Source organism: Psammomys obesus, unplaced genomic scaffold (genome assembly GCF_907164565.1).
Source record: "Psammomys obesus unplaced genomic scaffold, mPsaObe1.curated_primary_1811, whole genome shotgun sequence".
Classification (NCBI taxonomy): Eukaryota; Metazoa; Chordata; class Mammalia; order Rodentia; family Muridae; genus Psammomys; species Psammomys obesus.
Window position 1 is genome coordinate 1 of NW_026590405.1, and position 72089 is coordinate 72089.

The following is a 72089-nucleotide window of genomic DNA, read 5'->3' on the forward strand; positions in this document are numbered from 1 at the left end:
CCACAATATTCCCTACAAGTCACCGAACAATTTTCACTCTTTTCTGTGTGCAATAACCACCATCACAGGTGGTTTATTGTTCAGTGACTACATAAAGGAAGTGGCATGTCCTGCAACCTTTTTCTGTACCATAAGGCTTATAGAGCCTCAGCAATTGCTTGTGGGAACTCTCTTGAGGAGGGTATTTCAAAGAATATATTACTGGCATCAGCATTCTATCAATGAAAATTTTAGGATTATAATAGTTGTTTTTTTAATATATACACTGACGTAAAAAAAAAAAAAAAGCTATGTTGACCAGGAGAACAAAATAGACAATCCATAGATGACTGCATTTAACTACAGCCATCTGATACTTAACAAAGTTGACAGACATATACACTAGAGAAATGACATTCTCTTCAATAATTGCTATGGGGACAACATTTTTGCATAGGGTTATAGATATATGAGTCTAATTTAAGTCTTCTGTGCAAAAATCATTTTCAAATTCACAAAAGTCTTCCATGTGAAGCCTGAAATACTGAACCTGCCAGAGAAAGCAGGGGCATTGCACTATAAAATACAGGCCCAGGAAAGTACCTGTTGAATAGGATGCTTTTTGCTCAGGAATTAAGGTCAACAATAGACAAATGGTACCTCATGAAAAGAAAACACTTCTTGACCACAAGAGAAACAATCAACCAAGTGAAAAGGAAGCCCCCAGAATTGCAGACATTCTTTTACAGCTATATCTAATAGAGGATTTATATCCATAACAGACGAAGGCTTAAAAAAACATAGATCCCTGCCAGCATTGTCTACAAAGTGACTTCCAGGACAGCCAGAGCTGTTACACAGAGAAATGCTGTCTCAAAAACAAAAAAGTTAACTGTTGGTAATTGCTGGGGAAATACAAATGCAAACCACATTTGATTAGCTAGTAGTAAAGAAACAAAATTAACAAATGCAGTTGAAGATGCAGAGAAAGTGGAAGGTTTGCACGCAGTTTCAATGTAATTTATGCAACCATTTCAGAAGGCAGTTTGTAGATTTCTGAGAACACTAAAGTTAGACGAGATTGCGGAGTCACCCAGGCACAAGGCCTTGGAACATGCAGTGTTGGTGCCAAGACAGCCTGGGCCCAGCCCTCCAAAGGTGAAGCTCTAGACAGAAGTATGTGGACCAACCCTAGGGGAGCCAACAGGGAAGGGAAACCCAGCATAATGAAACACATCATGATGACTGTACAGATTTGCCTGAGGCAGATGAGCAGTTACTCCCAGAACAGCAAGAGATAAAAAAAAAAAAACAAAAAAACAAAAAACAAAACAAAACAAAAAAAAAAAAAACTGAAGTAGATTGTAAGAGCCACCAGTGAAGTGAAAGAAATTGGGTGTCATTTCAAAAGGACACCTACTGATTGCGGATCTCTGCCGATTGCATTTTTAAAAACCTCAGAGCAAGTGTCAGGAAATAGCCTAACTATGCCGATCGAGACAGAAGCCAACATATTGACAAACAGGGCCCGAGGACACACAGGGGACATAAGTCAAGAGCTACAGTATTTCTCCCTGTAGCTAACACAGACTTTTGTTAAACGGTCACAGTTCTCACTGAAGTAAAATTTCCTCTGGAGCATAAATCCAAATTAATACAACTTACCAGGAAGACTCATACAAAACAACACAGACAGAAATAGAAAAGGGACAAAAGCTACAAAATAGAAGATGTATACACTCAAACAGGGACAAATGCCACAAGAAACAACACAAGAAACACAATTAACACATCAGACAGCACCACAAATGCTGAGAGGCTAGAGTCTGGGGTTCTCCCCACACTGTAAGACAAAGACAAAAACATAATGGAAGATACCAGATAGTTTAGAGTATTATTTTTCAGAAGAGTTAAAAGCCAAGTAGAGGACTCCAACAAACAGACAACAAATTTAATTCAAGACATTAAAAAAAGAAACATGTGAAATCAGTTTACAACATACAAGAAAATGACCAAAGTTGGCAAGAGGATCAGTTAGCTGGAGGAAAACAATTAAAAAATATGGAGGAAAAACTTTAGCAGTGAATCAGAAACACTGAAAGCAACAACAACAAATATAAATTCTGGAAATGAAAGAATCAGTTAATCAAACAAATAACTCAAGAGAACTTACCATCAGCAGATAAAACCTAGCAAAAGAATGAATATTAAGGATGAAGGTCAAGGCCTAGACAATAATATGTATAGACACAGATCAAGGGAAAAAAACAAGTACAATCAAATCCTTCAAGAAGCCTGAGGTATACTGAAAGCAAAATCTAAGAATCAATGGTATAGAAGAAGAGTTGAGAAACACACTAGTGACTCAGAAAGTTTGTCACTGATGTAGGCGAGAATTTATCAGAGAGAAAAACAACATTCCAACATAGAATGTATTTAGAACTCCAAATAGACACAATCAGAGTGAACCTCCCCACAATACATCAAAATGTTCAAAGAGAAAAAAGTTAAAAGAAAACAAGCAACACTAAAATCAGAACCATCAGAATAGCATCAAATCTGTTTTCAGCAACACTAAAAGTCAAGAAACCATGGAAAGATTTTGTGAACCCGCAAATTTATCTGTTACAATATATGACTGGGTTTAAATCATAGATATTACCAGTACACGTCACACAAGTAATTTATCTATACATGTCTATAGATATATGTTACAGATTACAAACGGTTAAAGAGGGACACAGTCTAGTTCAAGGAGTGTCAGGCACTGGAGAAATGGTTAAGAATGCCTGCTGCTCAATCTTCAGGCACAGAATTTGGATCCCAGTAACAAGCCAGAGGCCTCAGCCATGCCTGAAACTTCAGCTCCTGTATCCCAGCTGACCAGTGGGGAGGTGGGATTTGTTTTGGGGTGCTGGCTGAAAGTCTTGAGTCCAATGTCACCAGAAAGACAGGCTCATAGCAGACCTGTCAAGTCAGTACCTCACCCTAGGCCCTATCATAGTGGAGGCCACCTTCCTTTAGGCAAATAAATAAATAAATAAATAAATAAATAAATAAATAAATAAAATAAAATAAAATAAAATAAAATAAAATAAAATAAAATAAAATTCTGGCTTCTCTTCATGTATCATGCAGGAAAATCTCAGATAACGTGGATGAGGTCTCACAATTAGAGTCACAAAAAACAGAGCCTAACTACCAACTTCCAGAACTTTCTTTGATCTTTATACTGTGACACTTGTCTGATTACAACTCCAAAGATGTCCTGTGAATGTATTAAAAGTCTTTTGAGTTTTAGCAATATGACTCTAGTTTTAAGGACAGAGGCAGGAAAATTGCTGAGGCTTGCTGGCTTCCAGATAAAATAAAATGTAAACAACAACGTTAAGGCAACTCATGACAAATCAACAGTATAGAAAATTATCAAAAAATTGCTATAGACAGAGGAAGAAGAAAGATAGTCTTATACACAAGAATTTGGAAGAGTCTCTGAAAGCAATAGAAGAGTGGAGGATAATGGAGAAGGAGCTAGTCATATTCGACATAGCAAACCAGCAAACACCCAGCACTACCAGGAAAAAAATGTTATAACTAACAATTAACCTCCAACCAGAACAACCGAAATAAAATCACAGACAATAGCAAACCCTCCTCATTCATAATAGTGAAAGGAAGTGGCTTTACCTCACCAATTTAAAGACATGCACTAATGGACTGGATTTTTAAAAACATTGACCCAGTTATGTGCTGACTTCAAGAAATATACATATCTAGGAATTACATCAATAAACTGAGAGTCAAAGGTCAGCAATTTACCAAGAAACATGAAGCCATAAAAAAGCTGGCATAGCAATGGTCATTTCTGATAATGTAGATTTTAAATCATTTCTAATCAGAAGTGATAAAGAAGGCAGCTAAGTATTAAGGAACAATTCATTAAAATACTAGCTATTGTAAATATTTATCTACCAACTCTTGCTCTCAGTTTCATAGAAGAGCCTTTAAGGCATAACTGACCACATATGCCTAGACTCAATAATAATGGGGGATTTCAATAGTCTATATATCTATAGGTCAAAATCAGAAAGGAACCTCAGAGCTAGATTAATGAAGATTAGACAGAAAAACGCTGTCTATTTTTATCTGCCTATGATGTGGTCTCATAGTTAAAAGACTCCATGGCATTCACCTTTTAAAAAAAGTTACTGGGTATAACAAATACTTTCAGTAAATATCAGGATACAAAGCCAACCTATAAAACCCAGTAGCTTCATATTCATCAACATTGAAAAGAAACTGCAAATAAACAAACAAACAAAAAATCCCATTAATAATGGTCTCAAAAATATCTAGGACCAAATCTTATCAAGAAGGTGAAAGACTGAATAAGGGGAACTTTAAGACCTGAATGAAATAAGTTGAGGAAGACATTGATAATACAAACACCTTCTGTGTTCCTTCATTGAGAAAATTAATGTAAAAATGGTATACCATCAAGCACAATCTACAGGTTCGTGTGATACTGATGAAAATACCAATGTCATCTCTCACAGAACTAAAAAACAGTACTAATGTTTGTATAGAAGCACACACACAAAATCTATGAGCAACCAAAACAATTTTAAACACAAAGAACATAGCTAGAGAGAGATATCACAGTACCTGACCTGCAACTATATTACAGAGCCACAGTGATAAAGACAGCATACACCAGGCAAATCTAACATTAGCCCAGAGATAAACCCACAAAGCTATGCATACCTAATTTTAACAAGGAGGAAAAAAATACTCTAAAAACAACACACACACACACACACACAAATAGTCTTCAGCAAAGGGTACTGGCAAAATTGAATATACACCTTCAGAAGAGTAAAAATAGATCCATATCTCTCACACTGCATACAAGTCAACTCCAATTGGATTGGAGACCTTAATTTCAAACTGGAAGTCCATCTGGGGGGAGTTTGAAGGGCACTGTATACCTAGATTTTTTTTTTCCCAAAGAATTAATGAATTTATTTTTTCAAAGAAAGAAACCTGAAAACACTGAAATTGTAAGGGGAAACATTTCAGGACATACATATATGCAACACATTTGAATGCCAGTAGCAAAGGAAACAGTACAAGAGTTGACAAATGGGTGATAAAACTAAAGAACTTTTACACCTCAAGAAACTATCAGCAGAAGGGACAGATCACAGAATGGGGAGAAGCCTTTGACAGCTATACTTCAGACAAGGACTTAACATCTCATAAAAACTAAAAAACAAACAAAAACATTAAATATCAGGAAAAATGCAAATATCAATAAATGAACCAATAATACAAACAGAAAGATCTCAAAAGAAGACATACAAATGGCTAGTAAGTATTTAAAGGTGTCCAGTATCTATCCAACAGAAAAATGCAAGTTAGAGCTAATGGGACATTCCACTCAGAATGGTTATCATCAGCAAGAGACAGAAGACAACAAATGCAGATAGACCATGGAAAGTCGAACCTCATTTCCCTGTTTCTAGGAGTGTAATCCAGTACAGTCATCATGGAAATCAACGTGGAGGATTCTCAAAGAACTGGAAACGCAGCTACCACGTGACCCTGCTACACTGCAACTGGGGATATCTTTTAAGGACTCCACATCCTATCTAGACACTGCATTTGCGCACCCACAGATATTAAAGCTCAGTTCATGACAATAGGAAATGGAGCCGGCCTACATGCGCAATTACAGATGAACAGATGACGAAACGAAAGAAAATAAAAGTATGGAATTTCCTGGAGCATGGCTGCAACTAGCAAACATTATGTCAGGTGGGTTAATCCCTCCCAAGAAAGAAAAATACCTCATGTTCTATCTCATGCACAGATTCTACTCTCTAGCTGTTAATATGCATATCTGGGTAAAGGCCAGGGTACTAGATAGTGGCTGTATGACTGTGAATGAAGAGAATTTTGAAGAGGGAGATGTGGGCAAGAAAATATTATAATTTCTAAAGGCAGAAAGTTACAGTGGGAGAAGAAGGTCAGGGAGATTAGTGGAGAACTTAGCAGGAGAGAACCAACCCAAATGAGCTATGTATGAAACCTGTGCAGAAACCTCTTTGTAAGAGATATTGAAAAACAATGAAATTGTGAAAAATAACTAAAATGTTGAAGCTAGAACTTCATTGCAATATAGCAATCCTATAATTTTACGTACCAGTGAACATAAATTAGTGACTTGAAGAGATGCCTGCATTCATTTCTCCAGGGAATGATAGACCACACGTGGCCTCTTAGTCTTCTTGTTAATCAGCCATGCTCCCCTCCATGGAGCATTTCTTCACTTCCAAACTAAAGCCATTTTTATTGATTTGTTTTTAACCCATTTAATAAATTTCTAGTTCACATTATACAGTGGAAAAAAGAATGTGACAGATACCCTTTAAGTTACTGAGTAGCCATTACTTAAAGAGAAATTTTTCTTTGTATATATCCAATATTTATATCTGAAGGCTAGTAGATGTTCCATACCTCTATTAATAGTCTCTTATCTTATAAATGTTTTGAAGAAAGAGCTGCAGGAGGTAAAGGCATCTACAGAGCTCCAGGATGCTGACACATTACCCCCCATTTTCTAATACTGTCTCTCTGTCAAGCAATCTCTTACAGCTAATATGCCAGGAGGTTCTGAACTCACAGAGGTTTGGATGGCCACCATGATAAAGAGGGAGAGGACAGTGAGGTAGATCTGGAGTCTCCTCCCACCAAATCGCTTCCTGAGATACTCTGGCATGGTCATCACCTGCAGAGAGAGACAGCAACAGGGATTCACCTCTGCGCCGACATCTGCTAAACACCCATGGATAGGTAAGTTTTATGCATCACATCCTGGGGATAACCAGCTGAGAAAGGTATGCTTCCCACGGTAGGGCTACAGACTGGAATGATCATGGACACTTGAGGCAGACCATTTTAGGATTTCTTCCTAACAGTTACTAGATGCTGTGACCTTTGACAAATAGTTTTGAATTTCTTTTTATTGTCTGACAAGTGATCCAGTTTTCTTTCTTCCCTCCCTCCTTTCCTACTTTAAGACACTCTAACAATGTAGTCTAGGATGATCTTGAACTCACGATCTTCTGGCTTTTAATTCTTGAATCCTGGGGATATAAGTATATGTTACCGTGCTCAGCTCTAGGCTGGGTTTGTTGTCAGTGTAGATATTAAGTACCTACAACTACAATTGACTTATAGGCATAAATTTATATTATTCTCACTAATAGTGTTAGAAATTTAAAGAGCAACATCACTTGTGAGTAAGGGACCACAATCATGTGTTGTGCTGGCTAGTCCTATGTTAACTGGACACAATTAGAGTAATTTGGGAAAAGGGATAGCCTCAACCAAGAAGATACTCTCAACAGGTTGGCCTGTAGACAAGCCTGGGTACCGTTTTTTAATTAATTATTGATGTGTGAACCCACCCCACCAAGGGCAGTGCCATTTCTGGAATCATGCTCCTGTATCATATAAGAAAAACCATGGTGAGCAAGCAAGTACAGAGCATTCCTCCATGGCCTTTGCCTCAGTTTCTGCCTTCGGGTTCCTGCCCTGCCTTCCTTCAATGATGGACAGTGATGTGGAAACGGAAGTGGAAGTGAAATAAACCTCTTTCTCTCCATGTTGTTTATGGTCATGGTGTTTTATCACAGCAAGAGAAATTCTAACTAATCCACACAGTGAAGAGTTTTCCAAGAGTCTCCAATAAGACTTTGGATTTGGACTGATGAGCTGCTTCTAAAATGACTTCAGACTTTGGAACCGTTGTCATAGATTGAGTATGTTTTATATTATGAGGAAGAAATGCTCTTTGGAGACCAGGGACAGAATTCTGTGACTTGGATGATTTGTCTTTCAAAGGTTTCATGAGGTTCAAATTTGGTGTTTGATATAATGGTGTTGGGATTGAGCAATCTGTACAAAGTAGGGCTTAGTAGGAAGACAGTTAGGAAATGGGATGAATGGTTATTCTCACAGAGTAAGACTGGTGGCTATAAACACACTCCTCCAGGCAATCATTTTATATTTCACTTTTTCACCATATTTTGATGCAGCCATGGCCAAAGTGTTCTGGGTATCACGTGGCCTGACATCTATGTCTGTGAGACAAATAAGCTTATTGTTTTTATAAAGTACTTTGCTTCTGGCCTTCTGATAGATGTACAAAATTAGTTAAAACATACTCCAAAAGGCACCAAGTACCAATTTCCAAAGTGGATCATTTCTCCCCGTTTACCCATCACTTAGATCCTCTCTGTAACTTCAAGCTCCACTAAGAGAGGTCTCACACCTCCAGAACATGAAGCTTCAAGTCTTCAAGTTGTCATAACACTTCTCTTTACCCCTTTAGTTTTTATCTGTCATTAAGCAAATTGTTTTTATGCCGGGAAAATCTGCCATTTTTTCTTCTTACTATAAAACCATGATTTATAATGTCTTCTTAACAATGTCTATCATAGGCCCATTGCCCAGGTTCATTCTCCTCTCAACTGATAGAGTAGAGCTTCCTAAAACATTAAGTATGGTCATGAGCCTTGACTTTCTGGAAGCCTGTGCTGCTGCTCATTTCTCAGGAGGTGAGGAGGACACCTGTCTACCTCAATTGAACCCTTCCTCTCCCACACATACATGCAAACCCACTTATATGTCCTACACACTTCCTGCATATACTCTCTATTTTTTAACTGACCTTCAACTAATGCAAGATCTCTCATGATGTTTAACTTCTATGTTTTCTTAGCACTCCTGGGTCTGACTTTATTTTGCCTACAAAGGTGATGCTCCTCAGAATAATCCAGCTCATTTCCAATTCCTTCTCTTAAAGTACTTGGGTGGTCCTAGATTCAGGTTCCTGCACCAGGTAAAAGCAACCACAGTGGCCATTACATAAGGCCGTGGAGATATTTCTCACCCATCTGTGGCCACGTTTTGCACTGAGCCCTTCCAGGGAAAGAATGGCAATTTTGTCACCTGTTTATTTTGTAGCAGCAGACCATGAGAAGGTTGAGTATCAAGTTTCAATACAAAGATGTAAGTGAACAAAAGCATGTAGAGATTCCTTCTGGAAGGCTCATTTGTAGGTGTGTGAATACTCACCCCTGCCTTGATGTAGATGGGGACAAACACCCACCCAAGAACTAGCACCATGAGCAGGGCCTGTGAGAAACCAAGGGGAGACTGTAAAGTTCAAGAGGCATTGCTTGTGAGACAGAAGCCATTGAGTAGAGAAACAGCAAAAACAAAGAAATAAACACAACAACAACAAAACCCAATTTGTTAAATCTTGTCCCACTTCAACTGTTAAGATATTTGAACAACCGTCACTTCCTTTCCTCTGTGCTTATGACTGAGAAGCCAACACTTTCTGAGACATAGGATGTGACTCAAGACATGAAGTAAAACATGATTAGATAACATGGCAGAGTGGGACAAATACTTGGGCCTCTGGAAAAGCACAAAACTTTTTATCACAAAGTATTGCGCTTGGATGGCAGGTGGTAAGCATGATATTCTCAAATAGATAAAGAAATCAGAAGGAAATTTCAAGCTATTTTAAGATTTTGATGCTGATCACAGCTCCCCAGGGAAAACATTAGCAAAATCATAACTGCTCATTAACACGTGGTGTTTGCATGTTCTTGTCAGCAGTAACCATGTTCCTTCAACAACCAAGTGAGGCAACTACTTTAAGCAATTTTCCTTGTCTTATAGAGGTGGAAACCACACCTCATAGAGATTAGACAAACACAATGTCACAGGCTTAATGAGGAGAGATGAGTTATTTACAGCCTGAGAGTTGCACCCAAGAAGCCCATCTGAACATGAGTTTAAAGGTAAAGTTTATGGCACTATCAGACTCAAACTCTGGGTAAAGGACATATCTAGAAGATGGGTGTATCCTGGAGGCTCTCGCCCTACTAACGTATAATTAGGAGAAATATGTAACAAGGGAAGAGCAAAAGTATTTGTGATGATTCTCAGTCATTCCTAGGTCCACTCAGGGATGCTGTCTAAACATTGACCATGATCGATCTGACTTCTACACTAGTGTCTTCCTCTTCCCAGTATGCACACATTGCATGAAAAGATAAGATCAAGTTTCTGAAGCAAGCTCCAAGTCCTCTCCATTATCTGTGAAGGATGTGATCCCAAAGGATCCCACAGTGCACTATGCATGTTTTTCTTTAGGTGTTTTCTACATTATGAGGTTCATTTGGAAGCTTCTTAGATGGAATAACCGTTGCTTTAGTATTTTATATAATTGGTTTCTAGAAATATAGGGTCCAGGAAGGAAAGATACAACTGATCAATGGGGAAATGATAATGGATATTGAGTCATAGACACAATGTTTTCTGGCAGGGGCAACTTCAGAAGAATGGTCATAGGGTCAGTAATGATGTGGTCAATGTTCCAGAGATGCTTAAGGACAAAAAAGTGGGCCAACATAAAGAAAAGTACAAAGAAAATCAAGGAGGAGGACATTCTATATAGGCTTTTTGGAATAACTAGAATTTAAGTTTGATTGAAATAACCTCAAATGGGCTCGCCTGAAAGGAAAAGACTTTGACAGCACTTACATTCCATTCCACTGCTGCAGTAGCGATTCCTGAAGCCGCTCCTGTTCCAGCCAAGCCCACAAAGTGGTTGCTGCCAATGTTACTGGCAAAGAGAGAGGCGCCCATCTGAAATGCAAGAGAAGAGAATGTGGCTGGAGTTAAAAGATGCAAAGTAGAGTTATTGGCAACAGAGATGATGTTGTATATAAATCATTTCTTAGAACAGAATTTCATCAACTGCAGCTCACGTTCTGAAAGTGAATGTGAAGTTTTTGTATGGTGTAATTTTTGTTCATTTTAATGAACAAAAGAAAAAATATCTCAAGTACAAGAAAATCAAAAGATTACACAGGGTGTGTCACTGAAAAAATACCCTCCAATGGATTTCTTTAAAAAGTGCCTCACAGGAGCTGGAGAGATGGCTTGGTGGCTCAGTGCACTGACTGCTCTTCCAGAGGACCCGAGTTCAATTCCCAGTATCCACATGGCAGCTCACAACTGTCTGTAACTCCTGTTGCAGGGAATCTGACACCCTCACATAGACACACAAGCAGTCAAACACTGAGAGATTAAAAATTAGCAGCTATTATTAATTAAGGCCTGAACTAGGTGGGTGGAGAAGTCCAGTAATGCCCTGAGGGGAAGGACCGCCTTACTGCATTCTTTCCCCACCCACTAGAGATAACAGTTGCTAGGAAACTGGCCTATCCCCCTAGGGAGGGTCACCAGGTCATTATGGTCTGGGGACCTTGCTATAGCCAATCAATTAAAAATGTAGCATTTTGACCAATAGATGCTTGCCAGGCAGGAATTGGGCGTGCTGGGATGGACCAGAATCTTTAAATCACCCAACTAACCTGAGCACAGGGTGCTCGGCTCCCACCACTTTGGCAGTGGGGGGGGGTGTGTGGCCCCAAGCTGCAGCTTGTAATTTACAATAAAAAGAACCTCATGTATTTACAGTGGAGTCTGTTTATTCATGGTCTTTTGGGGTTTGTGAACTGGGCAGAACAATACCAATAAGATAAAACTAAATAAATTTTAAAAGTGCCTTACAGCAGTAGTTCTCAACCTTTCAAATCTGTGACTCTTTTTTTTTTTTTAATGTATATACGAGACCTCATTATAGATGGCTATGAGCCTCCATGTGGTTGCTGGGGATTGAACTCAGAACCTTTAGGAAGAGCAATCAGTGCTCTTAACCTCTGAGCCATCTCTCCAGCCCCAATCTGTGAGTCTTTAACACAGTTTTTTGTGTTGCGGTGGTCCACACTCATAAAATTATTTTGTTGCTACTTCATGACTATAATTTTGCTACTGTTATGAATCATAATGTAAAGATATGATATGCAACACCCAAATGGTGTCTTGACCTACAGGGTAAGAACTACTTCCTTACAGGGACTGGAGAGATGGCTCAGTGAATAAAGTGTTTTTGGTTAAAAATGAAGACCATATTTCAGAGTTTAGACCCAAATAAATCCAGGCAGTTGTGTCAGCTGCCTGTAATCCTAGAACTCCAGAGATAGAGAGCAGGCTCTCTGGGTTAAGATGTCTAGCTAGAATGGGTGAGCTCCATGCTCAGAGGGAGATTATGGTTCAATCAATGAAATAGAGAGCAACCCAGGTAGATACTCAATGTCATCTTCAACTTGTTTTGTAGACCAGCTGTCCTCAAACTCACAAGCATCTGCCCTCCTTTGCCTCCCAAGTGCTGGGATTAAAGGCATGTGACAGCACAACCAGGCTTATTTATTTCTTTTAATTTTTCAGGAATCCACTGTTGAGAAGCTTTGAATATTTTAGAAAGACTATGAATTTTGAAAAAGACTTTTGATGTTTTAATGCACCAGGGCTTTTAAAGGGTTTGAATTTTTAAAAAATCGTTGGGAATTTTACCGGTACTTATATTTTATATTGTGATGTTATATTAATATGAGATCTTGAACGATAAGAAAGGAAAGGTTGTTGGTTAATAGTAATGTACTAGTTTGTCAAGTAATTCCTTTTTTTTTTTTTTTTTTCAAGATAGACACAAGATAGAGTTATTAGGAAAAAGAAACCTGAATTGAAAAAAGTCATCATATTGCCTTTAAACAACTCTGTGGGGTATTTTCTTGATTAATGATTGATACAGGAGGCTGGAGCTCACCTCTGGGAAGGTAGTCTTGAATAGTATAAGAAAGCAGGCTCAGCAAGCCAGTACCTACATATCTTCAGTTCCTGCCTCCAGACTTCTAGCTTGGCTTCCCCCAGTTGAGTGTGTTGCAGGATATTTGATCACACTGTGAATCTCAAGATAGTGTTGTTATCGGGAGCCTGTTTCTCGTGATGTGGCTCAGCCCTAGCACACACCTTTAACTCAGAAGCTTTGTACTTGAATTAAATAAAATCAGCCCTAAGACAAGAGGTGGAGCAGGCAACCAGCCAATAGGGAGTGAACAAAGGGAAAAACCATAGAGAGTAAGAGGAATTCAGGAGGGTAGAAAGAGAAATGCACAGGAAGTAGAAAAAAGGAACATTCAGCTTAAGGGGTTTTTGAGATGGCACAAAGAAGGAGCCTTTTTATTTTTTACATTGGCTGAGTAGGAAGATCATCTGGGTGCTTTCTCTACCTCTCTGAGCAGGCAGGTGGCTTTCATCCCAGCATCTGACTCCCAAGCTGTTATTGAGAAAATTGAACAACTGAGATTTTGTTAAAAACATATTTGGTGCTCCAGTGCATGGCATGACCACAAAGAGAGAGAAATCATGCCAGCTGTGGAGAAACTGAGAAGCCATCAGATTTGGTAAGTCACCTGGGAAATCCTCGAGGAGAGAAATAAGGATGGGAAATACCATAATACAAGGCATTAGAAATCTGTATAGTGTTACTTTAGATGCCTTAAAAATAGACTCAGAAAATGAAAAGCTGCATGACTTAACTGGAATTTGCTCAATACTGGTTATGATAATTATGATTTTGGTATTTCATATTTTATTCTTAATATTCATAGTGGATTTCTGTGTCCTCTCAAATAAAAAAAAGCTTTAGAGATACAGGAAAGAAAAAAAATATGAAAAGTAGATTGATAAGATATAAGCCTTAGAAGAAAAATTACAGACACTTATAAACAAAAATGAGAAAAATACTCAGACACAGGTGGAGTATTTGGACAAGAACCTATTATCACTGCATGATGAAACTGAAGAGAGGTGGCCTAAGGTTGTTAGAAAACTAACCTTAGTTCATCCAGTAACTACACAAGACCTACCTGTAGATGATAGGTACCCCCAAGATTATGAAGAAGTTAATGGAATCCTATAGACATGTGTTGAGGACATTTAAGGAAGCAATCATTTCATATGGTGTGCATTCACTCTATATGAAGCAGATATTAAAGGCAACTCAGAACGGAATTATCCTCCCAGACTGGCAAAATTTGGCAACATCAAAACTGGAAGCTGGTCCTCAATAACAATGATGAACATGGTGGAAAGAGGAAGTTAGAGCAGTAGCACAACAAAATAGGGCTAGAGGTATTAATATTCCCTGGGGGATCAGTTGCTGGGTGAAGGTCAATATGCTGAGTTACAAAGCCAGCTTGAATTTGATAATCACAGCTTGGTGCTATGTCATTTAACAGCTTTAAATGGTTGGAACAAGATTGAAGAATCAAGAAAGAGGTCTGAGTAATTAGTAAAAATTATACAGGGCCAGAAAGAAGTCTTCACTAATTTTTTACAAATGTTGACTTCAGCTGTAAATAGAATAGTGTCAGATTCATCAGTCAGAAAACATATTTATAAAAATTTTGGCTTTTGATATGCTAATTCAGAATGCATACCCTTAAAGGCAAAATGAACACCAATAGATGAATGGATTAGAAAAACAGCTGATATTGGATCTCATTATGTTAGTCTGAAATAATTTCTGAAAGTTTTAAGAAAAATCAAAATGTCAAATGTATCAATTGTGATAAGCAAGGGTATTTAAAATTGGATTATAGACAATGTGTTTCTGGAAATAATGTTTTTTTTCTAGCAATAACTCGAAAATAAGCCCAGCCTTCTGGAGAATGCAGAAGTTGCTGCAAAGAGCAGCACTGGACTACTGCATGCAGATCAGCAAGGGACATGCAAATTAACCCTTTGCCATTGGGAAATGCTCCAGGGGGCCTCCCTGAAGGCCCTATTACCAAACTTGATTCAATCCTTCCCTTTCATTGTTTGGAGAAACTCATCTACAAAATCATTAAAAGATATAATGACTCTTGATGAAAGCAGCACTGCTCTGGGCGTAACCAAGGACAGAACAGTTTTCAGTAGATAAACCAAAAAATTCAGGAAAGACCAGAAAACAAGTATTTTGGCAAACTTCTATAAATGATGAGACCAAGGCTAAAATACAAGTAAATGGCATGGAAATCGAAGGTTGAGTAGATGCAGAAACAGATGTAGCAATAATTTTATTAAAATCTTGGTATCCAGATTGGCCTCTTGGGAAGGTAAATATCTAGCTTTTGGGGATGGGAACTTTATCTCAGCTAAAGCAAAATGAAAGATGGGTCAACTGCATAGAGCCAGATGAATAAATAGGAAAATTAATGTCATGTGGTTAGTATGGTCATGAATTTATGGGGACCTTGTTAGAATATATTTTAAAATGCCAACAGATCTGAAAGAGACAGAAACATACACACACACACACACACACACACACACAGAAAGAGAGAGAGAGAGAGACTGTGGGAGAACATAAGAGAAGAGAAAGAGGAGCATCATGGGGGCAGGAGAGAAACCAAATCAGAGAGGGTTTAAGAGAGAGAGACAAGAGTGGCAGGTTGATCCTTTTATATCAGGTGCACAGCTGAAATGTGTCAGTCACACACTTGATGACATCATAGATTACTAGGCAACCTAGAAGCAGGCTGTCTTTACACTAACAGACATGATTTGTTGTAGCAATGGAAGACACAGGTTAACATTCCTCCAATCTCAGAAACAAATCATAAAATAAAGGGTGCTTCTGAGAAAAATATTAAAAGGTATTATCAAGAACAGTCACAGATTGTACAGATTGCACATAAGCAGGACACAACAGCTGTTCATCTTTCAAATGTACCAACAACTCTACCTTTAGAATAACTAGTTGGCAAGCCTGTATGGATAAGAATGGCCTATGACAAAAGAAAAATTACTGATACTAGAACAGCTATTACAGGAACATCTAAATGCTCAACACAATGAAGGATCTAACATCCCAGCCAATGGAAATTCCCCGTGTTTGTTATAAAAAAAAAGAAATCAGGAAAATGAAGGATGCTAACATATTTAAAAGTCATAAATAAGATGATTCAGCCAATGGACTCTTTATGGCCTGAATCCCATTGCATTTCTTATTACCTAAATCAAGGCCTTTGACAGTAATTGATTTAAAAGATTGCTTTTTACAATCCCTTTGCATGAGCATAATAGTGAAAGGTTTGTATCCTCAGTACCTACTTATAATAATAATTGCCCAATAAAGAAATATTATTGGAAAGTCTTGCCACAAAGAATGTTAAACTGTCCTTCTTTGAACTAATATTTTGTACAACAGCCATTAGAAATAACTCATAAACAATTTCCTCAATCTATAAGTTACCATTATGTGGATGAGGTCTGCGTGGCCAATTCAGATGCAGAAACCTTAGAAAGAATGTATTATGGAGTAAAGAGAATTTTGCTGTGCTGGAGATTACAAATTGCTCCTGAAACAATGCAAAGAACAGATTCTATCAATTATCTAGAATATAAAATATATTTATGGAAAATTTGACAACGGAAAGTACAAATCAGGAGAGATAAATTACAAACTCTTAATGATCTTCAAAAACTACTGGGAGATATTAGTAGCCCATAATTGAATTAATTATTCAAGAGCTAAGTAATCTATTTCAAACCTTACAAGGTGATAAGGACTTAAATAATTCAGAAAAACTGTCAGCTGAGCCTGAGAGAGAACTGGCTTTGGTAGAAAAGAAATTACAGGGTGCACAAGTGAATTACATGGACCCAAAGCTAGATTCTGCTTTGCTTATTTTGCTTTCGACTCATTCTTCCACAGGAATTCTTATGCAGAGAGATGAGATCTTAGAATGGATAGTTGTAGCACACAAACAGAGAAAAAAAATTAAAGACCTATGTAGTTTCTGAAAGAAAAAAAAACAAGACTTTGTCAGTTAGCAGGAATTGTAGCACCCTTTACTAATGCTGAAATTACCTCATTATGGGCAGAAAAATAAACATTGGCAAGGAGGTTTTAGTGATTTTTTTCGGAGAGCTCAACAACAAATATCTGTAAAGCAAGGGACTTCAGTTTACAAAAAAAGAACTAATTAGATTCTCCCTCATATAGTAAAAGGAACACCAATTTCTGTAGCCCCTACATTTTAGACTGATGCAAATAAGTCAGGAAAGGCAGGTTATAGGTGAGGAAAAGTCAGTAAAATGGTTCAGAACTCATATGACTCATTTCAAAAATCAAAGCTGTATTCCATTCTTATGGTATTATTAGATTTTCCTGAATCTCTTAATATAGTTACTGACTCTCAATAATGAGAAAGTTGTTTTGCATTGAAACTACTGAGCTTATTCCAGATGATTTAGAATTAACCTTACTATTTATTCAACTACAACAAATAATCAAAAATAAAAATCATCTCTTGTATATAATATATCAGATCCCATATGGGTCTACCAAGTCCTCTAGCACAAGGCAATGAGAAATTGATCAGCTATTACATGGAAATGTGCTGGAAGCCTCAGAATTTCATAGGAAATACCATGTTAACAGCAAAGATTTGAAAAAAATGAATTTTTTATTACTTGACAACAATAAAATTATAAGGACAATATCCTACTTGTTCTTTGTGTAACTAAACTCCATTACCTGCAGGAAGGAACCCAAAGAAATGAAATTTAACAAATGGATGTGTTTCATTTTTCAGAATTTGGAAAATTAAAGTATGTGCATCATACTTTATATATACCGATATATATTTAGAATTTTAATGGGCAGCTGCTTTACATTCTGAAAAGCCGATACTGTAATTACACATAAATTAGAAGTGATGGCTATTATGGGGATACTTGTACAAATTAAGACTGACAATGCTCCAGCATATGTCTCTAGTAAAATGAAACAGTGTTTTGTATGTTACAATATAAAGCATAGCACAGGTATACCATTCAATCTCAAAGGATGAGTAGTTATATAAATATCTAATTGCACTTTAAGAGATATGCTTAATAAGGGGAAAGGAGAAATGAAGACCCCCAGAGATAGAGATGTTGGTATAATGTTCTTGTGCAATGTATATAGTTTACCATTCAAATGCTGATTTCTCTACCCCACTATCTGGTTTCAATCTGGACATTGCATTGTGATGCTTATTCTAATCATCACCTGTCTCAGGTTTATGTAAATATGCCACCATTTGTTCTCTGTAATTTCAATAAAACAACCAGCCAATGCTGTGCAATGGAGAATATAGGATGGGACATCCTGGTTCAGAGGGGAGGAGTCAGGAAGAGAGATTGGAAGGAAAGGACTTTAAAGGAGAGATGAACAGGACCCAAGAAATGACTAAAAGCAAATATAATGTGGGAAATCTGAATGAGAGGAAGCTATGCAGGCTTGGAGGGTTAGGATGGAAAATCATTGCCCAGCTTCATGCTCTAGGTTAGCTAAATACATCCTAGTCTCTGTATGGTGATTTGGGTATACAGTTGGTTTAGGAATAACCACTATTTAATCAAAACATAAATCAATAATAAATATTAATTACCATCAACAGACAGATTATATAGTGCTTTACTAACTTTAAAGTTTTAAATACTAATGAGAAAGAAATAAACTGCAGAGAGACATTGGATAGTAGAAAAACTGCTGAATTAAATCAGTCTGTATATTTTAAACATGTCTTGACCTCAGAATGGAAACTGAGATATGTGTTATATTGGGGAAGAAATTTTGCCTTTGTTTCCACAGAAGAAAAGCTGTAGATGTCATGAAAATTGATGAATATTTGAACAGGAGAGACCTCCTGAATAAAGACAGGTGATAGTTAATCAGACGGTTTGGTCATTCCGTCCAAACTAACTTATAAAGACTAAGAAATGCCTTTCATTTGATCAGATGTGAAAAAAATTAAAAAAAAATTTTTTTCAAGTAATTTACCAAAGGCACACTTGCCTTACTGACCTGAAGTGAAAAATAAGTTTTCTTAAACAACTTAATTCCATGCTAGAATGTTAGTCTATAGATGGCCACTTGGCCCATGCCAACTTGGACATCAGCTTTTGAGTTTTATTCTTAAATAAAAAGGTGGTTTGTTTTGTTTGTTTGTTTGTTTGTCATTTGGTATTAAAAACATGATGAAGAGATTTTAAATGTTTTAGGTAAACTTAAAGGGTACTAAAGTTCAAACTTCTTTTCTAAATCTCCAAGATTTAGAACAACTAACTGATAGATAAATGGCAAAGATATCTGGTCATGGCATGAATGGAAATGGCAAAACCTAGCAAAGAGTGGGAGTGACTTGGAGCTAAGATAAAATGTTTGGGCAAGGCAATGGTAGCCCGTGCCTTTAATCCCAGAAGAGAAAGATGAATCTATATAAGTTAGTTGTTTTCTAAATTCTAGAGTTACAGTGAACAAGGTAGTGGTGATGCACACATTTAATTTTCCCACTACCCAGGGACAAACCCTCAGATACAGCTCCCAGTAGGTATGCCTGCACACTAGAGAAATCACATATCATATTTACTCCTTCCCCAAAAGAGGCACATATTGAACTGTGGGGACCAATGAAATGGCTGATGAATGGTTTACTGATGGTCCATTAACCACTAATGGAACCAAAACTAATGGAAAAGAACAGCCTATAGGCCTGGGGATGGAATGGCCAATACTGAGGAAGGAATCACAAATTAGTGCAGCACTATTGACTATAAGACAAACAACTATGAAAGCAAAAGGAAAATCTCTTATCTTCTACAATTCATGGGGTATGTACAATGGTATAGCTAAGTGGTCATCAAAATAGAAAACCACTACTAGCAGATAAATGGCAATGATATCTGATCATGGCATGAATGAAAGTGGTGAAACTTAGCAAAGATATCAATTTTTATGTAGTCATGAAGGCAAGAGAGTGATTTAAATTTATTAGCACTGGCACCCATGCCGCCATCTTGCCCCATTCTGTTGAACAGCTACCCAATGTAGACTGAGGGTAGGATAGCTCAGGTGAGCACTCCCTTTTTTCTTCCAACCATGAGGCTGGTCCCACCATGTGGGATGCCCAAATGCTTGTCTCTTCTATCCTACATGACGTAAGTGGCAAATGGTCTTTATGTGGTACCAATTCAATGAAAAATGAAAGCTGGATTTAGTGCTGGAGGATGGCTTTCTCCTCCTCTAAACCCACACATGCCTATTAAAGGAAAATCTAAAATCTCTGTCTCATATCAGAAGAGCTATCTGGAATGGGACAAAGGGAAACAAACAAACAAACAAACAAACAAACAAACAAAAAAGCTCTATTGCCACTTATCTTACAATCTTTGTTTTTGCATTTGACTCTTCAAAACTTTTCTTAAGGTATACCTATTACCTCAAAACCTCTAAGATTATTAGGTATATATACACTTTCTGAGGTGGTAATATTCGTACAGAATAGTACTTAATTCTAGAAATAGGTTTCATCCAGTTTTCTGTACATGTTTTCATGTTTGAGTCTGAAGCAGGTAACTAGGAACAAAGCTTGTATACCTTGGATGTACTTAACAGATTGTGGTCCTCAAATGTTTAAGAGTTCTGCTGCATATGATATTTAAAATGTATAGATTCTCCACAACAAACCATGACCACTCCTAACAGTAATCTTTGAGGTCCCCAACAGGGTGATGGGGCCCTACAAAGATGACCCCACCTGGACTGTGGTAACACTAACCACTGGGAAAACTGAGCCATGCTCCTCCTGCTGCCAGGCTCTGCACCAAGATTGACACTAAGCTGACAAACACCACCCAAAGATCAGTTTGGGACTACAAACTGCTCAGGCCATTCAAGTAACTGAGTTCATAGGAGACTGGTACAAACATTATATAGAACTTTGAACCCAACAATACTTAATCCTAACACTGTCAAATACAAGGTAGACAGTGAAAAGCTTGGCAGCAATAGCTTCGTTAATATAAATAGTTTTACTGAGTTAGAGTTAAAATCTTTCCTTTTTTATTTAGAAAAAAAGGGGAAAGGTTGCAGAATTTTTGATTACACTGAGACCCCCCCAAGATTTTGTTGTGTACTGGAAAAATCTGTTTCTAGTTGTGCTGTGGCTCAGCCTAGCACACACCTTTAATCCAAGAGCTATTTTCTTGAATTAATTAAAATCAATCATAGGTCAAGAGGCAAAGCAAGCAACCAGTTGTCAGGAAGTGAACATAGGAAAAATCCGTAGAAAGTAAGAGGAAGTCAGGAGGATGGAGAGAGAGATGTACAGGAAGTAGAAGGGAGGGACATTCAGTTTGAGGGTTTTTCAGATGGCATGGGAAAAGGAGCCTTTTTCCTCTTTGGACACTGGCTGAGTAGGAAGGTCAGCTGGATGTTTTCTCTGCCTCTCTGAGCTAGCAAGCTTTCACCCCAGAACCTGGTTCCTGAGTCTTTACTAGTAAAATTGAACAACTGAGACTTTGTTAAAACAACAGGACTGTAATTTGTGATATATAAGGCAAACAAACTCTGTTTTCCTCAGTTTTTTTTTTTATTATTATTATTACAGCAGTAGAAATCTTAACTAAAATACTTGCTTTGTATCCTAATAGGTGCTCTGTTCTGGAGAAAGTACCATAAGCTGATTAGAAAAAAATGCAAATTCTTTATTGTTTGAGAAGAATGTTCTATACAAAGATAAGTGTCTAATGAATTATGATGCCATTTAACTGCTAAGTTTCCAAGTGACTGGATTAGAACAAGTATAATTCCTCTTTAACATAATAGACTTGAGAATGTTACATAAGGCTTTTGAATGGACAAATTGTTTTAAAACTACAAGAGTGGTAATATTTTGGAAGATAATCATGTTTCTTGGCTTTGCTATTGACTGTATTGCAATAGCAGGGTGTTATTGAATATTGTATAGCAAACAGTCTCATGTCCTTACAATTTTGCTTCTCAGACAAACTTATTGAGCACTTCCTTAAAGGTACTGTGATGGTTCTGTCAGTTGTCTCTGAAATGAGCTTGTCTGCTAGTCCCCTTATCAGATTTTTGCAATTTAAATCAGCATTAAGAACCTCATGTGCCAGAGTGAGGGACTTCCTAGCCAACCTCCTACACATAGGACATTCTTTTCGTTTATGTTCCTCTCCGTTCTGTCTGTTGTTCTTAAGATTCAAAGGTTGAAAGGTCTTCTCCATTATAGAGAACAACAACTGATCAAAACGCAGAGTTGTGGATTCCAGACCCAGCTGACACATCTGCAGCACATCTCCTACACCTAAGGCTCAGGGAACATTGCTGAAGAAGGGGTGGAAAGACTGTAAGAGCCAGAGTTTCCTGTTAATGTGTCCTAGAATTGTCAGAGAATCTATGCCTATGAAGTCTCACCATGGTTGCCTAAACATGACCTGAACAAGGAGAGCACCAATAGATATGCTAAAGTAGAAGAAAGAAATCTCATGGGGCCTCAACCCAGGATGAAGAACTACAGGCAACTAAGGAATGCTGAGATCTAGAGTAGTCTTCCCCAAGGAAAAGCACACCAATTGGCTATCCAATTGCAAACAGGCATCCCTGAAAGCATATGCGCAAGTAACATCATGTAGACTGAGCAGGTGTGTAGTTCATCTCTCTCTCTCTCTCTCTCTCTCTCTCTCTCTCTCTCTCTCTCCATTTCTGTCCAGAAATCTCTGGCCCACTTACCGGCCACCAGGCTACATCTCGACCAGCCAGGAAGAAGCCTCCAACAGTGCCTCTGTTGCTTTTCATCATTGCCTGAGGAGGAAGGAATTGAAGAGAGGGTGAAGGGTGACAGAGCATCAGGTGCACCACTGCCCTCTAGTCACACTGGACAGAATGCTCATGGAAGTGGGTTCTCAGCACTCTTCCAGAGGGACACACTCTCTGGAGACTGTTGCATGGACTGATTTGCAGTGGATGTCAAGGACTGAGAATATTTTAAAAAGCAGCTGCCTGCTGTCAGTTGTGGAAATGATGTGAGATGTGCTGTGATGTGTAGAGTGAAAATCTGCAGCACAGATTTAAATATTGAAAATAATGAAAAGAACAAAATGATATAAGTGACCAACTCACCAAGTTAGAAATTTGAACAATAAATGGAAACAAAGAAAATGAGGTAATGTGTTTTTTTTTTTTTCCTATTTTGTCAGGTGCTGGAGATCCAAACAGAGTAAGCCTGCTGTTCTTGGTCCTCCTATTCAAATAATTATGTTGCCTTAAAAATGAGCCTATTTGGCACTATCACATAATTATATGTATATATATATATATGTATATATTCATATACATGTATATCCATATGCATATATATGACTCACACGGAAAGACAATGACATGAGTAATAATCTCTTGTCTCAATTTATTGTGACACACCTCTTCCCCCCCGCCATGACACTGTACCCCAAGCCCACCCGAAAGCCCGTATGGTTTCCACGTACCCACAGCCCCACAGCTAGCACGACTAGGAAGTAGATGACAATGACGGAGATGTCAGCAGCATTTTGAATGCGCTGTGACAGTACAGGAGGCTCCTCAGTCGGGGCCATAGAGCTAGGACTTAGAGTGCTAGCCATGGCTTCAAGGCGGTTCAGTCTGCTTCCAAGGATGAGTCCTATCTTTATGTAGGCACTGGATTAATGATTAATCCTCAGCAAATGGAGAGAGATATCAGGGATGACACATTGACCTTAAACCTCTCCTGTGTGTCCAAGGTTTGGGACATTGGCCCTTAAGCAGTCAGTGTTCTTGGTAGTGTGTAAAAGTGTGTGATAACAGTCAGAAATCGGGTACAAATAAGAAGTGATGAGCAGAGCATTCACTGATGGAAAAGACAGCACATTCAAGACTGGACAGGTTCAGCTGCAGCCTATGCAGAGAGGGGTCTGGGGAAGATGCTGAGAGCTTAACAAGAGAGGGATTAGGCAAAGGCTCCTTATAAAACATATAATGTAAAATAAGGTTTATTTTAATGCTTCCAAAGCCCTGTATTTCTCAGGGATGGATAACATGAATGGGGTTCTTACCATAGTTTGGGAAAATGTGGGATTCTGGTCAAATAGGATTACATCATGTTCTCTTCCTTCTTCTCCCTCAGCCCGTCCTACCAACTAGCTCATAAAGCCTTTTCATGTCCTAATGTAACAACAATAATCAAAACAATAGAGGAGAACAGCTTTTTTTAAATTCAATTTTTATTTTTTATATTAATTACAGTTTATATACTTTGTATCCCAGATGTAGCCCCCTCCCTCATTCCTTCCCAATCCCACCCTTCCTCCCTCATCTCCTCCCTGCCCCTCTCTAAGTCTACTGATAGGGGAGGTTCTCCTCCCCTTCCATCTGACCCTAGTTTATCAGGTCTCATCAGGACTGGCTGCAATGTCCTCCTCTGTGGCTTAGCAAGGCTGCTCCTTCCTCAGGGGTAGGGAGTAGTCAAAGAGCCAACCACTGAATTCATGTCAGAGACAGCCCCTGTTCCCCTTACTAGGGTACCTGCTTGGATACTGAGCTGCCATGGGCTATGTCCAAGCAGAGGTTCTAGGTTATATCCATGCATGGTCCTTGGTTGGAGAATCAGTCTCAGAAAAGACCCCTGTGCCTGGATATATTTGGTCCTTGTGGAGCTCCTGTCCTCTCCAGGTCCTACAAACTCTCCCTTCTTTAATATGATTCCCTGCACTCTACCCAAGGTTTGGTTATGAGTCTCAGCATCTGCTTTGATACACTGCTAGGTAGAGTCTTTCAGAGGTCTTCTATGGTAGGCTCCTGTACTGTTTCTTGTTTTCTCCTACTTCCAATGTCTATCCCATTTGTCTTTCTAAGTGAGGATTGATCATCTTAACCTGGGTCCTCTTTCTTGTTTAACTTCTTTAGGTGTACAGACCTTACAGGTCTAGTACCCACTTATGAGTGATTATATTCTGTGTGTGTCTTTTTGCTTCTGGGATACCTCACTCAGGATGATCTTTTCTAGATCCCCCCATTTGCCTGCAAATTTCATGATTTCCTTGTTTTTAATTGCTGAGTAGTATTCCACTGTGTAAATGTACCACAGTTTCTGTATCCATTCCTCCATTGAGGAACATCTGGGTTGTTTCCAGATTTTGGCTATTACAAATAAAGCTGCTACGAACATGGTTGAACAAATGTCCTTGTCATGTACTTGAGCATCTTTTGGATTTATGCCTAGGAGTGGCGTAGCTGGATCTTGAGGAAGCACTATTCCTAATTGTCTGAGAAAGCACCAGATTGATTTCCAAAGTGGTTGTACAAGTTTACATTCTCATCAGCAATGTAGGAGGGTTCCCCTTTCTACACAACCTTTCCAGCATGTGTTGTCACTTGAGTTTTTGATCTTAGCCATTTTGATGGGTGTAAGGTGAAATCTCAGGGTAGTTTTGATTTGCATTTCCCTGATGGCTAATGACGTTGAGCATTTCTTTAGTTATTTCTCTGCCATTCGATATTCCTCTACAGAGAATTCTCTGTTTAGCTCCGTACCCCATTTTTTTTAACTTTTATTAATTACACTTTATTTACTTTGTATCTCCCCATAAACCCCTCCCTCCTCCCCTCCTAATCCCACCTTCCCCCTCCCCTTCTTCACTCATGCCCCTCTCCAAGTCCACTGATAGGGGAGGTCCTCCTCTCCTTCCTTCTGATCTTAGTCTATCAGATCTCATCAGGAGTGGCTGCATTGTCATCTTCTGTGGCCTGGTAAGGCTGCTCCCTCCTCAGGGGGAGGTGATCAAAGAGCAGACCAATCAGATTATTGTACCCCATTTTTTAATTGGAGTATTTGATTTGTTGCTTTTTAACTTCTTTAGTTTTTATATATTCTAGATATTTGCCCTCTGTCAGATATAGGGTTAGTGAAGATCCTTTCTCAGTCTGTAGGCTGTTGTTTTGTTCTGACAACAGTGTCCTTTGCCTTTCAGTTTCATGAGGTCCCATTGATTAATTGTTGCTCGTAGAGCCTGTGCTGTTGGTGTTCTGTTCAGGAAGTTGCCTCCTGTGCCAATGAGTTCTAGGTTCTTCTCCACTTTTTCTTTAATGGATTTGGTGTGTGGTTCTATATTGCTATCTTTGATCTACTTGGACTTTAGTTTTGTGTAGTGTGATAAGTATGGATCTATTTGCCTTTTTCTACATGTAGACATCCAGTTAGACCAGCACCATTTGTTGAAGATGCTATGTTTTTTTCATTGTATGGTTTCAGCATCTTTATAAAAAATCAGGTGTCATAAGTGTGTGGGTTAATTTCTGGGTCTTCTATTCAGTTCCATTGATCCACCATTCTGTTTCTATGCCAATACCATGCAGTTTTTATTACTATTGTTTTGTAGTACAGCTTGAGATCAGGGATGGAGATACCTCCAGACAATCTGTTGTTGTACAGGATTATTTTGGAAATTCTGGGTTTTTTGGAAAACAGCTTTTAATTGTGGTAGCACTCTCAATTTTCAAAAGAAGGGAGCACGATTATTTAAAAAAATGCCTTTTTTGTATTCTATATACGGTACTTTGTAATTTTGTTTGTTATTTTAAGAACCTCCTGGTGGGATTCTAAAGATGTCGCACACTTAGTCTCATTTAGACATTTCAGCAGGGCCTAGGCCGCGCGGTGGCTGCTTCGTCTTTATTCTTCTCTGATTGTCTCTGGGAAGGCTCACTGAGCAAGGCAGTGGTAACAGCAACAATATGGCTGAATTTATACACGTTTATGGACATTGCTCAATCCATTTGCTGTTTCATTGATTCTCTTTTCCTTTGCTGGTGGGGATTCCCAGCACATTCTCACCTTTGATGCTTGGATCCTGTCAAGATAATAAGCATCATCCTGATTTAGGGGCTTATATTTACATAGCATGATATGTACAGATACATGTGTATCTGCTTTTCTCCCGAACAAGACCTCATGACCAAGGAGGCTGTATAGGACACAATCATACAGGCCCCAATATTAAAATCTTGGTACCTTTGAAGATCTCGAATCTCCCCCAAGTTGAAAACTATCCTCCCAATAAAGTATATTGGCTCCATTCACTCTAAGTCTATATGAGGACTCAGGAAACTCTTTAGTGGTGCCTCCAATCTCTTTGTGAACCTTCAGTATTTATTTGCAAGAAGTCAGATTTAATTCATGGCTCCACATGCATCAAATGATCACGTTGGTTGTCCCGAGTTAATAATTTGGGCTGAGGATATGGGAATTCCCCTGTTTATGAGTCCTCTGTAAATGTAGTCATTTTTAGTTGATGGAATAGTACTGTGTGTCAAAACAAGAGTGTGTATGTATGTACACATACATACATATATACATGCATATATATATAATTAGCAGATTTCCCCTCCTCTGTGTTCAGTTACTGTTCTCTAACATTTTGTGTATATTAAATTTTCATGTTATTCTAACTATACATACACACACACATATATATATGTATATATATATACATATATACATGTATATACACACACGCTTTAGAAACTCCTCTGTGGCAAGAGAAATAAGTATGGCAGAATTCTGGCCTGATTGGGTCATGTGAGTTCATGGACCATAAGAGTAAGCCTGTGAAATCCCAAAAGAGGACCAATTAGTACAACATTAAAATTTACACACCATACTCAAGTTAATTGAAAGCACGTCAATAGAAACCTTTTTAGCACAAGTCGAGCCAAAGAGGGCCCACTCTTCCAATCCCATAGCAAAAGGTCGCAGCAAGAGATGAAGGCAAGGGGTGAAATGGGGTAATTAGCAAGTAAGATGACTCAGTTGTTGATCGTCTATTTTCTCTGGGCCTTGTTGTTTTTATTTAGGTATAGTGTATCCCATCTCTTTCTGCCTTTTGAACTATGGTTACAGTAGTTGACAGTACCAGAAAGAGCCCCTCCCAGATTGGTTTCAATTTGTTCTCCTGACTGCTTTGTGTGTGTGTGCTTATGTGAATTTATTATTATTATCATTATTATATAATTTATTCACTTTTTATTCTAGCTGTAGCCTCCTCCCTCATCTCCTCCTAGTCCCACCCTTCCTCCCTCATCCTCCCCTATTCCTCTCCACAAAGAGACCAACAAAGCCAAAAAAAAGCAGGGCCCAGGGGAGACTGCAGAGACTGATGTATCAACCAAAGACCATACATAGAGAGGACCTGGACCCCCTGCTCAGATGTAGTCCACAGACAGGTCAGCCTCCTGATTGCCTTTTTAAATTAGTATTTGGCTCCCAGGCTGGAAAAGATGGGCTGGCCATTTGAGTGGAGGAGTCTGGTTGAGAAAGCCTCCTAACCTAAGAGAAAATAAAGTGGAGACACCTAGCACATTGTTTTTGAGAAACTGATCCTTATTTTCCATGGTGGGAAGGCATGTGGGCACACTGAGATACCACCTTGAGATACCAGAGTCCATACAACACTGTTCGGGGATGGGCCCACGATCCCCATTCTGGATCTACTCAAATCTTAAGGAAGGTTAATAATATTTTTTCCTTTTATTGAAAATAGAGCTTTTACACAACGTATTATGATTACAGTTTCCCCTTTCTCTGCCTTTTCAGAGCTCCTCCCCATCTTCTCTCTAATCTGCTTGGGAATAGCATGCTCCTCCCACCATAGCGATGCCTGTTGCCTTCCCCGCCGAAACAGACTGTGTCCTCTGAAACTAAACCAAAATTCCCCTTCCTCCTTTCAATAGTTCCCTAGATTGAATTTGTCCCCCGACCCCTACATGTGGGCCTTAGCACCCACACATACGTGTACACTTGCATATGTGCACACCCGGCTCACTAAATAAAGAGATTCAGCAACATAGAAGGGACTAAGACACATCTACGCCGATTTCTCTAGGGTCATGTGTGATCAAAGACTGGTGGTCAATAAAGTCTCTCTTTGCGGTCTGCATAGAACACAATACCTATAGACTCCTGTGTTAAAATAAGCAGATTTCCCCTGCTCTGTGTTCAGTTACTGCTTTTTAATATTTTGTGTGTATTAAATTTTTTGTATTATACTAACTATATTTTTTTGTGTTATACTAACATTTGAACAGGTATGTATGTGTGTGTGTGTGTGTGTGTGTGTGTGTGTGTGTGTGTGTGTGTGTCAATGATATCATGTAACTCCAAGCATGCTCAGATTACTGGGTGGACCAATTTGTATCTAGAAATCCATACTCTGTCTGATTCAGCAGTTTTGAGCTTGTGATTATATTGGCACAAAAGGTATGACCTTAATTGTCCTAGGGGACTGAGACAACAAAGCATTCATCTTATTAAATGCGAGGGGGCCTCTGTGCCAAGTAAGAGCCAATTGCTTCACAGCATTCTCTATAAAACAAGTTTCCACAGTCCTCTGTACAGACATAGTGGTAAAAAGTGGAGTCCTCAGAGGACCCTGGGGAAGAAAGAAATGCTGATTTAGGAATCTACAGCACGGCCGAGGAGGGAAACAGCTCTACGGTGGGTTTGGTTCAGTTAAACCCCCAGCTGACATTTTTAAACAAACGTTGTAGTTTGGGTTTTATAGGTTTCATAGTTTTATTTAATGCATTCGTTTGTTTTAGCTTATGATTGCATAAAAGCTATAACTTTAGGAGCTTAGGCTTTATATTGAGATTCATTTAAGCAAGATTCATTTAAACAGTGGGAGGTCCACACTGCTTTCCTTTCAAAGTGGTAAATTACGTATTAACTTGGGAAGACAGGATCCAAGGGCAACATATTTACTTCAGAAATCAAAGGAAGCAGGGCCCAGAGCTCTGGATGGTCCCGTATGATTTCTGCTCAGCAGCGGGGTAGCTGCAAGTTTCTTCTTCTGGGCTGTATTTAACTATATTAGGGTCCCTTTTTACTTTATATTACATTCCCAAGCTAATAGCTGCCACGGACCGGCCCAGTCGGGCTCCCGGCGTCCTCGGGAGAACAAGGTTTTGGACAGGAAGACACGGATTCGGCGAATTGACGGACAGACCAGTGAGGCTTTGGAATCTGCTGCACTTTACTGAAATCAAGCTAGTATTTTTATAATGATTTCACAAAAAGGCACCTTAAAGTTGGCATACTTCCCAGAACATTTAGACTTTTACCAAGAATACAAAGTTTACGTTTTAACTCAAAAATATAGTCAAACATAAAGCAGTGCCCACAAGAAATCTTGGCCTAAAAACTTTTTGATCAAAGCAAACAAAGAAAAAGAAACCTCAAATGTAGTTTCATTATTGCTAACCAATGAAGAGGAAAGTCAGGAGTTAAGTCAAATGCCTGCCAAAGTCCAAACATACCTTTGTCAACCATCCTCCCATATGTCCTGTTAAAGATTTATAATCTTCCTTAGAAACAAGGCACTGAAGGGAGGGGAAACTCCTGCCAGCTGTACTTCTCATGCTATTTTTTCTTAAGAAGGAGCCTATTATTTTTTCACTATTCTTAATGCCTATTAATACTAAATCTAATTAATTACTTTTCTTAAACTTATTCCTTTTACATATTATTTTTATTAAAGCTTTTAATAATCTACTAGTAATAAATTTCTTTATAAAATTAGCTGTTTCAGGAGTCACAGAGAAAGATCAAAGAATTCAAAATTCCATTCCCAAGACCACGCCCGAAAAGCACAGAAATCTCAGAATACGTCTCTTTGCCAGGTGGAGTCTGCCAGGGACCTTCCAGGGAGCGAATTTCCGAAGAAAGCGTGTCTCCCGCCCTGTAGCACATGCTACTATGGAGACACTGAAGTGGGTGTAGCAAATAGCTCACATAAAATGCAGCGTTCATGGTGCTTTAGATTTTTATTTGACTTTTTAAAAATTAATATGTCATACGCAAGTCTTTATTTCAGTTTAATTTTGAGATATTACATTTGTTGTTCCCTTCTAAAAATGAAATAAAAGGTTTTAAGAAGTGTGTATTCTGAAGAATAAAAGTATCACTTCAATTCTTTCCTAAACAAACAAACAAAGATCCCTGAAACAACATTATGAGACAAAGAACCTCCAAAATACTATTGAGTACATTTTGTCTTGGTCATTTACTCCTTGGCATGGAGCCTCATCTTAAGAGGGGTCTGTATACCCAGTAAGACTCTGTTGGAGTGACAAACTAAGTTTTTACTTGCAAGTGGTTATCAATCGGAGATAGCTTCTGGGTTAGGGACGGATGCTTGTGTCCACTTCCTCTCTTGGTGCTGGGACCCCACCTGGTGCAGGACCATGCAGGTCCTATTCATGCTGCCATAGTCTCTGAGTTCATATGTGAACCAGCTCTCCTGTGTTTAGAAGGCCTGTTCCCTTGTCCTCCATTCTCTCTGGCCCTTACACTCTTCCTGCCTCCTCTTCCTCAGTCCCCTGGGCCCCGAGGGAAGGAATATAATGGAGACATCCCATTTAAGGCTGAATGTGCTGCACATTGTCTGGCTGTGGGCCTCTGTATTTGTTCCCCTCTGATGCAGGGGAAGCATCTCTGTTGATGGCCGAGCAAAATATTGACCTGTGAGTACAGCAGAACTTTGTTAGGAGTCATTTTATTGCTATGTTCCTTTAGCAGAAAAGTGGTATTTGGTTCTTCTCCTAGTCCTTGGCCTATCTAGTCTCAAATGAAGATGTCATTGTTTGAATTAAAACGGCTCTTAGTGGTCCAGAGGGAGTGTCATTATTAGGAGGTGTGGCCTTAATGGAGCAGATGTGGCCTTGTTGGAGGAAATACATCACTGGAGGTGAGCTTTGAGGTCTCAGATGGTCAAACCTGGCCCAGTGTCTCTCTTCCTGCTGGCTGCCTATCCGGATTTAGAATTCTCAGATACCTCTCCAGCACCATGTTTGCCTGTGTGCTACCATGTTTCTTATCATGCTGACAATGGACTAAACCTCTGAACTATAAACTCAGCCCTAGTTAAATACTTTCCTTTATAAAAAGTTGCCATGGTCAAGGTATCTCATTACAGCAATTAAACCCTAACTGAGACACCAGGTCTGAGTTTCATCTCATGGAATAGGCCTTAAATTAAATTAGATCTTGGTTGGTTAAATGTTAATTCTCTGTTTGTCAATGCAGAATTCAAATGCTTTTTATCAGGGAGGATAAAAACCACACTCGAATAGGAAACAGTATAATGTTCTTTTGCCATGCTAAGGATTGCTTTGTTTTTTTCTCCCCCCTCCCCCCCATGGATATTTTGGTTGGACTTTATCACAGTCAAGTACTCTTCAGAGAGCTCTGGTAGTGGAAATTCTAGTTGTATAAAGGTGAAAAAAGGAATATACGATGCATTGCTTTCTAAAGTTGGTATTATTGTGTCTAGGAGAGTACCATCTGTTGCCAGTGATTTTGAAAATAATCTATTGCTTTGTTTGGCACATGGCAGTCAACAATAACAACCTTTTTATATCCGTAGAGACCTGTTTGTTCCTGGGCTCTTAAAAAATAACTTGTTATATGGCCTAAGAGTTACTCATATGAATGATGCAGAAATAACAGGGGACAAAGTCAAATCTGTCTGCACCCATATTCATAGGGTTTCCCCAGATATTCTTGTCAATGCTATCGTTTTTTTAAGTCACAATGTCTATGACTTAAATGTATTTCTTTTTGCAATTCTACCTCTAATCATACCTTTCCCTCTGGTAAACAACCACCTTTGGGATGAAGCTTTTTTGTTTTGTGTGTGTGTGTGTGTGTGTGTGTGTGTGTGTGTGTGTGTGTAAAAATGGTACTTACACTGCCCTTTTCTCAGATTATAAAGGTTTATGTGGGGTCTGCCATATTACACCCATTTTGCTCAGCAAATCTTTGCAATCAATCAATAGAATTAATAGAGTTCTCCCCCCCCCCCAAATTAGATGATTATTTTTATATATTGGATCCTGTAATGGTTGAACCTGTAATGACTTTTGTATTGTCAGTCCTAGAAATGATTACCAGACGACAGAGAGTGGTCTCAGAGATGGCCTGTATGATTAGTAAAACTACTGATAATATTAGTATGCCAAAATGTTAGAAGTTAGTCAAGAGATGAGCAAATGGAGTCACACAGTTTTACAAAATGGAGCTACTACAGATTGTATGTTGCTCAAGCATAATCTTGGTTGCCAACCATTTCCTTTCATGTGTTACTTTAATGTGTTAAATGTCTCTCATATGATCAGTGGTCAAATTAATGATGTACATAAGGAGATGAACAAAACTCTCAAGTGACCTTTGAATGGCCATCATGTAATACAGCTTTTCACTTTTGGTGGCCCTTTGTTAGCTGTTTTTACAATTATATTTTGCTTGACTATATTAGACCAGCCATGCAGGCAATGAAGTCAACATTGGCCTCTCTTACAGTCGGGTGGTGGGGAGAGATGTGTGAGGTACAAAGGTCCTTGTGCTCACAGATAAGTACTCGGGGGAACAAAGACTGTTAAATACACAGGATTATTCCTTCATAGGGAGGGATGTATAACCAGTTTTCTCCCCAGTAGACTTAGGAGCAGATGTGGTTAATAGCCTGGCGACCTTTGTGCTATCTGTGTGGTTGAGACCACACTGCAGCCTCCTCCAGACCCCTTACTGTGAGCTTGTCAATCTACAGAACCCATCTTTATGGAGGAAGTCATACGTATTCAATAAAGCACATCTTTATGGAAGATGTCACACGTACTTTACAAAGAGTTTTGATGGTGTCATGACTGAAGTCTTATTGTGCCCACAGGATTGAGTTATTTATCACCAGGACAGTTTTCACCAAATTGTGCCATGTTTAAATATGCCTAAAACAAACCACTCGGGATCAGATTCCCAAAGTTTGAACCAACCCTGGCTATTGAGTCATAAGAACTGAGCAACCTTCTTGCCTCCCACAGATCATTACTCTTGTGGCCATGGTGGTTGCAGACCTGCCCCCTTTTTCTGCAACATTATCACTAGCAGCAGCTGAAGATGTGGTGTGTTTTTTGCCAGTATATATTTTAGTGTTTTGATTTTAAATTTAGGTTTATTTAATGTCTGAGTGTTTTGCCTGAATGCATGTCTGTGCGCCACCTGCATGCCTGGTGCCCACAGAAGATGGGGTCTGATCTGCTGGAATTGAAGTTACTGATAGTTGTGAGCCACCATGTGGGTGTGGAAACTAAATTCTCATCGTCATCGTCATCATCATCATCATCATCATCATCATCATCATCATCATTATCATTATTATATTCTCATATCTCCTCTGTTTCCCATGGCAAGTTACACATCCTTTGCATAACTGTTTAGCAATGGTGTAGACCTCTATACAATTATAACTTTTGTATCACATCTCACATGACCCTGGGGGTTCCGGTGACTCCCATTTTTATAGAGTGCACATTGGCTATAGTCTACTCTCTAGAGAGTCCATAGCCTCTCTGATCAAAAGGACAGGTAACATGTCAGAGAGATCTCCTATTCTCCTGGATCCTGTCTGATCTCAGAGGGAGGGAAAGGGTTAAGGTATTGCACATCCTCAATGTCTCTCTTATCATTGGTGTAGGCTTCCAAGGTTTTTTGAACACCCAGAAAAAAAGCTTTACCAGCCTTGTAATTTTAACTTTGTATCACATTTAGATAAAGACAGACAGAACAATTTTAAATAAATTTTGGTTTTGATATGACTCAGTTTCTCTAAATGGTTAAAATTATCGAAGTTAGCAAAAACCTTAAAGGACTACCTTGATTCGACATACATTTTTCTTTTCTTTTTCTTTTTTTTTTTATTTTTGAGTCTCAGATTTTCTTATAATGAATAGATCATTCTAGCTTTAGGAATTTTAATAAACTTTAATCATAAAACTGTATCATTGTTAAGTCCCACAATCCATAATCCTTATACAGCCTACCTATCCTTTCTGTGACTTAGCATTAAGCTTTCACAGTTCTGCTCTCATTTTTAATTTTTAATACAAAAAACACTAATTGCAGTTTTAGATTATGAAGCAAATTTATTGATGCCTTTTAATCATCATCAAAAGTCATCAGTGGTATTATTTGTCTTCTTTTGAAATAAAGGGCAGTCACTATTAAAATACTCTTTTTTTCTACATTCATACTATTTTTTTCCTTGGAGTCACTCTTCCCACAAGTTCCTTGAGGTTTCTCTGTTTGATGATTTGGACTTCGTGTTTCTGGATCCTTGCCTACCCTCATTCGTCTAATTTATGGTTGTTAATACTCTCTCAGCCTTTTTACTTTTGTTTCCTTTGTCCCTGTTCAGTCTCAATATCATCTAAGTTCCTGTCCTTCAGGTCCTCAGTCTTTTGTAACATTTCTAGCCACTAGTTAGTTCACAGAGTATATTTGCAACACTTTTCTCAAGGGCCTTTTTATGTCTAATTCCAAGTACCTTTTCATTTGATTCTTTAGCCTTTCCAGAATGTCTAGAGTTAGCTTAACAGAATAATTTTCTGAATATTTTTTTAAAGTTTTAAAATTCTAAATGGGTAACCTTACTCTGTTTACCACCCTTTTTTTTTTTTTTTTTTTTTTTGAGTGATAAAAGATGGCACTTACACATAAGAAGAATGAAGATATGGGCAAAGGAAGGGCTTATTGCATTGCTGGTCCCTGGCCTCTTCCTTAATGGGAATATTTCCTGTGTCCCTTAGTGTGGTTCAGAGCTAGAAATCCAATATTGGCATCCTCATAAGAACAACCCCCACCATCTGAGGATAACTACAAAGTCATAATTCAAGAATCAACATTCATCTCACGAGAATCATTCATATGTCATCTCCATCCCATGGCCCAGTACCTTGAGCATCTATAGAAAGGTGGTTTTTTCTCTACCCTGTGTGGGGTTACTCTGTAAATCCTGGGGCTCCCCTTCTGCTCTTAGTAGCAGGTTTACAGTGAGCCAGAATGAACCCAGTTCTCACCAACTTAATGGGTTGTGCTTCCTGAACTGGTCCCTGGGCCTCACTGCGTTCCACTGTGCTCTTGGGATCCTGGCCCTCCGGGAACCAGGAGGGTATATCGCCTATGGATATATAGGGGATATATATCTGGTCTGCTGGGTGCCAGGGTAGTAAGCACTCCCCCTGCATGCGGAAGTCTGGCACCCCTGTGAAGACAGAGGTGGAATCAGCATCACCCGAGTCTCCTGGCAGAGCTCACAAAGATGTGAGGATCTGATAAAAGAGATTCAGGATACCTAGGCTTCTTCAGGAGAAGAGCCTTTAATGATGCTAACAGACTCATCCAAACTTCTACTCAAAAGAACCGAAGGATGAATAACGTATAACAGGGTTTTTTACACAACTTTTCACTTCTTTGTCTCCCATACATAACAATTTATAATTTCATTGATTAGTTTAAAACCCCAAGGTGGGATTCCAAAGATCACCAGGTTGCGGGGAAGAGTGTGCTTGGGTGACGGCAAGGTCTCACACGAGAATTCCGTCAGAGATCGAACCTCGTGGCAGCCACTTTGTCTTTCCGAGGTCTCTGAAAAGACAAAGGAGGAGGAGGTTGAAGGAAAGACGTGGTCAAGTTTATGTACATTCAAGGATATCGCTCAGCAACAACGGTTGTTTTCTGTTTTTCTCTTTCTTGGCTCATGGGGACTCCTATCATGATGGCAGCTCGTGAAGAAGAGAAACAATACTCAGGACAACATAAAATAAAATGCATACGACTTGCTGTTTCAACCATTCTAAGTAAGCCATTGAATGATATAAAGTACATCCATAACACTAGGAAGCCATTGCCACTCCCTCATTTCTAGAACTTTTAATTATTCCAATGAAGTTATAGAACAGAATGCTACAATTTCCCAGCACCCCCTCCAGCCAATGGTGGTGAGAATTCCATTTTTTTTTTTTTTTTGTCAAAATGGATTTGTCTGTTCTAAAAACCTCACCCAGATGAAATGTGTGAATTTTGCCCTTGGGTGTGTGTGTGTGTGTGTCTGCCTTATATCACTTAGGAAAAGGTTTTAAAGGTTCACTCCTATTTTGGCATGTGCCATAATTGTATTTGTTTTCAGGTCTGAATAATATAAAATGCTGCATTTGTCATATTTTATTTATCAACGTATCTATTGATGGATATGTGTTGTGTATTTGTCAGCTTTTTTTTTTTTTTTGGCAGCATAATGAAATGACTAATAGAAGACTGTGTAAAACTGCAATTTCTGCCACAGAGCTACTTGCGTGACCATGTTCCTTTGCACTCTGTTCACAAAAGCTAGGCAGTGGAAGCAGCCTACACGTCCAACAACAGATAGTGAATGGACAGTGAAAATTCCCTTTACAGATGCAATGAAACTCTATTCATCTCAAAGAAAATTGAAATCTTGACATTTGTAGGTAAACTGATGGAAATGGAATATATGATAAGGGAAGTAACTCAGACCCAGAAAGACAAATGCTGCCCAGTGTCTATTATTTGTAAATTTTAGATCTGACTCTTTTTTTTAAAAGATTTTATGTATGTGTATGCATGTGTGTGTGTGTGTGTGTGTGTGTGTGTGTGTGAGCCTGCATGAATTTATGTGCACCACACCATGGAGGGGGCCTATGGAGTTTAGCAGAGGCATTAGAACCCTTAGACCTGGAGTTACAGGCATTTGTGAGCCACCATGTGGGTCTTGCACCATGTAGGTGCAGGTCCTCTGCAAGAGTAGTAAGCAATTCTGTCTGCTGCGCCCAACCCCTAGATCCAAATCTCTAGGTTCGTCCTATAGTTCGTTGGAATAACCCGTAGAAGCCAGGTGAGCCCCCACTGGATGAGAGGGTGAGCGGGAAAGCTCTCCGGAGAAGGGGATAATAGGATGTAGGTGCAGTGAGAGGGCAAAGAGGAACAAGGAGGGAGGAAGCTCAGCTGGGGAGGCTAAAATGGGGAAAGGGGAGAAGACTGAGGGGTAAACACTAAGGCTGTTTGGAAACGCTGTGGGGATACCTATTACTTTATAGCTTATTTATGGTGCCTAATGAAACAGTTATGGATTACAGCCAAGATGAAAGTTCTGTTAAAGTGCTGTTGAGGGATGTTGTGTCCCTCCAGTCGTTACAGCTAGATAGAAGGGTGGATAATGAATTTTTCCCCTCGGCTCGCATGGCACCTTCCACCACTGTGAGAGCTAGCGTCGGGGTGGAGGCTTCCTGGTCCTTGGTTTTTCCACGGGCTGTAACTGAAGTGTGTGGACTCTTTAGCAATCGAGAACTGACTTCATGTTCTGGCAGGCAACTGAGGGCAACCGCAGTAGCTTACAGCACTTTGGTGATCTGCTAGACACCAACTAGAGCTTAAAGGGAGGAATCCCCTGCTGGCACTGGGGTTTCGGTTACTCTATGGCTCCGGGGACCTGGTAGCATTATCTCATCGCATGGAGGCAAATCCATTAAGACAATCTCTCTCTCTCTCTCTCTCTCTCTCACACACACACACACACACACATTTATACACACACATATGTATACATCACACAAACATATATATACACACACATATATACACACATATACACCATAAATACAGCACGGGTGCCTTGTGCTTGTTCATAACCTAGCTATGAACCCATGGCTGGAGAGCTCATAGGTCCCAGAGGAGAACGAACTATTGATATGTTATTGCTAAAGGAATATGGATCACAAACTGCCTTTAAATACTGCTCTTTATGCTACAGATAAATGTGGCTCTCAAACCTCAGTAAAGACGCTCCAGTTTGCAGTTAACAGAGGCTATCAGAGATACGTACAGCTGCTCAAAATGTGAAGAATAAGTCGCTGGGGGATGTCCAGCCCCAAGTGGAGTATAGAAAACACAACTCCTAGGCCTCAAGCTCAGGAAAGATGGTGGAACTGATGAAGGAAAGACTGCAAGAACATCTAGCATGGCTAGATGTATGTATCACCATAATTAAAGGAAAGGTCATTAATTCAGTAAAGGATGGGCAGACGCTGAGTGAGCTGGAGGGGGAGAGAGGGAGGAATGGATGCAGATACAAGGTCTCATGCGTGAAATTCTCAAATAAATTCAAAAAGATTTTGCTCTCTCTAGGGTCTTAACAATCGCTGCAATCAGCCGAGAGTGGTGGCACGTGCCTGTAATCTCAGCACTCAGCGAGGCAGAGGCAGGCGGATCGCTGTGAGTTCGAGGCCAGTCTACAAAGCAAGTGCAGGCCAGCCAAGGCTACACAGAGAAACCCTGTCTCGAAAAACCAAAAAAATAAAATAAAATAAATAAAAATCACTGCAATCATAAACTCCAATTGAGGTTTCCTGCGCTGGCACAACAGGACAGGGTCTGCCAACATTCATGCAAGTGGGAGGAGCTTAGGGGGGGCATATCCTTTACTACTGAACCGTTGGTTACAGACCGGTTCTGGGAGGAGGGACTCTCCAGCTACCTTGTTGTGTACGTGTGCTGAGCCCAGGGAACCCCAGCGGATAGCCCAAACCCATGATCAAACCAGACATCCCTGGTTAAACTCAGCAAACCAAACGGACATGAAGAGAACAGTCCGTTGTGGCAAAAATATCTTATCTCTCCTACCGTAGATTGGTTCTGAGCGCAGATGGGTCAAGGGTCGTTTTTAGTTTTTAGTTCTCCCTCCCATCCCACCCCCACAGAGCTTCTTGTACCTAGGAGCTTTCCTTATTTAATGCATCAGGATCCTCTGCTGGCTACTCGTGGCATTGCAGCCTGTGAGAACAGGCATGTTTTTCCCTCACTGGAGATTCTGTAGTTTGTGTACCACGGGGTGGCTTCTGTCTGACATCTACAGGAAACAGCACCTGAGTGTTTCACTGGTGGAACTCTGCTGTGGCAAGGCCCATGGAAACCCCTTCCCCCTTCGCAATGACCTGTGGTGAACTCGGTGGCCTCTATGAGTATTACCTGGATCGCGTGTGCTACGAGCTCTCCTTGCTTTCGCCATGCCTTTGAGACGCTTTGCAATATAGTCTCACTTTGTCGGTCACGGGAAGGGCCGAAATCAAGGAGGCTGAAAGCCCCGGGGATGGTTTTATGTTTTTCTCAAGAGTGTTTCGAGGGGTTAAACCCCACCTCTCCTCTCTCTGCCTCTATCGATCCTCCGGATGTGAGCATGAATCCTGGGTATTTGGGGACACGTAATCATGTCTCCAGAGAAACAGCTGCAGTCACACTGAGCGGGTCCGTGGCGGTTGTGGAGAGCAATGGGTCCTGCTTGCAAAATTGTTCTGAGGAAGCTGTGTCTGATCAGCAGAGACTTAGAAAATAGGGAAGCTGTGACTCGATCCATAAAGACTTTAAAAATGGTTCTTCGATGGTATCAGAAATGGATAGGTGCATCTCAGGAAAGGCTGCTTAGTAAAGCGAAGCACGCCTGCAATTAAAAATGTATTATGACAGAGCGGTGCATTTGATGAACGGACTTATAGCCACAAATGGTTAATCTGGCTCTCACCTGGTACAGCTGTGCATACTGGCGGTTGTTTGCTGCCAGCTGGGTGTGTGCTCACGCCCACAGGTCATGCCTGGCTAGACATTTACTCTTGGCTTGCTGAAATTGTGTTTTGTAGTGCAAAATAAGGATGGGGGTGTGGTGACTGACCCTGGGAGGGGGGAAGGAGGATGGGAAACTATTGGGGGGCTTTATGTAATGAGGGGGCTTGTGTAGTGCAGATGTTATGATTTCTTTGAATAAAGTACCAATGATGTCACTGCTCAGCAGAGCAGGATGGTATAAATAAAGATGGCTCCAGCTATTCGGGGACCACTTGCTTGAAAGTCAAAAGGTGGTCTGGGTCTTCACTTTGTGATGATGACACGTCCCCGTCTCAGGACCTGAACCTTTGCAGCTGGAGCTGGTCTCTAGCATATGCCCAAGCCAAGGGACAGATGCCCTGTGAAAAACAGTACTGAGATCTATACTGAAGAACCAGTTTTGGTGCTTTCAGATCTCACCCAGCAGAAACCCCATGGATGGGAGGAGGCCAAGGAGATGATGAAGGTTGTGCTCCACCTGAGCATCAGATGATGGTGGACCAGAGGCGATCAGTCTCCATGGGATGACGATTTATTGCTCGTCTCAGACAAGGACAAGCAACAACCAAGCTCTCCAGCACCTGAGCCTCCTGCCACCCGAGTGTCCAAGTCCCTTCTTGTGTCCATCTGCACTGTGTGGGCATCCCAGTGCAAAGACTCCGTGCTCCTAGGCACCCTGGATCTGTGGTGATCCCAGAGTAGCTATCTCAAACTAGCTTTCTGGGATATGGAAAGAAAGAGAGACAACGCGCCTGATTTCTTCTTCAGTGTTGACCTGTTGTGCAGGAAAAAAACAACTGTCATACCAAATACCCCAACTCCCTACAAGCTGCGTGGGGAATAAGGGCGTTCACTGAAGTGGGCTTTCAATCTTTCTTTACCAGGGTTACCATGGTGGCTGGCTCTGAGGATTAAGCATTGTCAAGAACTGGAGCCTCGGACTACCTCTTTGCTGTTTTTGGTTTTGTTTCTTCTGCTATCTCTTTCCACCTTCCTCTGTTTCTCAGCTGTCTTTTCTTTTCTCTCATGATTTCTGAGTCTCTCCTCTCTGTTTGGAATAAAGTCTATCCTTCAGTAACTGGTCAGTTCTCATTCATGATATCACATGGAGACAGCTTCTCATCAACCAACAGGCTTCAGACATATTTCAAGATTACTATTAATAAGTATGGGCATATTCTTGTTATACTGTTCATTTTTTCTGTCTGTTTTCTGTTCATTTCACCCCTCTTTCCTCTATTGTTCATCCTCATGGTTTGGTGGCTTTGTGTAAGTTTTTTTTTGTGTGTGTGTGGCTTTGTGGCTTGGTAAGTTTTAGTTCTCCTTCTGTTTGGTGAATCTGCTCTACTACTTGGTCTTTAATTTTTTATTTGACTTAAAATTTAAATTTTTGATCATTTCTCCCCTCTCCCAGATGCTTCCAGATCTTTCCCACCTCTCTATCTCATGCTTTCTGGTGGTTCTCCCTTGCTTTCGGGGTCACTGTTTCTCAGGAACAAAGAGCAGAGGTGATGAACTGGGGGTTTGGATGGCCTGCAAGTATGACAGATTAACCTCATGGAAACCACTTAAGCACGATAGCTCAACTTTATTCTGGGTGAAAAAAGGTTATATAGTCCTTGAGGAAGGGGTGGGGTTCATAAAAGGTGTACATAATTGGTTAAGGATAGGAATTCCAGAGATGTTTTAATTTGCATTTTGCTACAAAGCCCATCATATGAAGGGCAACACAATACCTAATTATCCTATGGGTCAGGGAGGGAAGAGCTAACAGGGAACTGTGGTAATGGATATATACCAGATGTGGTTAGAAGCATCTATGCCTAAAGACACTCTCCAGATGAGGCCTGTCAGAGAGTAGAAGGCCCTGCTGGGGAGAGGGAGTTTCCCACCTAGCTCAGAGCTCAGAAAGGCTATCCAGTCCTGGAGGACTGCAACCTCAAACATTAGGATCCTCCAACACACATTCTCTCTCCTTCAAAATAAAATAAGCCAAGATAACTCCCCAAAACAGAAAATGAAAATCAAAGCAAACAGACATGTTTTAATTTTTTTGTGTTTTTATGATAGTATTTATTATTTTTTTCACTTCTAAATGCAACATTTCTTTCTTTTCTTCCCTTCCTTCCTTCCTTCCTTCCTTCCTTCCTTCCTTCCTTCCTTCCTTCCTTCCTTCTTTCCTTCTTTTCTTCCTTCTTTCCTTCCTTTCTTCAAGACAGGATTTCTCTGTGTAGTCCTGTGTAGTTGTTGATCAGGCTGGCCTCAAACTCATCAAGAGCAACCTGCCTCCATCTCTGAGTGCTGGGATTAAAGGCATGTGCCCCGCTCACCAATGCAAAACTGTTTTAAGCATTTTGCTTAAATCTAGACTGCTGGTGATGAGGGCCTTCAGATTTTGTTTATTTGGAAAGTCTTTATTTCTCACTCACATGTGAAGAATACCTTTACCTAGAGTGTATCTACATGTGATATTCTGGACTGCGTGGCTTCTGCTGAAAAATCCACTGCTGGTCAAGTGAGAATTCCCTTGAAGTGATTGAACTTTCTCTGAGTCTTTTTTAACTTTCTGTTTGCTTGGGTCTTTTGAGTATGCCCCAGAGAGGACATTTCTTAGTCAGTTCTAATTGGAGTTCTTTGCTCTGTAATGGCTGGTATTGAAGTTTTTGTTAGGTGGTTTTTGTCTCTTGGAGGGAGGGGTTATTATCAGAAAACAGGAGAAAAGTTCATTAAAATTATACACTGTCACACAGAATTTTCTGTATTGTAGGTTTTAGATAAATGCTTAATATTATTCTTCATGTGCTTTTCAGACACCCTTATTGTTACTTTCACTGTTTCCCACCTTCTTCTCGATTTACCTTCCTCCCTCCTCTCTAAAATCCCATCCTTTCCAATTTCCCTGATCAGATCCTTCTACCCTGGTAGTCTCCCTTTCTATTGCTCTCCACCACCACCACCCAGAAGTGGTCCCATTTTACTTTCCTAGTTTTTTGCAATTATTACAGACCATGTGCTTATATCTGAGGATTTGGAGCTAGGAGCCTGTGATGAGATAGAACATGTGACATTTGTCCTTTGTCTGGACCTGGGTTACCTCACTCAATGTGGTCTTCTCTAATTCCATCATTTGCCTGAAAAGTTCAAGATTTTGTTTTTCTTTAGAACTCAAGAGTATTACATAAGTACATTTGTACCACATTTTCACCATCCATCCTTCAGTTGTGGGAGATTTAGTTTGTTTCCATTTTCTAGATATTATAAATAAAGCAGCAATGAGCAGGGCTGAGCAAGTACCTCCAGGGTAGGATATTGATTGAGTCCTGTGGGCATAGGCTAAGAAATGGTAGAGCTGTGTAATATGATAGATTCATGTTTAACCTTTTAAGGATTCTTCACATGGGTAGCTTAGTGGCTGTACCAGTTTTCAGTCCTACCAACAGTGAATGAGAATTCTTTATTCCCCGCATCGCCTCTGAATTTGCTGTCAGTTGTCTTATTTCTTTTATTTTATATTTTATTTTATTTTATTTTATTTTTTGCCATTCTGACTGGGGTAAGATGAAATCTCAAAGTTGGTTTGATTTACATTTCCTTAATTGCTAGAGACAAAGGTCATTTGAGATACTTCTTATCCCTCCCCCCTTTTTTGAGAACCCTCTGTTCAGGTCCCATATCCATTTTCTGAGGGTGTCATTAGCTTTTTGATTCCTTGTTTTTTTTTTGAGTTTATTATATATTCTGCATATTAATCTTCTGTCAGATGTGTAATTGGCAAAGATTCTACCTTCTTCTGTTGGTTTTCTCTTCACCCAGTTCATTGCTTCTTTACCTGTGCAGAAGCATCTTAGTGTTCTGGGGTCTCACTGGTCAATTGTTGGCCTTAATGGGCACGTAGAGTCCTAGTCAGAAAGTCCTTTCCTACGTCTATGTCATGTAGGATGCTGCCTGTGTTTTATTTTAGCAGTTTCAGTGTTTCAAGTTTAGGTCATTGATCCATTTAAAGTTAGCTTTTGTGCAAGGTAATAGATATGAGTCTGATCTCATGATTCTGGATGTGGACATCAGTTCTTACAGCACTACTGTATTGAAGATGCTCTCTTTTCTCCAGCTTTTTTTTTTCATCTTTGTCAAATATTAAATGAATGAAGTTACATGTACTTACTTTTGGCTCTTCAATTTGTTCCATTGGTTGGCATGTCCTTTTTTTGTGCCAGTATCTTATTGGTTTTATTACTATGGCTCTGTGTCACCAGCCTGCAGTGACACTTGAATACCACCTGAGTGAGGCCTGGGGGTAAAAAGCAGGGCTACACAAAGACCAAGTCCAGACTCTGATCAAGGTGTTGATTCAATAATAGTAAAACCAGCACTTACATAACAGAAAATTACAAGTGGTTTCTCATGGCAGCAGCTCCACTTGGCAAAGCTTCCGAGGAGTCACTCAAGGTTACGCAGAATTTGCTGTCTGGTTTCCATGGTTGCACGGAGTTTATTATCTGGTTCTCAGGGTCAGAGATCTCTGCTGTAGAAAAGCCAAGGTCAGTCTCTGAGACACTGAGCTTTATAGTGGACCCATGTCTGTCAGAGCCAGGAGGCAAAATTCCACTGCTCAGACTCAGCGCCAAATAGCAATATGCACTCCAATTCAGCTACCAACTTCATTTTGGCTGCCACAGCTCTGTAATATTTTTTCAGATTTTTAACAAAATTTTAAGAGATAGTAGTAGTGCATGATTTCACCCTGATTTCACACATGACATCATTTCATTCTATCTTTCTGGAGATGTAAATAAATATTTTTTTCTCTATAGTATATCTTAAGATCTGGCATTGTAATCTGGTAGAATTCTACTGTGAAGGGCTGAAGAGATTCAGAAGTTAAGCTGTCTTCCAGAGTTCAAGTCCCAGCAACCACATGGTGGCTCACAACCACCTAAACAAGGATCTAATGCCCTCTTCTGGCCTGCATATGTAAATGCAGGTAGAAAACTCATACGGATAGATAGATAGATAGATAGATAGATAGATAGATAGATAGATAGATAGATAGATAGAACCTTTAAAAAAAGAATACTGCTGTGAATCCATCTGGTTTGTTTTGTTTTGTTTTGTTTTCACTCTCCTTATTTCTTATGGGTCTGTTTATGCTGCTGTCTTCTTTGTTTACTTTTGGTGGTTTGGCTAAATCTAGAAATTGGTCCTTTTTGTTTAAGTTTTCTAGCTTAATGAAGTACTATATATATACATTTACATAAATAATATCTATTATCTATCTATCTATCTATCTATCTATCTATCTATCTATCTATGACTCATTCCTGAATCTCTGGGATAAAGTATATTGATCATGGTAGAATCAGTTTGCAAATATTTCATTGAGAATTTATGTATCTATGTTCATAAGGGTAATTGGTCTATAATTCCCTTTCTTTGTTGGGTCTTTGTGTGGTGTAGGCATCCAGGGAGTCCAAGATGGCGTGATGAGCATGAACCGTATCTGAGGGACCCAGGATCTGAAACTCTGAAATTGGTGAGTGGAGGGGCAGCTTAAACCAGAACGTCAACATTGAGGCTTCCTGGGCAAGAGGGGACAACCTATGAGCTGGGACAGTTTGGATCCAGGTCGCCCCAGGACTGAGAGTGGCAAATATTCAACCCCCCCATTCCCCCACACTTCCCTTTGCCCCAAGCATGGACAGGCCTCTCTGCTCAGCAGAGGCAGCGGTGTTTGCCCCAAGCAGGAGCCTCGGTGCTCCCTGAGAAGGCAGAGGAAGAGGCAGCTGCCCCAACTATGGGTCTCCCTTCCCTGCAGCCAAACAGTGGACACCACTGAACTGACAGATTTCCTACACTCTCATTTGCCCCTGTGGACCCAAATCTGAGAGTAGAGAACAGGAGGAACCCCTGTGCTTTCTGATTAGGGCTGCGAGCAAGTGAGTGCACCTTCAAGTGAGTGCATGCAGAGCCCCAGATCCAGAGTCCCTCTATCCTAGCAGCCAGACATCAGATCCCACCCATTCACACTCCCACTGTAGGCAACATAAGGATCCTTGGGACAGCATTCTCAACATTGAAGCCCGTGCTCTGTGGGTCCACCAATACAGTCTAGGCAAACAATTCCTGGAGCTCAGACAGATCTGATTACCAGCAGGACAGTACAACAGACCTGTAGGCCACTGAAGTATTCAGGACACCTGCGCATGTGCACTGAGCCGGCGAACAGTGACAGCACCCCCGCCTGTGCTTAACCTCCATCCTTCCAGGCGTCTACACGCTCTAGCATCCTGTCCTTTAAGGCACACTTCCATGCGCACTCCCACTCCTGCTCACACGCACCTGGACCTTCCTCCCTTAGCTACAGCTGAAATACCAATATCCGCTGTCAAAGCGCTGGACCCCTCTCATCTTCCTGAATAATACTCCAGACACCAGAGAAGGAACGATCCAGTCTGAAGTACAGACTCCAGGAACAAACAGCAAAGGTTACAAATAAGCTCAAGTACACAACAAAGACATTTGCTCAACATGTTCGTTGCAGCTTTATTCATAGTAGCCAGAATCTGGAAACAACTCAGAGATCCCTTAACTGAGGAATGGTACAGAAAGTGTGGTATACTTACACATGGAATACTACTCAGCAATTAAAAACAAGGAAATCATGAAATTTACAGGTAAATGGTAGGAAATGGAAAAGATCATCCTGAGTGAGGTATCCCATAAGCAGAAAGACACACAGGGTATATACTCACTTATAAGTGGATATTAGATATAATATAGGATAATCATACTAAAATCTGTACACCTAAAGAAGCTGTCTGAACCTTGAAGAAATGTCTCCCTGGAAAGTCTGCACTTTGTGCTACGGCTATGTGAGAGCTTGAAGTTGTACAAACCTTTGTCCTAAGACACTCCTGACAAGCCTGAAGTTCTTACTTTTGATTATGGCTAGCCATGGTCAAAGGGACTGAGATTTGTGTGGGTTGCCTGCTCTCTCGGGCAGCAACGGCAAAATAACTTTGGTAGTTGGAACCTTTCCCAGACGCAATTAACCTTGTGTAATGAGTGAATAAAAATACCTGGAGTGAGCTAGCTGGGGTCAGTCTTGTCCAAGAAAGCTGAACCCCTCTCATCTTTCAGGAAAATGAAGGCTTGGCATCTTGGTGAGCTCCTCTCTCTACTATGACACCTACGATCAACATCACTCAATAGACCAAATTTGAGAAGTTTGTGATGCCTCCATTCAGACTTGGATTGGCTAGAGCCCAGCTGCATTATTTGGAGGATGGTTTTCAACTTTTGAAAGATTCAAGATTCTCAAAAGTGTCATGCTTTTAATATCAGGGACTCATCTGATTCTTCACTGTCGCTCCTCCTCCCGAGGTGCACCTCATGGGTGAGGGCACGGGGTCAGGCCAAGGGGGCGAGCAGTGTACAGCCACCATATGGACACTGGGAATGGAATGAAAGCAAACGGAGGGCTAGTGGCTGCAGACACATTTATTCAGGAAGAGACAGCTGGTTATATGGCTTTGGGCAACCAACCAGGTTCCTCCACACCATCTCCGTGCTAACCAATGTATGTTCGTCTCTGGACAGACTCTCCAAAGTCAGGTCCTGTACATTCTGCCTGGCTACTTCCATAGTGACGTCTGTGGAAGCTGCCCCAGGGTGTAGGCCCTAATGGCCCGTTGCCAGGAATACCCACACTTCACTGTATAATTCCCTTAGTTTAGAGGCCGGTGTCCAGCCTTATTGAGGCCTTGATTGAAACAAAATAGCTACCCATGTTATGATGCTATGAAAACAAAAGGCCCTACATTCAGGATGATAGTCTTCAGACATCAAAGAAAGGAATGTGCTGGGGCTTCTTAAACAACAAAGAAAAACAGAAAGCAGCCACACTGACTGAACAAGGTCCATAAATTTGATTACAACTTTTCTGTAAATCTTCTTTCCTTGTTTAGTAGGCCTTTCCAGAGACCCAGAAAGAAGGAAAACACAGTTGCCACATGACTTAGTATAGTGGGACTCTCAGACCCACCAGCAATATGAATAATGACAAAAGGGCTTTCTTTTTTTTATTGATTTGTTATTTATTACAACTTATTCACTTTGTATCCTGGCTGTAGCCTCCTCCCTCATCTCCTACCAGCCCTACCCTTTCTCCCTCCCTCTTCCCCTAAGCCTGTCCCCTAGTCCACTGATAGGGGAGGTCCCCCTCCCCTACTATCTGACCCTAGCTTATCAGGTCTGGCTGCATCCTCTTTTTCTGTGACCTGGCAAGGTGGCCCCACCCTCCTTAGGAGGAGGTAATCAAAGAGCCAGCCACTGAGTCCATGTGAGTGACAGCCTCTGCTCCCCTTACTAGGATACCCACACAGATATTAAGCTGCAAGAACTCTAGGTGGTCCTCTCCATGCAGGCAAATGAATAGAACTAGAAAAGATAATCCTGAGTGAGGTATCCCAGAAGCAGAAAGACACACATGGTATATATTCACTTATAAGTTGATATTAGGCATATGATATAGGATAAATATACTAAAATCTATAGTCCTAAAGAAGCTAAACAACAAGGAGGACTGTGGGGAAGATGCTTGATCATCATACAGAAGGACCAACAGTATAGACATTGGAAGTGGAGGAAGACAGGGAACAGGACAGAAATGTACCACAGAGGGCCTCTGAATGAATCTACCTAGCAAGATATCAAAGCAGATGCTGAGACTCATAGCCAAACTTTGGACAGAGTACAGGAAATCTTAGGGAAGAAGCTGGTGAAAGAAAGAAATGGATGAGACAGGAGTTCCACAAGGAGAACAACAGAGCCAAAATATCTGGGTCCAGTGGGGCCTGCAAAGACTGATGTGCCAACCATGGACACAGAGGCTTTCTATTTTAAAGCTTGTGCCTTTTAGCTAAGGCAGCCGCCCAGCCAGCTCTCTAGCTTAACTAATCTTGATACCTCATCCCGTCCTGTGGCAAGCTCTATTACCTCTCTGCTCTTGTTCATGTCCATCTGTTCTCTCTTATGTCTACCTCTGAAACTCCAGCCTTTGTTTTCTTTCCCGAGGGCCCTTTTCTCTCCAGGGGGTCCTGCCCTCCACCTCCTGCCCAAATATTGGCTGTCAGATCTTTATTACAACCAATAGACAAGAGAGGAAGTGTGGATATTTACAAAATATAAGACTGGTGATGGGACATAAAAATAACAATATGAATATCAGGCTAGCACTTAGCTCTCTGACAGCTTAGCAATCAACAATCGAATATACAGAGACACACCTTCTCACAATGTACCCCGACAGCATAGTCTCTGCCTGAATGCTCACGTGAGACCTTGCTAGATTACCCAACAGGCCTTTCTTCCTCCACATCCAGACCATCTTTAGAATCACACCTTGAGGTTTTAAAATAACTATTGAAATTATAAATTATCATGTATGGACGATGAAGTAGCAAAACTCACATTTAAAAAGTCCTATTATACTTGTCCTGTGGTCCTTTTGAGCATGGGCTCTGGCCAATGTACTAGCATAAATAAAAGCTGTTCCCTGAAGGAGGCTTAGAATCCCATCTCTGTGATCAGAATCCCACACCACCAATGGTCTTGACCAGGCACATAAATTTCACTTCAATTATAAGTCTCAGAGAAATACAGGGCCTTGGAAACCTTGACATAAAGAATTAACCTTTTTTTCAAGAGGTAGCTTTTTTTGACAAAAAATATTATATGTTTTATAAGGAGCCTTTTCTCAGTCCTTCCTCTGTTCTGCTCTGTCATCTCCTTACACCTTTCCTTCTTGACTCCCTTATTCTTTTCCTAGGCTGCAACTGAACCTGCCCAGTCTTGAATGTGCTGTCTTTTCCATCAGCGAATGCTCTGCTCATCACACTTTCAGTTTGTTCCCCATTTCTGACTGTAATCACTCAGTTTTACATACAACCAAGAACACTGATTGCTGAAGGGCCAAGGTCCTAAACCTTGGACACACAGGAGAGGTTTAAGGTCCATGTGTCCAACATCATCTGTGATATCTCACACCACTTGCCTGAGGATTGATTATTAATCCAGCGCCTACATAAAGATAGGAGTCATCCTAGGGAGGGAATGGAACCACCTGAAGCCATGGCTAGCACTCTAAGTCCTAGCTCTATGGCCCCGACTGAGGAGCCTCCTGTACCGTCACAGCGCATTCAAAATGCTGCTGACATCTCAGTCATTGTCATCTACTTTCTAGTCGTGCTAGCTGTGGGGCTGTGGGTATGTGGAAACCATACGGGCTTTCGGGTGGGCTTGGGGTACAGTGTTATGGGGGGAAGAGGTGTGTCACGATAAACTGAGACAAGAGCTCATTACTCATGTCATTGTCTTTCCGTGTGAATCATATATATATATATATATATATATATATATATATATATATATATATATAGTATATGATAGTGCCAATTAGGCTCATTTTTAAGGCAACGTAATTATTTGAATAGAAGGAGGACCAAGAACAGCAGGATTACTCTGCTTGGATCTCCAACACCTGACAAAAGGGAAAAAAAACCCATACTATTTCATTTTCTTTATTTCCCTTTACTGTTTGAATTTCGGACTTGGTGGGTTGACCACTTACAACATTTTTTTCTCTTCATTATTTTCAATATTGAATTCTGTGCTGCAGGTTTTCACTCAACACATCACAGCACATCTCACATCATTTCCACAACTGTCAGTAGACAGCTGCTTCTTAAAAATACTCCTAGTCCTTGACCACCACTGAAAATCAGTCCATGCAACAGTCTCCAGAGAGTGTGTCTCTCTCTCTCAGCAAGAGTGCTGAGAACTCACTTCCACCAGCATTCTTTCCAGTGTGACTGGGGCATTGTAATGCATCCGCTGCTATTTAACTCTCTCTTCTCTTCCTTCCTCCTCAGTCAATGGTGAAAAGCAACAGAGGCACTGTTGGAGGCTTCTTCCTGGCTGGTTGAGATGTGGCCTGGTGGCCGGTAAGTGGGCCAGAGATTTCTGGACAGAAATGGAGAGAGAGAGAGAGAGAGAGAGAGAGAGAGAGATCTGAACTACAGACCTACTCTGTCTACATAATGTTAGTTGTACATTTGCTTTCAGGGATGCCTGTTTGCAATTGGATAGCCAATTGATGTGCTTTTCCTTGGGGAAGACTACTCTAGATCTCAGCATTCCTTAGTTGCCTGTAGTTCTTCATCCTGGGTTGAGGCCCCATGAGATTTCTTTCTTCTACTTTAGCATATCTTTTGGTGCTCTCCTTGTTCAGGTCATGTTTAGGCAACCATGGTGAGACTTCATAGGCATAGATTCTCTGACAATTCTAGGACACATTAACAGGAAACTCTGGCTCTTACAGTCTTTCCACCCCTTCTTCAGCAATGTTCCCTGAGCCTTAGGTGTAGGAGATGTGCTGCAGATGTGTCAGCTGGGTCTGGAATCCACAACTCTGCGTTTTGATCAGTTGTTGTTCTCTGTAATGGAGAAGATCTTTCAACCTTTGAATCTTAAGAACAACAGACAGAACAGAGAGGAAGATAAACGAAAAGAATGTCTTATGTCTAGGAGGTTGGCTAGGAAGTCCCTCACTCTGGCACATGAGGTTCTTAATGCTGATTTAAATTGCAAAAGTCTGATAAGGGGACTAACAGACAGGCTCATTTCAGAGACTACTGACAGAACCATCACAGTACCTTTAAGGAAGTGCTCAATAAGTTTGTCTGAGAAGCAAAATTGTAAAGACATGAGATTATGTTTGCTATACAATATTCAACAATACCCTGCTATTGCAATGTAATCAATAGCAAAACCAAGAAACATAATTATCTTAAAAAATATTACCACTCTTGTGGTTTTAAAACAATTTGTCCATTCAAAAGCCTTATGTAACATTCTCAAGTCTGTTATGTTAAAGAGGGATTACACTTGTTCTATGTCATGAAAAAGGGCACTCTCACCAACAGACCAGTCACTTGGAAACTGCAGTTAAATAGCATCATAATTCATTAGACACAATATCTATGTATAGAACATTCCATCCAAACAATAAAGAATACACATTTTTTTTTCTAACCAGCTTATGGTACTTTCTCCAGAACAGAGCACCTATTAGGATACAAAACAAGTATTTTAGTTAGGATTTCTATTGCTGTGATAAAAAGCAACCTGGGGAAAACAGAGTTTGTTTGCCTTACATATCACAAATTACAGTCCTGTTGTTTTTAACAAAGTCTCAATTGTTCAATTTTACCAGTAAAGACTCAGGAGCCAGGTGCTGGGGTGAAAGCTTGCTAGCTCAGAGAGGCAGAGAAAGCATCCAGCTGACCTTCCTACTCAGCCAGTGTCCAAAAAGGAAAAAGGCTCCTTCCCCCATGCCATCTGAAAAACCCTCAAACTGAATGTCTCTCCCTTCTACTTCCTGTACATCGCTCTCTCCATCCCCCTGACTTCCTCTTACTTTCTATGGATTTTTCCTATGTTCACTTCCTGACAACTGGTTGCTTGCTCTGCCTCTTGACCTATGGTTGATTTTATTTAATTCGGGGGTGGGGGAAGCTCTTGGATTAAAGATGTGTGTCAGGGCTCAGCCACAGCACAATGAGAAAGAAGTTTTTCATATAAACAACATAATCTTTGGGTTCACGGTCTCATCAAATATCCTGTAACCTTACCCCCCCCCCCCGCTTTTTTCTAAATAAAAAGTAAAGATTTTAACTCTAACTCAGTAAAACTATTTATATTAACGAAGCTATTGCTGCCAAGCTTTCCACACTGTCCAGCTTGTATTTGACAGTCTTAGGATTAATTATTGTTTGTTTCAAAGTTCTGTAAAATGTTTGTGCCAGTCTCCTATAAACTCCTATGAATTCAAGTAACTTTGAATGGCCTGAGCAGTTTGTAGTCCCAAACTGATCTTTGGGTGGTGTTTGTCAGCTTAGTGTCAATCTTGGTGCAGAGCCTGGCAGCAGGAGGGGCATGGGGCAGTTTTCCCAGTGGTTAGTGTTACCACAGTCCAGGTTGGTTCATCTTTGTAGGGCCCCATCACCCTGTTGGGGACCTCAAAGATTACTGTTAGGAGTGGTCATGGTTTGTTGTGGAGAATCTATACATTTTAAATATCATATTCAGCAGAACTCTTAAACATTTGAGGACCACAATCTGTTAAGTACATCCAAGGTACACAAGCTTTGTTCCTAGTTACCTGCTTCAGACTCAAACATAAAAACATGTACAGAAAGCTAGATGAAACCTATTTCTAGAATTAAGTACTATTCTGTATGAATGCTATCACCTCAGAAAGTGTATATATACCTAATAATCTTAGAGGTTTTGAGGTAATAGTTAAACCTTAAGAAAAGGTTTAAAGAGTCAAATGAAAAACCAAAGATTATGAGATTAGTGGCAATAGAGCTTATTTTTTTGTTTCCCTTTGTCCCATTCCAGATAGCTCTTCTGATACGAGGCAGAGATTTTAGATTTTCCTTTAACAGGCATGTGTGAGTTTAGAGGAGGAGAAAGCCATGTTCCAGCCCCAAGTCCAGCTTTCATTTTTCATTGAATTGGTACCACATAAAGACCATTTGCCACTTACGTCGTGTAGGACAGAAAAGACAAACATTTGGGAATCCGCCATGAGTGGACCAGTCTCATCGTGGGAAGAAAGAAGGAAGTGCCCACAGGGCTGTCCTGCCCTCAGCCTACATTGGGTGGCTGTCCAACAGGAAGGGGCAAGATGGTGGCATCTGTGCCAATGCTAATCTATGACTCTGAGTAAGTATTTCAGGTGGGTCAGCTAGAGGTAGTCAGTTAGAGTTGGCCAATTTACTCTTTTTCTTCTAACATTTTCTCTTGATGATCTGTTGTTTTTCTTTAGATGTTCCCCTTGTCCAGGGGTCTTCAGACCCCTTAGTTGAATGCTTTTATTCTCCTGAAAAGAGAAAATAAAACCCTGCCCCACCCCTAACTTTCGGGGGTTCCTTTTTTGGCTAGTTGTATTCTTCTTCCTAGGGTAAAATGTTTTTTTGGCAACAGAAAAAGTATTGTTGGGTTCAAGGTGGATGCTGAGAAAACTCATTTGAGAGACAGAAGCTGAGAATGAAAGCTTTATTTTCTGAGCTCAGGGAGACAGCCAGTTTGGGATCTGAACTGCGTCCAGCTCTCCTCTTTTGGGCCTCGGATTGGTACCACAAAACAGATTCAGACTTACCAGTGGGGCACCCCAAAACTGTTGTGATCACAATGAACATTCACTTTGAATTTCAGCCTGCCTCTTGGAAGACGCTTTTAAATTTAAATCACTGTCTTGTCTTCATGAGCTACATAAAATTTTATATCTTTGCTAAGTTTTGCTATTTTCATTCATGCTATGACCAGATATATTTGCCATTTATCTGCCAGCAGTGGTTTTCCATTTTGATGACTTTTTGCTGTTCCATTGTACACGCACCATGAATTATAGAAGATTAGAGATTTTCCTTTTACTTTTGTAGTTGTTTGTCTTATAGCCAATAGCTCTAGTTTGTGGTTCCTTTCTGAGTACTGGCCATTCCATCCCCAGGTCTATAGGCTGCTGTTTTCCATTAGTTTTGGTTCCATGAGTGGTTGATGAACCATCAGTAAAACTATGTGTCAGCCATATGTTGTGACCTTTTCATCGGTCCCCACAGTTCAGTAGATGTCTCTTTTGGGGAAGGAGTAAATATGGAATGTGATTTCTCTAGTGTGCAGGCATACCAATTAGGAGCCGTATCTGAGGCTTTGTCCCTAGGCAGTGGGATTAAATGTGTGCATCACCACCGCCTTGTTCACTGTAACTCTAGAATTTAGAAAACAACTAACTTATAGAGATTCATCTTTCTCTTCTGGGATTGAAGGCATGGACTACCATCACCCTGCTCAAATATTCTATCTTACTCCAAATCACTCCAACTCTTAGAGATTTAGAAAGTAAGTTTGACCTTTAGTAACTCTTTAAGTTTACCTAAAACATTTAAAATCCCTTAATTATGTTTTTAACTCTAAACAACAAAAATATCTTTTTTATTTAAGAATAAAACTCAAAAGCTGATGTACAAGATGGCACAGGCCATGTGGCCAGCTACAGGCTAACATTCAAACACGGAATTAAGATGTGGTTTAAGAAAACTTATTTTTCATTTCATGCCAGTAAGGCAAGTGTGCCTTTGGTAAATTATCATTCAAAAATTTTATTTTTTTATATATTCATGTCTGATCAAATGAAAGGCATTTCTTAGTCTATATTTATAAGTTAGTTTGGACGGAATGACCAAACCATCTGCTGAACTATCACCTGACTTTTTTCAGGAGGTCTCTCTTGTTTGATATTTATCAATTTTGATAGCTACAGTTTTTCTTCTCCTGTGGAAACAAAGGCAAAACCTCTTCCCCAGCATAATACATATCTCTTTCCATTCTGAGGTCAACACATCTTTAAAATATACAGACTGATTTAATTCAGCAGTTTTTTTTCTACTATCCAATCTCTCTCTACAGTTGTAATTTCTTTCTCATTATCATTAAAAAATTCAAATTTAATAAAGCACTATCTAATCTATCTCTGGGAGTCTTTATTTCCCCTTTCCCCTTATTAAGCATATCTCTTAAAGTGCAGTTAAATCTTTCTATAACTGCTCGTCCATGGGATTGTATGATATACCTGTGCTATGCTTTATACTGTAACATACAAAACACTGTTCCATTTTACTAGAGTCATATGCTGGAGTATTATCAGTCTTAATTTGTTCAAGTGTCCCCATAATGCCATAATTTCTAATATATGTGTAATTACAAAATCAGCCTTTTCAGAACTTAAAACAACTATGCTATGGTGCACATACTTTAATTTTCCAAACTCTGAAAAATGAAACACATCCTAAATTTCATTTCTTTGGGTTTCTTTTGGGTTATTTCCTGCAGGTAATGGAGTTTGGTTATACAAAGAACAAGTAGGACATTGTCCTTATAATTTTCTTTTTGTCAAGTAATAGAAAAATCTTTTTTTTTTCAAACCTTTGCTGTTTTTTTTCCCCAAGCCTTTGCTGTTAACATGGTGTTTTGTTTTTTTTTTTTTTATCAAACTCTGAGACTTCCATCATATTTCCTATTAATAGCTGATCACTTTCAACATTACCTTGTGCTAGAGGATCTGGTAGACTCATATGGGATCTGATATGTATTACATACAATAGATGATTTTTATTTCTGATTATTTCTTGTAGTTGAATAAATAATGAAGTTAGTTCTAAATCATCTGGAATAAGTTCTCCAGCAGTTTGAATGTAAAGCAACTCTTTCTACATATTGAGAATCAGTTACTCTATAAAGAGATTCAGGAAAATCTAATAATACCATAAGAATGGAAAACAGCTCTGAGTTTTGAAGTGAGTCATATGGGTTCTGAGCCACTTTACTGACTTTTCCTAATTTACACCCTGCCTTTCCTGACTTATTTGCATCAGTATAAAATGTAGGGGCTACAGAAATTGGTGTCCCTTTTACTATATGAGAGATAATCTAGTTCTTTTTTATAAACTGAAGTCCCCTGTTTTAGGGATATTTGTTGTTAAGCTCTCCCCAAAAATTACTGCAACCTCTTTGCCAATGTTTATTTTCTGCCCATGATGAGTTAATTTCAGCATTAGTAAAGGGTGCTACAATTTCTCCTGGGTATATTTCTGCTAACTGATAAAGTCTTGTTTTTTTCTTTCAAAATCAATTCAGAAACCTTTTCTATATAGGTCTTTAATTTTTTTTTTACTCTGTTTGTGTGCTACAAATAACCATTCTAAGATCTCATCTTCTCTCTGCATAAGAATTCCTGTGGGAGAATGAGTAGAAAGCAAAATAAGCAAAGCAGAATCTAGCTTTGAGGCTATGCAATTCACATGTGCACCCTGTAATATCTTTTCTACCAAAGCCAGTTCTCTCTCAGGCTCAGCTGATAATTTTTCTGAATTATATAAGTCCTTATCATCTTGTAAGGTTTGAAATAGATTACTTAGCTCTTGAATAATTAATTCAATTATGGGCTGCAGCCAAATAATATCTCCCAGCAGTTTTTGAAAATCATTAAGAGTTTGTAATTGATCTCACCTGATTTGTACTTTCTGTTGTCGAATTTTCTGTAAACATATTTTATATTCTAGATAATTGATAGAATCTATTATTTGTACTGGTGCAGGAGCAATTTATAATCCCCAGCACAGCAAAATTCTCTTTACTTCATGGTACATTTTTTTCTAAGGTCTCTGCATCTGAATCGGCCAGTAAAACATCATCCATATAATGCAGAATGATAGATTGAGGAAACTGTTTATGAATTATTTCTAATTCATAATTATTTCTAATTCATAAACTTTGGTACAAAATATTGGCACAAGGTAGGACAGTTAACACTCCTTGTGGTAAGACATTGCAAATGATATCTCTTTATTGGACAATTATTATAAGTAGGTACTGAGAAAGTAAACCTTTCACTATTATGCTCATGCAAAGGGATTGTGAAAATGCAATCTTTTACATCAATTACTTAGGTAAGAAGGAAGGCAATAGGATTCAGGCCATAAAGAGTCCATTGGCTGAATCATCTTATATATGGCTTTTAAATATGTTAACATCCTCCATTTTCCTGATTTTTTTTTATAACAAACACAGGAAAATTCCATGGGCTGGGCTGTTAGATCCTTCCTTGTGTTGAGCATTAAGCTGCTCCTGAACAAGCTGTTCCAGTATTGGTAATTTTTCTTTTGTCATAGACCATTGTTCTACCCCTATAGTCTTGTCAGTTAGCTATTTTAAAGGTAGAGTTGTTGGTACATTTGAAAGATGAACAGCTGTAGTGTTCTGCTTACGTACAACCTGAACAGTCTGTGACTGTTCTTGATAAAACCTTTTAACATTTTTCCAAGAAGCACTCTTTATTTTATGATTTGTTTCTGAGATTGCAGGAATGTCAATCTGTGTCTCCCATTGCTACAACAAATCATGTCTGTTAGTGTAAAAGCTGCCTGCTTCTAGGTTGCCTAGCAACCTATGATGTCATCAAGTGATCATTTGATGACACATTTCAGCTGTGCACCAGATATAAAAGGATCAACCTGCCACTCCTCTGTCTCTCTTGTACTCTCTCTGCTTTGGTTTCTCTGTTGTCCCTCCCCCACCATGCTCCTTTCTTTCTTCTCCTGTGTTCTCCTGCTGTGTGTGTGTGTGTGTGTGTGTGTGTGTGTGTGTGTGTGTGTGTGTTTATCTCTGTCTCTTTCTCTACCCTCATGGCACACTCAGGCCCTAACTCTTCTCCCCATCCATTCCCCCATATAAATCTCTTGTTGAGATCTGTTGACTGCATGGCATTTTTAAATATATTCTAACAATGTCCCCATAAATTCATGGCCATACTAACCACATGACATTAATTTTCCTATTTGTTCATCTGGCTCTATGCAGTTGACTCATCTTTCACTTTGCTTTAGCTGAGATAAAGTTCCCATCCCCAAAAGCTGGATATTTACCTCCCTAAGAGACCAATCTAGATACCAAGATTTTGATAAAATTATTGCTACATCTGTTCCTGTGTTTACTAAACCTTCAATTTTAATTCCATTTATTTGTACTTTTAGCTCTGCTCTCTTATTATTATAGAAGTTTGCCAAAATACCTTTTTTCAGGTCTCTCCTGAATTTTTTGGGCTATCTCTTGAAACTGTTCTGTCCTTGGTCACGCCCAGAGCAGTGCTGCTTTCATCAAGAGTCATTATATCTTTTATTAGCTTTGTGAAAGGGAAGGATTGAATCAAGTTTGGTAACAGGGCCTTCAGGGAGGTCCCCTCGGGCATTTCCCAATAGCAAAGAGTTAATTTGCATGTCCCTTGCTGATCTGCATGCAGTAGTCCAGTGCTGGCTTTTGCCACACCTTCTGCATTTTCCAGAAGTTTGTGCCTTCTTTTTGATACTGCTAGAAAAAAACATTATTTCTGGGAACACCTTGTCTACAATCCCTTTTCAAATGACCTCGCTTATCACAATTAAAACATTTGACATTTTGATTTTTCTTAAAACTTTCAGAGAGTTATTTCAGAGTAACAGCATAAATATGAGATCCAATATCAGCTGTATTTCTAATCCATTCATCTATTAGTGATGATTTTGCCTTTAAAGATACACATTGTGACTACTCAGCAATTAAAAACAAGGAAATCATGAAATTTGCAGGCAAATGGTGGCAACTAGAAAAGGTCATCCTGAGTGAGGTATCTTAGAAACAGAAAGACACACCAGTAAATAATCACTTACAAGTGGATACTAGACACATAATACAGGATAAACCTACAAAAATCTGAACACCTAAATAAGGCGAGCTAGAAGAAGGACCCTGGGTAAGACATCAGTCCTCACTCAGAAAGGCAAACAGGATTGACATTGGAAGGAGAAAACAGGAAACAGGACAGGAACCTACCACGGAGGGCCTCTGAAAGAGTCTACCCAGCATTGTATAAATCAGATAATGAGACACATAAACAAACTTTGGCAGAGTGCAGGGAATCTTGGGAAAGAATGGGGAGATAGTAAGACCTAGAGAGGACAGGAGCTCCAGAAGGATAGCAACAGAACCAAAATATCTGGGCATAGGGGTCTTTTCTGAGACTGATACTCCAACCAAGGACCATTCATGGATATAACTTAGAACCCCTGCTCAGATGTAGACCATGGCAGCTCAGTATCCAAGTGGGTACCCTAGTAAGGGTAACAGGGACTATCTCTGACATGAACTCAGTGGCTAGCTCTTTGGCCGCCTCCCCCTGATGGGGAAGCAGACTTGCCAGGCCACAGAGGAGGACAATGCAGCCAGTTTGGATGAGACCTGATAAGCTAGGATCAGATAGAAAGGGAGGAGGACCTCCCCTATAAGTGGACTTGGAGAGGGACATAGGAGGAGATGAGGAAGGGAGAGTGGAATTGGGAGGGGAAGTGGGAGAGGCTACAGTGGGAGAGGGATACAAAGTGAATAAACTGTGATTAATATAAAAAATAAAAATTTAAAAAGGTATGCATTCTGAATTAGCATATCAAAAGACAAAAATTTTATTAATATTTTTTTCTGATGATGAATCTGATACTATTCTATTTATAGCTGAAGTCAACATTTACAAATAATTAGTGAAGACTTCTTTCTGGCCTTGTATAATTTTACTAATGACTCAGACCTCTTGATTCTTCAATCTTGTTCCAACCATTTATAGCTGTTAAATGACACAGCACCAAGCCGTGATTATCAAATTCAAGCTGGCTTTGTAACTCAGCATATTGACCTTCACCTAGCAACTGATCCTGGGGAATATTAATACCTCTAGCCCTACTTCATTGTTCTAGTGCCCTAGCTTGCTCTTTCCACCATGTTCACCATTGTTACTGAGGACCAGCCTCCAATTTTGCTATTACCAAATTTTGCCAGTCTTGGGGGATAATTCTGTTCTGAGTTGCCCATGAATTTAATATCTGCTTCATATAGAGTAAATGCACAAGATATGAAATGACTATGGCACGTCTATAGGATTCCATTTAACTTCTTCATAACCTTGGGGGTGCCTATCATCTTCAGGTAGATCTGTTTAGTAACTGGATGAACTAAGGTTGGTTCTCTAACAAGCTTAGGCTGTCCCTCTTCAGTTTCATCATGCAGTGGTGTAATAGGTTCTTGTCCAAATTCATCTGCCTGTGTCTGAGAATTTTTTTCATTTTGTTTATAAGTCTCTGTAATTTTTCATCTAAGGCTTGTATCTTATCAATCCACTTTTTATATTTTTCTCTTTCCTGTATCTCTAAAGCTTTTTTCCTTGAGAGGATGCAGAACTATGAATATCCACTATGAATATTAAGAATAAAATATGAAATACCAAAATCATAATAATCATAACCAGTACTGAGCAAATTTCAATTAAGTCACGCAGCTTTTCATTTTCTGAGTCTATTTTTAAGGCATCTAAAGTAACACTATACAGATTTCAAATGCCTTGTATTATGGTATTTCCCATCCTTAACTCTCTCCTTAAGGACCTCCCAGGTGACTAACCAAATCTGATGGTTTCTCAGTTTCTCCACAGCTGGCATGATTTCTCTCTCTTTGTGGTCATGCCATGCACTGGAGCACCAAATATGTTTTTAACAAAATCTCAGTTGTTCAATTTTCTTAATAACAGCTTGGGAGTCAGATGCTAGGATGAAAGCCACCTGCCTGCTCAGAGAGGTAGAGAAAACACCCAGGTGATCTTCCCACTCAGCCAATGTCAAAAATAAAAAGGCTCCTTCTTTGTGCCATCTCAAAAACCCCTTAAGCTGAATGTTCCTCCTTTCTACTTCCTGTTCATCTCTCTATCTGTCCTCCTGACTTCCTCTTACTCTCTATGGTTTTTCCCTTTGTTCACTCCCTATTGGGTGGTTGCCTGCTCCACTTCTTGACTTAGGGCTGATTTTATTTAATTCAAGTACAAAGCTTCTGAGTTAAAGGTGTGTGCTAGGGCTGGGCCACATCACGAGAAACAGGCTCCCGGTAAACAACACTATCTTGAGATTCACAGTGTGATCAAATATCCTGCAACACACTCAACTGGGGGAAGCCAAGCTAGAAATCTGGAGGCAGGAACTGAAGATATGTAGGTACTGGCTTGCTGAGCCTGCTTTCTTATACCATTCAAGACTACTTTCCCAGAGGTGAGCTCCAGCCTCCTGTATCAATCATTAATGAAGAAAATACCCCACAGAGTTGTTTAAAGGCAATATGATGACTTTTTTCAATTCAGGTTTCTTTTTCCTAGTAACTCTATCTGTGTCATATTGACCAAAAACAAAACAAAACAAAACAAAACAAAAAAACCAAACAAACAAGAATTACTTGATATACTAGTATATTACGATTAAACAACAACCTTTCCTTTCTTGTTTATTGCTCAAGATTATATGAATATATTTACATCACAATGTAAAATATAAGTAACTGTAAAAGCCCCAAAGATTTTTTTCTTTTTTTAATTCAAACCCTTCAAAAGCTCTGGTGCTTTAAAACATCAAAAGTCTCTTTCAAAATTCATAGTCTTACTCAAAGCTTCTCATATTCAAAGCTTCTCAACTGTGGACTCCTGGAAAATCAAAAGAAATAAATAAGCCTGGCTGTGCTGTCACATGCCTTTAATCCAAGCACTTGGGAGGCAAAGGCAGGCAGATGTTTGTGAGTTTGAGGCCAGCTGGTCTACAAAACAAGTTGAAGTTGACATTGAGTACCTACCTGGGTTGCTCTCCACTTCATTGATTGAACCATAATCTCTCTCTGATCATGGAACTCACCCATTTTAGCTAGACATCTTAACTCAGAGAGCCCGCTCTCTATCTCTGGAGTTCTAGGATTACAGGTGGCTAACACAATTGCCTGGATTTATTTCGGTCTGAACTCTGAAATATGGTCTTCATTTTTAACCAAAAACACTTTATTCACTGAGCCATCTCTCCATCCCTGTAAGGAAGTAGTTCTTACCCTGTAGGTCAAGACCCCATTTGGGTATTGCATATCATATATTTACTGTTATAATTCATAACAGTAGCAAAATTACAGTCATGAAGTAGCAACGAAATAATTTTATGAGTGTGGACCACCACAACACAAGGAACTGTGTTAAAGGGTCACAGCATTAGGAAGGTTGACAACCACTGCTGTAAGGCAATTTTTAAAGAAATCCATCGGAGAGTATTTTTTCATTGAAATTCAGTGACACACCCTGTGTAATCTTTTGATTTTCTTGTACTTGAGATATTTTTTCTTTTGTTCAATAAAATGAACAAAAATTACACCATACAAAAACTTCACATTCACTTTCAGAACGTGAGCTGCAGTTGATGAAATTCTGTTCTAAGAAATGATTTATATACAACATCATCTCTGTTGCCAATAACTCTACTTTGCATCTTTTAACTCCAGCCACATTCTCTTCTCTTGCATTTCAGATGGGCGCCTCTCTCTTTGCCAGTAACATTGGCAGCAACCACTTTGTGGGCTTGGCTGGGACAGGAGCGGCTTCAGGAATCGCTACTGCAGCAGTGGAATGGAATGTAAGTGCTGTCAAAGTCTTTTCCTTTCAGGCGAGCCCATTTGAGGTTATTTCAATCAAACTTAAATTCTAGTTATTCCAAAAAGCCTATATAGAATGTCCTCCTCCTTGATTTTCTTTGTACTTTTCTTTATGTTGGCCCACTTTTTTGTCCTTAAGCATCTCTGGAACATTGACCACATCATTACTGACCCTATGACCATTCTTCTGAAGTTGCCCCTGCCAGAAAACATTGTGTCTATGGCTCAATATCCATTATCATTTCGCCACTGTTCAGTTGTAATCTTAATTGTCTCTCTCCTTCCTAGACCCTATATTTCTAGGAACTAATTATATAAAATACAAAAGCAGTGGTTATCCCTACTGAGAAGCTTCCAAATGACCCAGTGGTGTGGAAAACACCAGGAGAAAATCATGCATAGTGCACTGAGGAATCCTTCAGGATCACATTCCTCATAACTAATGGAAAGGACTTGGTGCCTGCTACAGAAACTTGATTTTATCTTTTACCCACAATGTTTTCTTGCAGTGTGTGCATACTGGGAAGAGGAAGACACTAGTGTAGAAGGAAGTCAGATCATGGTCAAAGTTTAGACAGAGCATCCCTGAGTGGACCTAGGAATGACTGAGAATCATCACAAACACCTTTGCTCTTCATTTGTTAAGCCTCTCTCCTAATTATGTTAGTAGCATGAGAGCCGCCAGTACACACCCAGCCTCCAGATAAGCTCTTTGGCCAGAGTTTGAGTCTGATAGCTCCATAAGCTTTGCCCCTAGACTCACGTTCAGATGGGCTTCTTGAGTGCAACTCTCAGGCTATAAATAACTCATATATCCTCCTTTAGCCTGTGACATTGTGTTTGCCTAATCTCTGTGAGGTTTGGTTCCCACCTTTATAAGATAAGTAAAACTTCGTAAAGTAGCTGCCTCACTTGGTTGTTGAAGGAATATGGTTACACCTGTCAAAAATATGCAAATACCACATGTTAATGAGCAGTTATGATTTTGCTAATGTTTTCCCTGGGGAGCTGTGATCAGCATCAAAATCTTAAAATAGCTTGAAATTTCCTTCTGATTTCTTTATCCATTCAAGAATATCATGCTTACCACCTGCCATCCAAGCGCAATACTTTGTGATAAAAAGTTTTGTGCTTTTCCAGAGGCCCAAGTATTTGTCCCACTCTGCCATGTTGTCTAATTATCTTTCACCTCATGTCTTGTGTCACATCCTATGTCTCAGAAAGTGTTGGTTTCTCAGTCATAAGCACAGAGGAAAGGAAGTGACGGTTGTTCAAATATCTTAACAGTTGAAGTGGGACAAGATTTAACAAATTGGGTTTTGTTGTTGTGTTTATTTCTTTGTTTTTGCTGTTTCTCTACTCAATGGCTTCTGTCTCACAAGCAATGCCTCTTGAACTTTACAGTCTCCCCTTGGTTTCTCACAGGCCCTGCTCATGGTGCTAGTTCTTGGGTGGGTGTTTGTCCCCATCTACATCAAGGCAGGGGTGAGTATTCACACACCTACAAATGAACCTTCCAGAAGGAATCTCTACATGCTTTTGTTCACTTACATCTTTGTATTGAAACTTGATACTCAACCTTCTCATGGTCTGCTGCTACAAAATAAACAGGTAACAACATTGCCATTCTTTCCCTGGAAGGGCTCTGTGCAAAACGTGGCCACAGATGGGTGAGAAATATCTCCATGGCCTTATGTAATGGCCACTGTGGTTCCTTTACCTGGTGCAGGAACCTGAATCTAGGACCACCCAAGTGCTTTAAGAGAAGCTCATCAGAAGGAATTGGAAATGAGCTGGATTATTCTGAGGAGCATCACCTTTGTAGGCAAAATAAAGTCAGACCCGAGAGTGCTAAGAAAACATAGAAGTTAAACATCATGAGAGATCTTGCATTAGTTGAAGGTCAGTTAAAAAATAGAGAGTATATGCAGGAAGTGTGTAGGACATATAAGTGGGTTTGCATGTATGTGTGGGAGAGGAAGGGTTTAATTGAGGTAGACAGGTGTCCTCCTCACCTCCTGAGAAATGAGCAGCAGCACAGGCTTCCAGAAACTCAAGGCTCATGACCATACTTAATGTTTTAGGAAGCTCTACTCTATCAGTTGAGAGGAGAATGAACCTGGGCAATGGGCCTATGGTAGACATTTTTAAGAAGATATTATAAATCATGGTTTTATAGGAAGAAGAAAAAATGGCAGATTTTTCCTGGCAAAAACACAACAAGCTTAATGCCAGATAAAAACTAAAGGAATAAAGAGAGAAGTGTTATGACAAGTTGAAGACTCGAAGCTTCATGTTCTAGAGGTGTGAGGTCTCCGTTAGTGGAGCTGGATGTTACAGAGAGGAGCCAGGTGATGGATTAACAGAAAAAAAATGATCCACTTTGGAAATGTGTACTTGGTGCCTTTTGGAGTATGTTTGAATTAATTTTGTACATCTATCAGAAGGCCAGAAGCAAAGTACTACTTTATAAAGAAAATAAGTTTATTTATGTTATGGAGGTTAAGTCACATGGTTTCCAGAACACGTTAGCCATTGCTGCATCAAAATATGGTGAACATGTGAAAAATACAGACTCAAACATATACTCTGTAGTGTCTTTATAGCCACCAATCTTACGCTGTGAGAATAATGCAATTCATCTGTGGTGGCGGATACCTAAGAGAAAGACCCGTTACCTAACTGTCTTCCCACTAAGCCCTACCTTGTACAGATTGCCCAATCCCAACACCATTACATCGGACACCTAATTTGAACCTCATGAAACCTTTGGAAGACAAATCATCCAAGTCACAGAATTCTGTCCCTGGTCTCCAAAGAGCATTTCTTTCTCGTAATATAAAACACACTCAATCTATGACAATGGTTCCAAAGTCTGAGGTCAGTTTAGAAGCAGCTCATCAGTCCAAATCCAAAGTCTTATTGGAGACTCTTGAAAAACTCTTCACTGTGTGGATTAGTTAGAATTTCTCTTGCTGTGATAAAACACCATGACCATAAACAACATGGAGAGAAAGAGGTTTATTTCACTTCCACTTCCGTTTCCACATCACTGTCCATCATTGAAGGAAGGCAGGGCAGGAACCCGAAGGCAGAAACTGAGGCAAAGGCCATGGAGGAATGCTCTGTACTTGCTTGCTCACCATGGTTTTTCTTATATGATACAGGAGCATGATTCCAGAAATGGCACCGCCCTTGGTGGGGTGGGCTCACACATCAATAATTAATTAAAAAACAGTACCCAGGCTTGTCTACAGGCCAACCTGGTGGGATGATTTTCTTGGTTGAGGCTATCCCTTTTCCCAAATTACTCTAATTGTGTCCAGTTAACATAGGACTAGCCAGCACAACACATGATTGTGGTCCCTTACTCACAAGTGATGTTGCTCTTTAAATTTCTAACACTATTAGTGAGAATAATATAAATTTATGTCTACCAGTCAATTGTGGTTGTAGGTACTTAATATCTACACTGACAATAAACCCAGCCTAAAGATGAGCACGGTAACATATACTTATATCCCCAGGATTCAAGAATTAAAAGCCAGAAGATCGTGAGTTCAAGATCATCCTAGACTACATTGTTAGAGTGTCTTAAGGTAGGAAAGGAGGGAGGGAAGAAAGAAAACTGGATCACTTGTCAGACAATAAAAAGAGATTCAAAACTATTTGTCAAAGGTCATAGCATCTAGTAACTGTTAGGAAGAAATCCTAAAATGGTCTGCCTCAAGTGTCCATGATCATTCCAGTCTGTAGCCCTACCGTGGGAAGCATACCTTTCTCACCTGGTTATCCCCAGGATGTGATGCATAAAACTTACCTATCCATGGGTGTTTAGCAGATGTCGGCGCAGAGGTGAATCCCTGTTGCTGTCTCTCTCTGCAGGTGATGACCATGCCAGAGTATCTCAGGAAGCGATTTGGTGGGAAGAGACTCCAGATTTACCTCTCAGTCCTCTCCCTCTTCATCATGATGGCCATCAAAACCTCTGTGAGTTCAGAACCTCCTGGCATATTAACTGTAAGATGTTACTTGATAGAGAGACAATATTAAAAAAAATGTGGTGTACAAAATATCTGGGCACAGGGGTCTTTTCTGAGACTGATACTCCAACCAAGGACCATTCATGGATATAACCTAGAACCCCTGCTCAGATGTAGCTCATGGCAGCTCTGTATCCAAGTGGGTTCCCTAGTAAGGGGAACAGGGACTGTCTCTGACATGAACTCAGCAGCTGGCTCTTTGATCACCTCCCCCTGATGGGGGAGCAGCCTTGCCAGGCCACAGAGGAAGACAATGCAGACAGTTCTGATGAGACCTGATAAGATGGAAGGGGAGAAGGACCTCCCCATCAGTGGACTTGGAGAGGGGCATAGGAGGAGATGAGGGATGGAGGCTGGGATTGAGAGGGGTTAGGGAGGGGGATACATCTGGGCTACAGAGTGAATAAACTGTAATTAATATAAAAAATAAAAATTTAATTTAAAAGAGAAGGAAAACGGGGTGTAATGTGTCAGCAGCTTAGATCTATGTAGATGCCTTTACCTCCTGCAGCTCTTTCTACAAAACATTTACAAGAGGAATTTGTAAATTTCTTTCTAAAAAAAATTTACAAGATAAGAGACTATTAATAGCAGTATAGAACATCTACTAGCCTTCAGATAAAAAGATTGGATATATTCAAAGCAAAATTGTCTCTTTAAGTGATAGCTATGCAGCGATTTAAAGGGTATCTCTTACATTCTGCTTTTTTCCCACTATACAATGTGAATTAGAAAATTTTTAAATGGGTGAAAAACAAATCAATAAAAATGGCTTTAGTTTAGAAGTGAAGAAATGGTCCATGGAGGGGAGCATGGCTGACTAACAAGGAGAGTAAGAGGCCACGTGTGGTTCATCATTCTTTGGAGAAAAGCGAGGGCTGAGTGGGAGTTGTAGAAAACTGACAGGAATCAGAACAGTCAAAAAGTTTGCAGATCCATTGAAACATCTGTGCCAGGGGAGGATTGCACTCTCTGGAATCTTTCTGGTCCAATTGAATATTTATAAAGTATTGAAAGTTTTGCTCATGTCCCCATACGTGAGAACTTTTGCATGCCCCTTTGCCATTCTGCAATCATTTTCTTTGTTTTCGCCACAGTCACCCTTTCATTTTTTCTCATAGTCAGTCCAGGTTAATATTTTCATTTTCATATGAACCAGAAGTGAATTACTTTGATCTATTTATACTTACTTTTTTAAAATTTACCTTCTCTTTTTCTAAAACTACGTTTTAAAAGTAGATACCACGATTAAATGTTTAAATAATCTTAAAGATTTTTTTTAAAGTTGTGTCTTTGAAGATAATTGGAAAGAAGGAAGGAAAAAAATGTAAAGATCCCAGCGTCCTGGAAAGGCTATATGGAAAAATGCAGTGTGTTCCACGTTGTTTGGTCTAAAGATACATTATCAGTTTTATAGCCCTTTGGGTGTCATGGTTTTTATGAGAGAATGGCTGGCCTTAACCTTTGCCTTTCCGCTGAGCTTAGTCATCGTTACAAGCAAAGTAGATGCAGGTGACATGAGCATTTACTTACTGATGAATGAACTTGTCAGTTATCCTTATAACTGACTGGCAGCACTGAAATAGCTGGTAGAGAAAGAAAATTTGAAGAGAAAGAGGGAAGCAGATGAAACCGGGGGTGCCGGGACCCGAGTGTTTCCATGTTGCAAATAAAAGTACCCAGTTCCCCTCAAGTCTGACAGCCTGAGCTTTGGCTCCAAAGAGCATGGACTCAAAAGGAATGTCAACTTGAGAGGTTGTCCTCCAGAGTGGAGGGCTTCTGGTGATGGAAGGGGATAGGGTGTTGGTGAGCTAATTGGAGATACAAAGAAACCAAGAACCTGGGAGAAGTTGGAGGGGGGAAGGGCTGTGAAAGATATGTGATTAGCCACAAAGGCACAACGCCAGGAAAGTGTTTTAAGGGGTATCAGTGATGATCATTTAGACATGGGCACCTGTGTACTTTTCCCTTTCATTTTCTGTTTCTGTAATTAAGGCCATGACCAAAAGCAACTTGGAGAGAAAATTGTTTATTTCGTCTTATAACTTACAGTTGATCATGAAAAGAAGTCTGGGTAGGAACGCAAGGCAGGGCCTCCAATAGCAGGAATTGAGGCAGACATTGTGGAAGAATGCTGCTTATCGGCTTGCTCCCTATTGCTTGCTCAGTTTATTTTATTTTTTTTCCAAGACAGAGTTTATCATGTAGCCCTGGCTGTCCTAGAACTCACTCTGTAGACCAGGCTGGCCTGAAACTCAGAGATCCACCTGCCTCTGCCTCCCGAGTGCTGGGATTAAAGGTGAGCGCCACCACTGCCTGGCTTCAGGTAAATTGCTTATACCACTCAGGACCACCTGCCCAGTAGTGGTACTGTCCACACTGGGCTGGACCCACCCACATTAATATTAACCATTAATCAAAAAAATTCTCTCCACAGACTTGCCTGTAGACACTCTCATGGAGACAATCACCCGGTTATGGCTGCCTTCTCCCCAGATGACAACTCTAGTTATGTTGATTTGACAAACAACACCAGAACCTAAGCAGCACGGTGCTTTTACACTGTGATAACAGATTCTGAGCTGGGTGGTTGTTACTCTATCCTGAAGGGACGACATTATTTTCAGATATATTCATTTCTTAGGTTGTGAAAAAAGAAGTCACTTGTTTTCAACCTCCAATAACATACATATAGTTAGTTAGAGGTGCTCCTTAATTTCTTAATGTTTTGGTTTGTACCTCAAATTGTTCAAATATGAAGTTTTATGTTGGGTATATTTAAAAATAGTAAAATAGTCATTGATAAATAAGCCAATTATATCTGGCTTCTGTATAATAAACTCAATGAGTTAGTAGTACTACACAATAGAAAAAGTAATGAGTGTGATTTTTTTAAACATTTTAATTGATAAATAAAAATACACTGTGTGATGGTTTGATACCATATAAAAGTACAATGATAAAATCAGGGTGATTAGTATATTCAGGATATAAAGACATATCATTTCTGCATATTGAGAAGTTTTAAATCTTCTTTTCTAACAGTTTTAAAATACATAATGAAGAATAAATAGTTCAGTACTTAATATTGCTATGATGTAGGACACTAGAATGTAGTGTTTTGTGCCCAATCACTGTCTGTTTATTGCCTTTACCTATCTACCCTTTCTAGCCTTTGGTAACCAGTACTCTACCCTCTTCTCCTATGAAATCAACTAATTTAGCATCCTCATGTGGGTAAGAATATTTTCTTTTTCTAAAGATTTATTTCTTTTTATGTGCATTGGTATTCTCTCTGTATGTCTATACGAGGGTGGCATATCCCTGGGAACTGGAGTTTCAGATAGTGGTGAGTCGCCATGTGGGTGCTGGGAATTGAACTCAGGTCCTCTGGAAGAGCAGTCAGTGCTCTTAACCAATGAGCCATCTCTCCAGCCTCAAGAACATTTTCTACTTGTTCTCTGTGCCTGACACAATACACTATTGTTTCATTAATGTTCATTCAAATGATTACATTGTGTACCTCAAGACTTTTTTGTGGCTGGGTAATAATACATTATTTATATGGATCAACAACATATATATATATATTGTTCTCTTTACCTATTGCCCTACACGAGGGAACCCAGGTTTGTTCTATGTATTTACTATTGTGCTTATGGCAACAAAAACCAGAATGTGCCTGCATTCTGTTCAAGTCACTGATTTATGTTCACTGGTACATAAAATTATAGGATTGCTATGTTGCAATGAAGTTCTAGCTTCAACATTTTAGTTATTTTTCACAATTTCATTGTTTTTCAATATCTCTTACAAAGAGGTTTCTGCACAGTTTTCATAGACACAGAGAGGTTGGTTCTCTCCTGCTAAGTTCTCCACTAATCTTCCTGACTCTCTTCTCCCACTGTAACTTTCTACCTTTAGAAATTATAATATTTTCTTGCCCACATGTCCCTCTTCAAAATTCTCTTCATTCACAGTCATACAGCCACTATCTAGTACCCTGGCCTTTACCCAGATATGCATATTAACAGCCAGAGAGTAGAATCTGTGCATGAGATAGAACATGAGGTATTTTTCTTTCTTGGGAGGGATTAACCCACCTGACATAATGTTTGCTAGTTGCAGCCATGCTCCAGGAAATTCCATACTTTTATTTTCTTTCGTTTCGTCATCTGTTCATCTGTAATTGCGCATGTAGGCCGGCTCCATTTCCTATTGTCATGAACTGAGCTTTAATATCTGTGGGTGCGCACATGCAGTGTCTAGATAGGATGTGGAGTCCTTAAAAGATATCCCCAGCTGCAGTGTAGCAGGGTCACGTGGTAGCTGCGTTTCCAGTTCTTTGAGAATCCTCCACGTTGATTTCCATGATGACTGTACTGGATTACACTCCTAGAAACAGGGAAATGAGGTTCGACTCTCCATGGTCTATCTGCATTTGTTGTCTTCTGTCTCTTGCTGATGATAACCATTCTGGGTGGAATTTCCCATTAGCTCTAACTTGCATTTCTCTATTGGATAGATACTGGACACCTTTAAATACCAGCCATTTGTATGTCTTTTTTTGAGATCT

The 72089-nt window shown here is 39.8% G+C and overlaps 2 protein-coding genes across 2 annotated transcripts in view; one reads left to right on the forward strand and one right to left on the reverse strand.

Moving 5' to 3' along the window:
* Window positions 1-6664: 6664 nt before the first annotated feature.
* LOC129676597 (solute carrier family 5 member 4-like) lies at window positions 6665-23400 on the reverse strand (the record flags this gene model as incomplete). Its single annotated transcript, XM_055607013.1, has 4 exons — window positions 23293-23400; window positions 22538-22609; window positions 10606-10710; window positions 6665-6769 (listed from the first exon to the last, which is right to left on the reverse strand). Coding segments are annotated over exons 1-4 (390 nt in total), but the record flags the coding sequence as incomplete, so codon positions are not given.
* Window positions 23401-50450: 27050 nt separating this feature from the next.
* LOC129676586 (solute carrier family 5 member 4A-like) overlaps window positions 50451-72089 on the forward strand; it is a 139042-nt gene continuing 117403 nt past the window's right edge. The window contains 5 exon segments of the mRNA XM_055606996.1: window positions 50451-50585; window positions 51251-51322; window positions 63347-63451; window positions 64896-64955; window positions 67356-67460. Of these exon segments, the coding sequence (XP_055462971.1) occupies window positions 50451-50585; window positions 51251-51322; window positions 63347-63451; window positions 64896-64955; window positions 67356-67460 (477 nt within the window).